Below are 54436 nucleotides of genomic sequence, written 5' to 3'. Positions count from 1 at the left end.
TAAACGATCTGATAGACGAACTAAAGGCCCAAAGAACAATGCAGAACAGCACTAACCCGCAAACAGACGAAGCTCAGGCGACAACTATAGGGCGCCAGCAATTTACAACTGCCATGGTTGCTGTTAACAATGCACTGGCAAATCTTAGCAACCTCATCTCCAACATCCAAGACGAGACCCGCAAGGATAGAGAGCGTCTAGTACAATTCACAGCCATGATATCCAGAGGAAAACCCTATAACAGGCCATCCCAGTATGGCGAGCAACCGTAAACGCTCGGTCAAGTTGGAAACCCTTGAAATATGGCAGTGGAACTGCCGTGGGATCCGCCGAAAGCAGGGTCTTCTTAAACAACACATCACAAATTGCACCTCTCCGCCAGACATAATCGCCCTACAGGAAACTAGGGAGCCTACATGCCGCCTGGCTTAGGGTGGTGACATCTCTCCCAGTGTTGCCGAAAACGGCCGCTAAACATGACGGGCAGCCATGTTGTTCCCCTTGAAGAGAGCATCCCCGGCTTTCAGTGGCGTGGTCGCAGGGGCGATCTACAACATTAGTTTATATTCTAGTTTATCGGCGTTTCTTTCGAAGTTAGTACCAACAGATGACGCCGTTCCGACGACATAGAGCAGTTCTCAGCGACGGTGCATTACACTCCGAACGGGTCTCTCCTCTGCGCGCGTCATCGCGCCAAAAGGCAGCGCTTATCAATTACGTAAAAAGGGTTCCTCCTCACGATGAGCACTAACCGAGCTTAGGTGTTGGGCGTTCAGAATTTAATGTTATGACGGTAATCAAAAGATTACGCAGGCCCACTTTTTAATGCTTATCAATTACTTGGTTCATGCGCGGCCTGTACAGAATGTGGCCGTAGTGGCTGTGTAGCTTATGTCGGGCATAATCGCCGCAAGTGTTCTATCGTTGGATAGCTTATGTCGAGTATAATTGCACCGGACTAATTGTAGGTCTCAATTAATTACCGGTAATTAGTTAATTGTAATGTAATTGAAATTTACGCTACATCACTAAGTCGCTGGATAGCTGATGTTGAGTACAATTGCACTGAACTAATCTTGTCTTACCGACCATTAATTAGATAACCGCGATTAAAAATCAATCGTTATGCTCCATCATCAAGCTATATATCGTTGGATAGCTTATGTCGAGTATAATTCCACCGGAGTAATCGCAGGTCTTAATTACCATTAATTGGTTATTTGATTTAAAATTGAACCTAATGCTATAGCATCGTCATATATCGTTGAAAGGTCTCGATGAGTAGAATCGAAAATGGAACAGTAAACCGAGCTAACGCTGGTCTATGTAGGTTTAAAATAAAACCACGCAACAGAAGCAAAACAGTAGCACCTAATGCTTATGCATTCACAGCACGGGAAGAGACTTAAGTGCCCCAGTAGTTCTATTACCGACATTACAATGGCATTTGCGTGTGCAATGTACCATTAGTTTGTGCATTTTGCTCTTCTGTGAGCAATTACACATGCTCTACGCAATGAGCTATGCAACCCCATACTAGCACACTGTAGCTTCAGCAAAAGGTATAAACATACTTAAAAAAATTTAGGGAATCTTGAGGCTGATGTTAACAAATTAAGATCGAGTGTTGTAAGCGTCTTAGTTTTGTACAGATTGCCATTGAGTTAACATTAAAGCAGTGCTTCATTTCACATTGCCTACCATTTTTCCACGTGTGCTGTGAAACTAACTTACACAGGGTGTTCAGTAGGAGGCTAAAATGTTCAGAGTGTAACATGAGACTTGCTGGAATGGAATCAGAGAAAGAGGAGCAATACAAACAATGGGACAAGTGAGAAAACCTAAAATCAAGAAACCAAATGACATTTTCAGACGCCTTCGTGTAAACATTCAAGAAGCTTCTTTTATTGCCGACACACTTCTGGCAACTGTCAATTAAAGGGGAGGTGCTCATATTCTTTCTCAAGCAAACTGACAGAATACATAAGCATCCGCAGCCAGCTAAAGTGCATATGAAATTACATTCTTCCATTATCAGCATCTGTGAAACCAGTGAAATTTTTGTACACATATCAGTCACTCCTGTAAAACATATCTGGTGCGCACACTTATGGTGTAATTGCAAACAGGCTTATTATTTTTAAACATTGACCGAAGTAAAGCAGCTTCGTTGCTCAATGAACACTTCTACATAAAACAAAATATACTGATAGCCATGAACAAATTGCATGAGTGCCGTACAGAGGACACAACAAATGGGCTAAATTAGCAGGACTAGTAATGCAAACAACCCGAATGATAATGAGAAACACCACGGCAACTCTGTGGGAGCGTATGTTTTACAGCCCCTAAATAATGCAAGGCATGGTAGTGATGCTCCAGCCACAAAAATAAGACTGTTATGCACTTCACAAAAGACTTGAAACAGTGGTTTACACATTTGCATCTAGTTCCAACACTTGCTCCTAAAAACTTCACCTTTGATGAACACACTAGTGGCGCGCACTGTAAATCAGTTTGCTATTTCCAAATGCTGACTGAAGCAAAGCAGCTTCATTGGTTAGTGCACACAATTTGCAAGCAACAGCTTGCTACAGAGAGGTGACATAAAAATATGCTGAAAGACGTGAACAATTTACAGGCGAGCAAAGTACACACGACATACACAGTGAAAGTGTCAGAGTGCTATATTCGGGTACAACCCAAGGAAGTAGTGGCAGATGCCCACCGACCGTTTCCCTCCAGCCAATAGCGGTGACCGATTTTCATGACAACGCGGTCAATCCGATTAAGCCACGGTTAACTGCCGTTCATCTGCCACTCCCAGCGATGCAACTTCCCAGCATTTCTTTACTTGATCGCTCATTACTATGCTGTGACCTTTGAGCGCTTAAGGATTCGGCCTCCATGGGTGAAGCTGCGGGCAGAGGAAGTCGACTTGCATCAGTGGAATCTTCCCCACTGGCTTTATCTGTTCTCAGAAAGGAATGGGCAACGCTGTCTGCATAGATAACAGTGTCGACAGCTTTGGGCGGCAGCAAGGTGGTTGTTAAAGGTAGATCATACCCTGGTACCTGAGCACATTGTAGTGGACTGACAGTGTCCTGGGAACTCATGCTGTCACTCACAGCCGAGTCTTGTGTTTGTTCGGCTGTTGATGCGAAGACAGGCTCTAGAGCAGCACTACCACATGGTTCATTTCCAGTGGGGTCAAGTACTGTGCTTTGCGTTGGCGTGGCCGGACGAAAGCAAGACCGCTTCTTCGGAGGCTTCCGGTGTTTCGGGATGGCTGAAATAAAAAAATTCAGTCAATAGGTTAGCACTACACTCAAGAACTGCAGAAATTCTGCATTTACAGAAGAGCAACCTAGTACCTGCATAAAACTTCCAAATAAACTTCAGGAGTAGTAATATCAGTTGGGTTTTAAGATCCCAAAGCTGTACTGGGGGGCTTTAGATTTCTTACCGCCAGTGCATATTTAACAGCGTCGGAAAGCATGCTACGACTGGCAATGATTCAGTCGTGCAAAATTGTGCTCAACAGCAGGTTGTGTTAGCAGCTGAGGTACCATTGATGCAACTAGAATTACTAATCGTCCTGAATTTTGCCATTTTAGCTTCTGTGCCAGGTGACATAGAACAAATGAGAAAGCACAGAATGCAGTCTGCTACACGATATTTGTTTGATTCTAGACGTCCCCTTTCTCGCAGGCGTCGGGTGAATTATAAAGAAAAAACGATGCTTTACAAAGTATAAACACACTATAGGTGGCCTTGTGCTCTTTGAATACAAGGCTATATCTGTGTGTTACGTTTTGGATCTTAGTATCATATATATATGAGTGCATGTAATGTGTAGAGAAGATAAACAGTAGTCCCTTAGAGAAGCAGTGGGTGTTCAAGAAAAGCAAATATAGTAGGGGTAGGCAGAGAGTTAGGTGGCAAAAGTTTTGTTTAGTGCCATACTTTATACCTTTATGGCTTACACGGAAGATTTCAATTGTCATTCATTCATTTTTTTTTTCAATCTACAGTGAAAAATGAGCCAGAGGTAATGCAGAAGCCGTTAAAACATTGCTTAAGGTGATTTTATGTTTGAAGGTGCTGTTCTAATGCATGATCCTACAATAACGTGCAATATACATATTTTTTTATGCCCGCGATTTAGTTTTACAAGAAATGAATTGCATGGATCCCAACAAATTTCTAGCTAGGGATCTAGATGCTGATGCAAACATGCGCTGTAGGAATGCTTGGATATAAAAGCCATATCAATAGACCAAGAAGTTTGTGTGGATAATGTGGCCACAGATGGCACAGGAACCGGTTAAAGGGAAGTCAGTAGGATAGGCTTCGTCCTGCTATGGACCTTGAAATGCTGATGGTGATGAACCTTTCTTTGCAGCCTTCTAAAAGCAGATGAGCGCACATTTTTGAGCTTGCACAAAGCAACCACAGCACTACCGTATACGTGTAGACAAATTTCTTTGCAAACATTTCATATGAATGAGGCAGAGTTGTATTTAAGAGATGGATCAAAATTAGAAGCTTACCTCGATAAGTAAAAAGTGTGGGAACCGCATCTGGCCTTAGCTTCTTTAAGCCATCCTGTCTGTTTTGCTCGAAACTTGTTTCTTCAAAATGTGCCTGAAATGAATGGCAGCAAGTACTTCATAAGCATCAAGAAGTATATTCATACCTGCACATAACTGTGACAAATGCTGCAAACCGGAACATGACTAGCGTTACAACTACAGAGCTGTTTCTACCTGCTGTAATGTTTTCACATGCAGTCTTTTACCAGGCTATAGTGTCAAGCTAAAAAAAACTGGATAAGGGCTTCCTAAAGGCTTCATATGCATGCCAGTAACCGGGCATATACAAAATGTGTTCTTTTAGTTTGATCTTGGGTTTCCAATCTTTTTCTACCGAATAGCGTCGTACAGCAGAACGGTGCCTAGATAACCAGACCTGACTGAAAATAAGTTCCTCCGACCACAGCGCTCACGAAACAGCGAACGCGTACAATGTCAGAGAGATGTAGAAATTTATTTTCACTACCTCAGTCATGTTCTCTGACATGAGTCTTGGCGCATGTATTACAGCGCAAACAAGGAAGCGGGCGCCAATATATCGTGAGTGCACTCGCGTGAGAATTACAGTCAGCGAGGGCGAATGCGAACCGTTGCTTCTCGCCCTTGGTGCTCGAGACACGCCGCCAGCGCATCTAAAAACTAACGAGAAGATTGCACCCACGCCCGCAATGCGTAGCCTGTTATCAAACCCACGCCGCGCACGCCGTTCGAGGCGGCCGTGGTTTAATTATCGTAAACGTGAAGCACAGTACACCAAACATGGCAAGCGAGCAGGTAACAAAAGAGAAAAAGGTACGGTACTCACAGAACATATGCGAGAAGCAGCAGTGGGTTCCCAGCAGTCTCGCTTTACTTGTGCCAGCCAACGTTTTCTTCGGTTGGAGTCAGCCGGGAAACGAAACATCCGTGTGCCCTTCCTGCAGTGGTTCGAGCACTGCGGAACGCAACACCCGGGCATTGCTGCTGCGTAAGCTTCCTGGCGCACTTAGTGCAACAACCGACAACATATGACTGTCCCACTCAACGATGAACGACGATGAAGACGCAACTGCTGCAGCAGCTAATGCGCGCCTATGCACGGCGGGGAACAAGATGGCGCGGCGTCTTCCCGTAACCATGACAACACACGCGCTGGCAACATGGGTCTTAGCGGGAGGCGGCATGTGCTGTGTCAAAGGAAGTCACCACCCTAAGCCGGGAGGGGGCGCGACATGTAGGCTCCCTACAGGAAACCGGCTGCTCACTCACTCTCGCGGGGTACTCCGTCTACGAGGGGCAGGGGCAAAGCAAGGTCGCCACGCTGGTTGCAAAAGCAGTCACCGCAATCAGACACGACATCGACGGAACGGACATTGACCACGTCCTTATAGAAATCATTACCCAAAAGAGAAGCCAAGAAAGCACCTTCCTACTTAACGTGTACAGCCCGCCAAGCCAGAGGAAAGCCAATTTCAGCTACCTGCTAGGCAAAGCAAAAGAAGCAGCAGGCAAGAACGGTATCGTTATTCTGGGGGACTTCAATGCCTGGCATAAAAGTTGGGGCTACGTTCGGGAAACCCCGAAAGGCAGGGATCTAGCCAGGGAAGCTGATCGTAGAAGGCTCACCCTCATCACTGACCACACCCAACCCACGCGAGTGGGGAACAGCATCAACCGAGATTCGTGCCCAGACATCATTTGTCAAAGGGGTAAGGCACGCAAGATGGGAAAACGACGGCGAAACTCTAGGCAGTGACCACTGCATCCTGCGCATCCATATAGAAACCCTCCCGATCAGGCGACAACATGGCCAGGCTAGACTGACAAACTGGGAAGCCTATAGGAAATCCAGGGCACAGCATGAAGACGCTGAGATCACCGACATAGAAGGCTGGGTCGCAAGAATCAAGACAGACTGGCGAAAACTAACCCGAAAGGTCGCCCTCACTACCAACACACCCGAGGTGGACAAACATCTCTTACACCTTTGGGACGCCAGACGGGGCCTACTAAAAAAGTGGAAAAGGCAAAAGCATAATAGGCGGCTCAAGCGTAAGAACGCCGAGGTCACCAGACAAGCTGAAGAATATGCGACGGAGCTCTCGAGGCGCGACTGGATCCAAAAGTGCAACGAACTTCAGGGGACTCTAGGTTGGGCCAAGACATGGGCCTTGCTAAGGGCTCTCATAGACTCAACCACCACAAAATCCGAAACCCGTAAGACGACCCAAAGGATCGCGCACCAGTTCCAAGGCACTGACGAGGAAATGCTACAGAACATCAAGCAGCGTTACATCGGCAATGCAACATACGCCGACAGCAGCTTGGCATACACGGGCGAAACGAATCCCGCTCTGGACGAACCCCTTACCATAGAAGAAGTCAGACACGCTGTGATGTCCGCCACAAAGAACACAACACCAGGGAGGGATGGCATCACCAATGCCATGATAAGGAATCTGGATGACAATTCAATCAAAAGATTCACGGAGTTCATCAATAAACACTGGGAACAGGGGACCCTCCCGGACGACTGGAGACATGCGGAAATAGTAATGATTCCGAAGTCCGGAAAGACTCCAAACCTGGACAATCTTAGACCCATTTCCTTAACATCATGCTTGGGAAAAGTGTACGAGAGAGTTGTGCATCACAGGTTGCAGACCCACCTTGAGGACAACGAACTCATGCCGCACACTATGTTTGGATTTCGAAAATACCTATCGACACAGGACGTTCTCCTGCAGATCAAGGAGGAGGTGCTTACTTCTGTTCCAAAATATGGAGAAAACATCTTGCTCGCTCTCGATCTTCAAGCGGCCTTCGACAACGTCAGTCACAGGGCTGTGCTGGAGGGGCTCAGCAAACTGGGTTGTGGGCAAAGAATATTCAACTATGTGAAAGCCTTTCTGACTAACCGAACCGCTACCATTGGAATAGGAGGCATCAGGACTGACACCTTCAACACCCCAGAAAAAGGAACACCACAAGGCTCTGTGCTGTCACCTATGCTTTTTAATATTGCAATGATTGGTTTAGCAAGGGCGCTCGAAGAAATTGAAGGAATCAGGCATGCCATCTACGCAGATGATATCACAATCTGGGTGACAAGGGGATCCTTAGGCGAAAAACAAGAGCTTCTTCAGCGAGCGGCAGACACGGTCAACGCATACGCCCGACACTGTGGACTTGCATGCTCCCCTGAAAAATCCGAGGTGCTCAGAGTCTACAGACAAGGGTATGATCTGCAAAACTCCATAGATATCTACATAGGGGAAACGAAGGTTCCAGAAGTATCGAAAGTTAGGATCCTCGGCATGTGGGTCCAAAGCAACCGTCGTATTGATCACACGATCAGACAGCTAGCAAATACCACAGCACAGATCACCAGGATGATTGCAAGAATTTCCAACAGAAGAAGAGGTATGAAGGAGGAAGACACATGTAGGCTAGTACAGGCCCTCGTGGTCAGTAGGATCTTATACGGCGTCCCCTACCAAACACCGCTCGAGCAAGAAAAGGAGCAGTTGGAGGCAATTCTTAGAAAAGCATACAAATGCGCTCTCGGACTGCCGGTCAGCACTTCGACGGAGAAATTCCTTAAACTGGGCATAAACAACACAGTACAAGAACATATCGAGGCCCACCTTATCGCGCAGAAAACAAGACTGATGCTGTCCGCAACAGGCAGAAACACGCTGCGGTTGCTGGGCATGAGGGACGCTTTGAAAGAAATCAATAGCACAGCGAGCGTTCCAAATGAAATCAGGAGGATCATTGAGATCAGTCCGATTCCAAAAAACATGCATCCAGATATACATAAGGCGAGAAGAAAGGCAAGATCTGAATTCCATGAAAGAAGCTTCGCCGGGGCAAAAGACGTATTATATGTTGACGCAACAACATACAGACACCGATATGGCTCGGTAACCAGCGTGGTGGATCACCAGCTCAGGGAAATCAACTGCGCTTCGATAAAAACCAACAACATACTCGAGGCTGAGGAAGCAGCAATTGCACTCGCCATACCCAGCAGAGTGACGAGACCCATGCACACATCATTACAGACTCGCAAGAGGCGTGCAGAAGATACAGCAGTGGACGCATATCCACTGCAGCCATTCACATACTCAAGGCGAGGACAATCACTTTTACGAGATGCTTCATCACGGGGACACCAGGCCATGAGGCTGTCAAAGGGAACCAATGTGCGGACGCCAATGCCCGAGCATACGCCAACCGGGAGGCGCGCACCGAAGGGGAACTGGACGCAGTCACTAGACGGTATGGAGCCATCTTAGAACACCAACGAGCCCTCCGGAGGACCTACCTGCCTCCCCACAAAGACCTTAGTAAACAGCAATCGGTTGCCTGGAGACAACTACAGACTAAAACATACCCCAATCTGAGTTTACTCAGCAAAATCTATCCATCCACTTATGAAAACAAATGCCCGCTATGCGGTGAACACGCAACGCTTTACCACGTTACATGGGCCTGTCAGAAAATGCAGGCAGCGCCGATAAACCACACACCTACACCGGAGCAGTGGGAGGCTGCGCTGTCCAGCTCGAAGCCTGAAGAGCAGCTCAAGCTGATCGACAGGGCTCGCAAGACTGCAAAGGCCGCTGGGGCCCTGGACTGAGGGCTCCACCTACGCTGCGAGAAATAACCCTTATACAATAAAGTTTTTCATTCATTCATTTCTTCGCCAGGGCCACAGTGTGCAATCTTTTTTTTTTTTGTAAGTAAGTTGTGGTATTTGATGCAGGTACTGCACTGCTCGCGGCTGAATGTGCAAAGGCTACACAGAGTGTTCGCCACCTTTATATGGGCATCGCAATGGGAAAGGTGTAGTCGAACGAACTTGTTCAGAAGGGTGAAAGACGGCGGTCTTAGTCTGTCGCATCTCTTTGTGCGACAGCTCGTTAATAGCTTTATGTTTTTTCGTGACACGAGCGATCCTTTTTTACGCACATTGTGCCAAGTCAGATTAAGAGGTGCGTTGCCTAGTTTTGTTGTTGGCACAAATGTGATGCATGGATCCATTTCAGGTTTTTTCAAGGAGGTCGTGACTAGTGTACGATTCTTGTCGGCGCGTTTTTCGATTGATTATCTTTCTTCAGTGAAAAGAACAACACTGTACAAAGATGTGTGTGACAGCATTTTTCCGGAACCATTGTACAGAGCCTTGCATAGTGGAGAACCCGGTCAGAATGTTTTAAAAAGGGTAAAAAAAATGCAGGTGACGCCTGGAATGAAATCCTTTTTCTTCAAGCTACACACTGAAACACTGCCAGTAAAGAAATTCCTAGAGCAAGGGGGCTTTTTCTTACCGTGGGGAGCTGACTGTATGATATGCAAACAGCCCGAAACTATAGATCATGTTTTTCTACATTGCTGGGAAAGGATGTACTTTTGTGATGTTCTCCAGAGAACAGTGAAAAAAGATTTTCCACTGGACCCACACGGCATTAGATACCTCAATAAACAATGAAGACGGAATTCCATTCGACCTCATAATGCTGGCCGGACTCCACTCTGTATGGCGCTCCCGCATGGCCGGTTTCCATTGTGATCCGGATGCGAGGCCCGCACGGATGTATTTTCGCGAGAGTATAGCGAGATTTGTTGAAGTGCAGAAGTCGCTTGAGCCTGTACCACAGTGGCTGCCGAGAGTAGAAGCCTTGACAGCGCTGAAAGAATTTTAATATGACAACGTCAATACAAAGCTGACTGCTGCGGCATTTTTGTCTGCCTTATTTTTTGTTTCTACTTCTGTGTACCATCATGTGTTACTGCGCACTGTCGGAGACCGGCAATGAAGAAAAAAAAAAGGATCGTTGGTCTAGGGTTATGATTCTCGTTTAGGGTGCGAGAGGTTCCGGGTTGAAATCCCGGACGAGCCCCTCTTTTTTTTTTCTTTAGCCACCAAATGCATTCCATGAAACTAAATGGCCAACACACGGCGTCGTCCACGGCTCGTTGGTCTAGGGGTATGATTCTCGCTTAGGATGCGAGAGGTCCCGGGTTCAAATCCCGGACGAGCCCGTCTTTTTTTCTTTAGCCACCAAATGCATTCCATGAAACTAAATGGCCAACACACGGCGTCGTCCTCGGCTCGTTGGTCTAGGGGTATGATTCTCGCTTAGGGTGCGAGAGGTCCCGGGTTCAAATCCCGGACGAGCCCGTCTTTTTTTCTTTAGCCACCAAATGCATTCCATGAAACTAAATGGCCAACACACGGCGTCGTCCTCGGCTCGTTGGTCTAGGGTTATGATTCTCGCTTAGGGTGCGAGAGGTCCCGGGTTGAAATCCCGGACGAGCCCCTCTTTTTTTTTTCTTTAGCCACCAAATGCATTCCATGAAACTAAATGGCCAACACACGGCGTCGTCCACGGCTCGTTGGTCTAGGGGTATGATTCTCGCTTAGGGTGCGAGAGGTCCCGGGTTCAAATCCCGGACGAGCCCGTCTTTTTTTTCTTTAGCCACCAAATGCATTCCATGAAACTAAATGGCCAACACAAGATGTCGTCCTCGGCTCGTTGGTCTAGGGGTATGATTCTCGCTTAGGGTGCGAGAGGTCCCGGGTTCAAATCCCGGACGAGCCCGTCTTCTTTTTCTTTAGCCACCAAATGCATTCCATGAAACTAAATGGCCAACACACGGTGTCGTCCACGGCTCGTTGGTCTAGGGGTATGATTCTCGCTTAGGGTGCGAGAGGTCCCGGGTTCAAATCCCGGACGAGCCCGTCTTTTTTTTCTTTAGCCACCAAATGCATTCCATGAAACTAAATGGCCAACACACGGTGTCGTCCTCGGCTCGTTGGTCTAGGTGTATGATTCTCGCTTAGGTTGCGAGAGGTCCCGGGTTCAAATCCCGGACGAGCCCGTCTTTTTTTTCTTTAGCCACCAAATGCATTCCATGAAACTAAATGGCCAACACACGGCGTCGTCCTCGGCTCGTTGGTCTAGGGGTATGATTCTCGCTTAGGGTGCGAGAGGTACCGGGTTCAAATCCCGGACGAGCCCGTCTTTTTTTTTTTTCTTTAGCCACCAAATGCATTCCATGAAACTAAATGGCCAACACACGGCGTCGTCCTCGGCTCGTTGGTCTAGGGGTATGATTCTCGCTTAGGGTGCGAGAGGTCCCGGGTTCAAATCCCGGACGAGCCCGTCTTTTTTTCTTTAGCCACCAAATGCATTCCATGAAAATAATGGCCAACAAACGGCGTCGTCCTCGGATCGTTGGACTAAAAGAAAGAAGTTGTACCATGATCTTTGTGATATTGTTTTCCCAGAGCCTATGTACAGGGCCTTGTACAGTGGAGGTCCTGGAGCTGATGTTTTAAAAAGAGTAAAGAAAATGCAGGTGCCACCAGGAGTAAAGACCTTCTTTTTTAATTTACACACCGGGACACTCCCAGTTAAAAAGTTTTTGGAAGGAAAGGATTTCTTTTTACCGTGGGGATCGAACTGCTTAATTTGTAAACAGCCCGAAACAATAGACCATGTTTTTTGCATTGCTGGGAAGGGGTTTATTTTTGGGATGTGTTACAAAGGACAATAAAGAAAGAGCTACCACTTGACGCGCAGGGAATTCGTTATTTAAGCACAGACAATGAGGATGGGGTACCATTTGATCTCATAATGCTCTTGGGCCTCCACAGTATATGGCGCTCCAGAATGGCAGGCTATTATTGTGACAAAGACGCACGACCTGCCCGAATTTATTTTCGGGAAAGAATGGACTGCTTTCTGGCCATCCAGAAAGCAGCTGCGGAGCCTCCCGAGTGGCTCTCGAGGCTAGAGCCGCTCTGTATGCTTCGTGAATTTTAGTATGACGAAGCCAGACTCATGATGGCTGACCACGACAGTGTCGTATGTACATAGCGTTTTGTGTGTTTTTTGTTGAGTGTTTTTTGTGTAAATGGTATGGGTCAAAGCCAGGCAATAAAGAAAAAAAAAGTCTAGGATTCGACTTCCGGCCACCGAGCGTGACGGACGTGCGATGACGGGCTCCGTTGGAGCAGCTACAGCGGCCATGTCTGGCCGCGGAAACAGGGCTTTTGCATAGGATGAGGAATACAGGTGATTCTGCCTACCCTTCCTACAGGACGTGTTGTGTTAAACAGTTTTTTTGCACGCTGACGTGCGGGCCCGTCCTTATCGGGTCGAAGATTTCAGGGATGCGCTGGCTCAGCTGATGCTGCTCCCCGAGGTTATCGCCTTGGGGGCGTATCGCATGAGCCATGTATGGGCTGTTACTTTCGCGAGTGCTGAGGCGGTGACGAAAATTCTTTCTGCCGGAGAACTGAAAGTCAAGGACCGCCGCTGTCTCGTCATCGACCCGGCAAACCAGGACTTCTGCGTCAAGCTGCACTGGCTGCTGCACAACGTGCCCGACGAAGACGTGAGGGTAGCCTTTGCTCCGTACGGCAAGGTGAGCGAAGTCACCAAGGAACGGTGGCGCGTCCAGGGTGTCGCCAGCAAGGGGTCGACGACACGCTTGGTTTCATTGAAAATGAATCCTGGCGTGAAGCTGGAAGACCTCCCTCACGAAGTCAGGGTTGGCGGTGAGCTGGCTCTCGTGGTTGTACCGGGCAGAGCTCCGCTGTGTCTGCGCTGCCACGGTACTGGGCACATTCGCCGTGAGTGCAAGGTTCCACGATGCGGCGCCTGTCGTCGCTACGGGCACGAAGAAAGCAGCTGCGTACGCACGTACGCGAGTGCTGCCGTCCCAGTCAACACTGACATTTCGTCCGAACTTGTCATGGACGAGGCTGACGCGGAAGATGCTGCAGCAGAGGCAGGGGACAGCGTGGAGAAGGCCCCTGCTGTGCCCCCTCCGGAAATATCCACAAGCGTAGAGGAGCCCAGCAGTAAGCGGCAGCAACAGGTAGCGCAGCCTACAGAAGTTAAGGCGCCAACGGACGAAGCCTTGAGCAGTGGGGCGTCAGCTCCCGTCGTTCCCCAGCATGGTGACAGCATGGAAGTGTCACATGCATCAATCAGCAACCAAGCAGGGAAGCGACCGCACGAGCACAGTGCGAATGGAGAGCCCAAAGTGAGCGAAGGCGACGAGCCACCGCAGAAGACTGTTGGTGTCAGGCGACCGACGTTGAAACCGCGGCCGAATGTACAGGCCGATCCACGAGCGGCGGCTAAGCCGCCGCCTTAGTTGGAGTGAGTGCGCTTTGAATGGTTTGTGTGGACGTGAGATGGCCTTCTTCGGTGACGGACTGAATGGGCTGATTTTCCATTCCATACGCATGAGGCACTTGTGCAAGAGCCGTTGGATTACCGGCACCGCACCCATCGAGCACCTTAGACTAGGCAAGTCACCCGCACCGTCGCCTTGTGTCCCACAGGTATGCACCATATGGCTCCTGTACATAAACTAGATGGCTTTTACACCTCTTAGAGCGTTGCGCATTGCAACAATTAATGTCACGGGAGTGGCTTCCAAGAAGCGTCAGTACCAACTAAGCCGGCTGCTCGTTTATAATGACCTAGACATAATAGCCGTACAGGAGACGAAAGTCGAAAGACAGGAACAGGCGGACCGTATGGAGCAGCCTTTTATGGCACGCTACAATGTTTGTGTGTGCCATTCTTCTGGCACATCGGGCGGTTGTGCTGTATTTATTAGGAATTCTCTGGGGATTGTCGAGCAGAATTTAACTGTGTGCCAAACTGGCCGTTTGGTTGTATTTGATTTTTTTTATTGCAATTTGCTATGGACGGTCATATGCGTGCATGCCCCTAACAGGGAAAACGAGCGCAAGGAATTGTTTGAGCGCCTGGAACAATATGTGTGCTGTGAGCGGTTAATTGTGCTTTTGGGCGACATTAACTGCCTTTGTAAAGCAGAGGATAGAATTACAAAAAGTCTCCTTCGTGACAAAAGTGCTGAATTGTTGAATTCGATTGTGCAAGAAAATGGTTTAGATGACGTTGCTGAAGTTCTTTTGGTAGCGTCGCATTGTACTCACTTCCAGGGTAAAAGTCACGCGAGACTTGACAGAGCGTCTGTGTCGCTTGATCTGAAGCCTTTGTGCAATAGCTACGAGGTGAAACACATGTCATTTACCGACCACAGCTTAGTTACGTTTATCCTGGGGAAAAAGTCAAGAAATCTCGTTTCTCGTAGGACCTGTGGAAGTTTAACGCACAGTTACTCGAGGATGAACGCTTTGACATTAAAGTTAATGAATGCCTTAAAGCATTGCTATCAGCAGAGCCAGGAAACTGGGTAATTAGGCGGGAAGATTTCAAACAGCAAGTGAAAATAAACGTGATTGAAAGGGCAAGCATTATATGCCACGATAAACGTGTTAAAGAAAAAGAACTACACTGCCAACTTGACTTGCTCGTAAGCCTGGAAAGTTCCCAGCCGGGAAGATATAAGAAAGAAATAAGAGATACAAAAAGTAAACTTGAGAGTATCGAAAAAGATAAGTATACAGCTGCCATGATACGGGCCCGTGCTGAACGTCTCTGGCTTGACCAAGTACCTACTGAACGCTCGCTTAGTGACGAAAAGTACGCGACTCAGAATGAAGTAAGACAAATCAGGTACAGAAACGAGGTAACGAATGATAGCAAAGTGATTCAGTTGGCGTTTGTTGTGCAGTATCGGGAATTGCTTGGGCGGCGACGGCTTGAAGAAGGGTTTGCAAACACGTTCCTGTCCCGTATGCCAAAACTAGGAGACGAAATAAAGCAAGGGTTGGAGGTAACAATCACGGTAGGCGAAGTGGGAAGACCAATCGAGGAGCTGAGTGCCGGAAAATCTCTCGGTCCTGACGGCCTAGGTAGTGATTTTTATAAGAAGTTCAAAGCCGAACTCACCCAAGCTCTCCACTGCGTCTTCACCGAAATGTAGGAAACAAAGAAAATGCCACCATCATTTAAAACAGCACACGTGGTTTTAATACCCAAGAGTGAGGACCAGGCTAAACTTCTGTCCGGTGGGGCTTATCGCCCGATAAGCCTAACCAACGTTTACTATAAAGTGTTTATCAAGATTCTTGCCAACAGACTGCAAAAGGTTATAAAGGAGCTTGTAGAGCCCCACCAAACGTGCGGTATTAAAGGTCGCACCATTGGAACAAATGTGCACATTTCTAGAACTGTTCTTGAATGCTGCGATGCCTTCGGGGGCCGAGTTGCCATGATGCAGCTTGACCTTGAAAAGGCCTTCGATCGAGTGTCGCACGACATTCTTTTCGCCATTCTAGAATATGCCAACGTAGGATCTGTGATAATACAAGGTGTACAGATGGCGTACGAAAACTGTGTTACCCGAATTATAGTGAACAAACAGCTGACTGAACCTGTACCCTCGGTGTTATTCGGTCAGGCAGGGTTGCCCGCTCTCGCCTCTGCTGTTTGCGATCTACCTTGAGCCTTTTCTGTTATCACTGTTACACAATGATAGGATCTGCGGTTTCACTCTTCTGTCGGCGTAAGTAAAAGTGCTTGCTTACGCTGATGATATTGCTGTTTTTTGCGTGGATCAAGAAAGCGTTAAAGAAGTTGTGAAAGTTGCGGGGGATTATTGCAAAAAGACTAGGTCCGAAATTAACTGGGATAAGTGCATAGGTTTTTGGCACGGTGATTGGGACAGGACACCTGCCGTGTTTGCTAACATGAAATGGACGACCTCCCCTGCGAAGTGCTTGGGGTATCCTTGGAGCACTATAAAAGCAGTACGGAGTTGCGGGGTGAGATAACGCAGAGTGCAAGGAAAAAAGCGGATGGATGGAAAGGACGTGACCTTTCTGTTTTCGCGCGCGCAAGTGTGTGCAATGTATTTTTAATAGCCAGAATTTGGTATTTATTTCAGTTCGTGCTCATTACCCGAGCAAGCCTGCAGAAGCTGCATAGAGTGTTTGCTGTCTTTATTTGGGGCTCAAATTGGGAGCGAACAAGTCGAGTTAATCTGTTCCTTCCGGTCAAAAGCGGCGGACTTGGTCTCTCTAATTTGTTTCTGAAACAAGTTGTTTCAAGATTTTTGTTTCTACGTGATCAAACCGATCCTTTGTTGTGCACAATGTTGCAGGTGCGCTTAGGCAACGTGTTGCCGGAATTTGTTGTGTCCAGTTACCCGGCCACGAATCGTGCTGTAACAGGTTTTTTGCGTGAAGTTGTGGCAGCCTTTCGCACTTTGAGCGCTCACTTTTCGACACAGTATCTAAGTGCTGCACCCAGGAAAAAACTGCACAAAGATTTGCTAGATATATTTATACCTACTCTTTTATACCGTTCCTTTTACTGCGGATGCCCAGGCAAAGATGTGCTAAAGCGAGTTAAGAAGATGCCGGTAAGACCGACTGTCAAATCCTTTTTCTTTAAACTTCATACTGGTACCCTTCCGGTGAAAACATGGCTAAACGATAAAGGCATTTTTGTGCTCTGGACCACCGACTGCATACTCTGCAAAAAACCCGAGACCATCGAACATGTGTTTATCGACTGCTGGGACCCGGTTTTCCACTGAGACATCTTGCAAAGAACATCAAAGAAAGAACTACCTGTAACTCCTTATGGCATCCGGTTTCTACCTGTAGAAAGTGAGGAAGTTCCTTACGGCATGTTTATGCTACTGGGCCTCCACAGCATCTGGAAAACGAGAATGGCGGCCAGGCACGCCGACGCAAATGTGCGACCAGTGAGGGAAATCCCGAGAGAAATCCCGAGTTTTCCCGAGAGGTGTTCTCCGCAGCCAACCCCAGCCGCCGGACTGGGTGGCAGTTATGGATGAACTGATTGATATGAAAGTGTTTTAACCCATTGTCTCGGCCGAAGTGTGGCTAGAGATTTTTATTTCTGCGTATGTATTGTTCACTGGCAATAAAGAAAAAAAGCTCTTTGGTCTAGGGGTATGATTCTCGCTTAGGGTGCGAGAGGTCCCGGGTTCAAATCTCGGACGAGCCCGTCTTTTTTTTTTTTAGCCGCCAAATGCACCCCATGACACTAAATGGCCAACACATGGCGTCTTCCTCGGTTCGTTGGTCTAGGGGTATGATTCTCGCTTAGGGTGCGAGAGGTCTCGGGTTCAAATCCCGGACGAGCCCGTCTTTTTTTTTTTAGCCACCAAATGCATCCCATGACACTAATGGTGTCTTCGACTGGTCGCTCCCGCGATCCGGTTTGGATCTGGCAGAGTGGGAGCCGCTCTCTCTACGAGCGCATAGCGAGACTGTGGTCAAGCCGAATGGTCTGCGAATTCTTAAAGAGCGGAAGCGCAGGAGGCAGAAGGGGGCCGTCACTTCCGGAACCCCGCCGCGGCACCGCTGGTGTCAACAGTAGCCGCACGTGGTCGCACACAGTCTGCGTCGCAGTCGCCGCTTCTGCTTCACGTGTACCTGTCGCTACTTCGGCTGTCAGTCTCCGGCAAAAATGAGCGCCCCATGGGACCATTCTGGATATACCTCACCAGCCGAAGTCGTGTTGACTACAATGATCGACGGTAAGTCAGGCCTTATTTGTCTTCTGGACGAACAACGCGCTTCCGCGCCTTTTCACAGCGGCGTTGTTTTGAGGGCTGTGGAAGTTTCTAGCGACGTACGACGCCGAAAGCAGCATTGTGGTTTCGTCCTAATATCTTGCGCGTTGGCGTGCGATTTCTAGTGTAAAAAAATGGACAATAACTTTTGCTATGGTGTGACTGTTTCCAACTTTGCGTTTTTTCCTTCCCTCGTGCTCCATGCGTACGCACTGCACATTTTGTAGCAGCTCACGGAGGACGCTTGTGCACGTCTATTCCTAGCCTTACCATCTTCAGACAAACTTCAGTGCAGTCTGTCTGCCCGGGAATGAATAATGGTCTTTGGTCGGCCGTTGGAATAAGCCTTCGCCAATAACACTACTGGCGCGGCAGATAATTTTTTTCACGTGGCCAGCAGAAATGCGTAATCAACGTATGAAGTCCGTGTTCATAACACCCGTGTCAACTGCATGTCTAGCATCCTGCACTTACCTCGCGTGTCGGTACACAGCACAGTCAAATCCGCCTTGGCACAGTCCCCGGGGTTTCAGCAGTGTGTGTCTGCGTGAAGCCTCTGAGTAAAAAGCGTAACTGGGTTGGCGGACACCTGAATCGTTCTGCGAGTAAACGTTGACGTCTACCTGCAAAACTGAGGCAGTTATGCGCTTTCTTTTTCTCAAAAACAGCGCAAAGTTTAGACCCCTTTCATTTTGAGGAAAGAAAGGCCGTATAACGCTATCTGCGTCAGTGTGCCTAAAAAAATTAACGTGCTTTCGCGCAATATTTAGGGCTTGGCAATGCTAAACCGCCACTCATTTTTTTTATTTTGATGTTTTCTCTACGCAGAGGAGGAAGACCATACAATGCCTGAAGTTATGGACTCTTCAAAGAAGCCGAACAAAACTGCGGTGTCAATTGGTTAGTTCAGATACTAACTTTCCTGAATGCATGGTAATACCATAGCAATTCAGATGCAGTTGGCAAACCTGAGTTAGCTACCCTGCATGCATCAAATCAATTCGTCTTTCTGCCACTGTTATGCTTTAATGGTGAAGCTGCATGCTTATTTTTATGTACCAACCAAGAGGATGCCTTCATTTGACCTGGTGTGGTGAATATGCCTGAAAAAACATGAATGTAGAGAGCATGTATGCAATAATATATATATATCTGTTTGGTCATGCTTGAAAGTTTCACCTAGAGTTAAACAACATACATAAAAAAGGTCTTAATAAAGATAAATTTCCAGGTATAATGTATATTTAAACCAAATAAACAACACTCAAACTTAATTGTGAGACTGAATTCAAAAATGCCTAGAGAAGCTTGTTTCACCTATTTCTTTTCAAACGCAGCTTCATGGGATGAACGGCAAACAAAGCTGCTTCTGGACTACTATGCACGCTAAGCCAGAGACGTGGGCCCACTCAAGAAATTTCGCAGCAAGCGAGCTATGTTCGAGCAAATTGCCTGCGATATGTTCGGCATTCTCGGCATTCATCGCACTGCTGTGCAGTGCGAAACACGCTTCATGATACTGCAAAATGGCATTTTTCTTGGCCAGTTGGTATGAATCCATGATTTGGGCCAGCATGAACTTTGGGACACAAACGGAGAGAGACACATGGAACACGGAACACACTGCTGACGCAGAAAATCATTCAGCAAGCGTACTTGCCGCCACATTTCCGATCTTGCTATCTTCGTGACCCTTTTGCCATGGCCAAGAGACGGATTGATGAGACCGAACAGCTGCCTGACGTCCTGTGTCCACAGCTTCTTCTTTATGCTGCAGGGCAAGACTGCTATCGCGCAGCATAAAGAAGACGCTTCAAGACAGTGTCAAAGCGGAAGAGGAACGAAGAGAAGCACAATAATACATCAGGAAATTCCCGCTGCCGCGTTGAATATGAGCAAGAGTTTGATGCCATAAAAGCTATAGATGACAGCTTGGAGCCGGAAGTCTTGCGCTGTGTGGACACCGTGAGGTATAAGAAAGCGTCGACTCGTAAAGCAAGTCCTCGACCATCAACCAGCGCAGACGTCCAGGAAAACTCAGAGTTCAGTGGTGATACCCTGTCTTTGATATCATCAGGGGGAGACTGTTCATTCGAAGCCGGTACAGATTCGCAGGACGAAGAGCCCAAGAAAAAAAGAGCCGATAGGAGGTTGCGCCCAAGCAACTCTAGAATGCAACACATGCAGTTGTTCTTTGACGAAATGAACAAACTGCACAGGGAGAAAGAGAAAAAAAAGGAAGATAGAGAACACAGGAAGGAGCAAAGGCATCAGGAGCTGCTAAAAGCTCATTCCGATCATATGGCACTTTTGAAAACTCTAGCAGAAAAGGAGTAGCATCCAGAACTTGGTTTGAGGTGTACAGCCCCTGTCAAAAGAATATACCCCAAGGGGTTTGCTTTTAAGCTATTCAGTTGGGATCCCTAGCGCATCTAGCAGTCCAAAGCTTGGGAGGACTGAGGACGTGAAGCCATACCTTTTTCTAGAGGTTATAGTCACTGAGGATGCATACAGGATGCCTCACGAGCAAACCCCCTTGGGCCGAATACATTTAACGGGAGGTACATCTCCCGTCGAAACTGATTCTAATTTATTTACCCACTTTTCCTAGCATGCAATAAATGTCTGCTCTGATCTCATTTTTCATACAATCGAAGCATATCATTTGTAAAACGCTTTGACAAGTAGTAGTAGTAAATGATTTATTAAAATAATAATAAAAAGGAAGGAAAAGATTCTCGCGAGCCCCGGCATCTGCCATCAATACTGAAGCACCCGAGCTGGGGCAGCGGAAGTAAAGGATAGCAGGCCGAATGAAGAAATGAAATGAAAGAGGTGAGGGGACAGGAAGAGACGATAAGGAGAAGACTTAGTATACACAAAAACTATTCATACAATGATATGTACAGGTTGCATGCGTGGTGAGTTCATGATGAAGCAAACTTGACAAGAAGAAAAACATTTGATGTGCAATAAATGTTTCTACTACAAAAATTTTATCTCTGTGAATGCAGCCTATAGGTTCTAGGCCAAGGAATGTCTCTTCAATTCGGCCATTCAGCGAAGAGCGCCTTCGCTTTCGGACACAGGCTGTCGACTTACCCTTAACTCTGCTAGGCTGAGCCTCTTGTGAGGGGCAGCATCAATTCTTCTTTTCTTTCATCATCTGCCAGCAAATAATTGACGTCAAAGTCACCTCCATCCAAGCATATGTTATGGAGCACACAGCATGCTACGACGAACTTTGTTATTTTGTCTACAGTTGTAAACTCAGCGTAGCGAAGCTGCCGAAACCTTTGCTTCAGCATTACAAAAGCATTTTCAATGATCACCATTGTAGTTGCATGGCACTGGTTGTAATTAGTTTTCGCTGCTGTCATCGACCCGTAGTGCTTGAATGGCGTCAACAAGTTCTCTCTAATGGGATAAGCGGCATCACCTAAAATGTGGCAAGTCTTCGTGCACCGGAGACAGCCTCAACACTCGTGCATCATGCACTTTGCTTGGTGGCCCGGTGAACACATCCATGAATTTTCCTCTTGCATCGCATATTCCTTGCATAGTTATTGACACCTGATCATGTCTATTTATGTAAGTAGACCTGATCTTGTTGCTAGGGCACCGTATTGGTATGTAGGTTCCATCAATACATCCAATGACATTTGGAAAGCCTGCAAGCTGGAAAAGACGAGACAGCCACAGTTACAATGGGAAATCCAGGGCCTTCACCGTGGTTGGTCAATGAAACTGCTATAGCATGGTGGTATAACTTTGCGGCATATGGGGGAATTTAGTTACATGACAGCAGTGTGCAAGCTTAGGCAAAACCAACCGGTAACTAGTTTTTGCTTCTGAGCATTTTCTATTTGCCTCAGTTTTACATGTAAGAAAGGAGCATTCTTCAGCATGCTTAAGTCAAAAGCTAGAAAATTTAATGCATGAAATGCTTCAACATTTAAACATGTGCATTGTTTACACTGCATTAAGCCCAAGGATCATGAACATGGCATTGGTGAAATCAGTTATTCAAAGTTTAACAGTAGGATAAGAGGGATTTAAACACTCACTTTCCGAAAATCTTCGGCCAACCTGTCCTTATCTGATGAAAAGTGAATCACATTCGGAGCGATATGGCACAGAAAATCCAGGACCCTATTTATGACCGCTAGCTGGGTTGACTTTGCCATGTTGAACAGGACAGAACACTCTCGCATCGATGCCTAGTTGGCAGCATACCTGTTAAATAAATACAGTAATTATAATTTACCAATCCAGCAGTCACTATCAACACTTGCAGTTACATGATGCATAGAAATCATGATAATTTAGTAGAGCTATTCTGAGCAAGTCTTGCTACATTTATCGTCTTTAAAAATTTGTTCATAGCATGTCATTGTGTGCCAAATAAAAACATGCTGGGATCTATTAAGAGGTATCATCGATTTCTTTTTCCTCAGCACTCTTTTCAAGTGCATACAATACAATGATTTTATAGAAGTAACCAAGGCTCAATTTTAGAACGCGTGCTGTAGAAAAAAAAAGAAGTGGAAACATGCTGAGGGAGCTGTGAGCTGCCGTTCCTTCGGGCAGTTTTTACTCAGCAGCCACCTCTTTTATGGAAATAAACTCTATTATTACTATACTATAATTAAGTACATATTCAACTGGAAGAAACTATAGCAAACGTGAGTACGACATGAAAACATTAGTGAGATTGCATATCTTGTTTTGCGTCTACAAACAGCCACACAGCTGAGAAAAATTTTTCATCTATCACGCGCATTATTCGCATCCCCACCAAACGTTTCTCATTTTCTTGGTGCTTAAAATGAAGCTCACCAGACAAAGGAAAGAATGTGTTCATCCGGCGTCTTTGCCGGAGAACCGCCGTGGTGTCTATTAGACGGGAAACATTCAGACTCCTCGAACTTCGCAATGAGGTCATAGCATGCCTGGCGTCTCAGGCGGAAATTTCTGCGGAACTGTAAAACATCATTACTCATCGGATTATACTCGCGCATAAACACTTACCTCTTCTCCGGAGTAGTGTTGCACCACTGTGCAGACAGTCAGCAACCTTCGGCACACACAGTGGCACGCTGAAGATTTCTTTAAACATCGCCTTGTAGACAGCACTGTCGTCGTCGTCTGAGGTGCTGCTGGAATCGCTGTTGTCATGTGCTAGATGTGACAGCAACACAGACGGCATTCCAAGCGTAGTTAACCGGCGCCTCTTGGACATTTTTTGTTTCACACAGCGCGGCCCACGCAAAACACAACTCAGCAAGGACGCTACAAATGCGTGACTACACCAAAAGCCGACACTTGCTTCTGCCTACGAGTAGGGAACGCCGCGGTTAACTCGCACCGCTTCCGCGACGTAGCGGAAGTGGCTCTGTCACGTGAACACATCTCGGAGCCGCTCCGACTTTTTTCTCGGAGCGCGTCAGAGCGCTTTGAGCTGGAGGCGAGCCCTCAGAAACAACCAGCCGAATGTAGTCAGAGCGCCCGGTTTCGACCAGCCGAATGTGCGGCCGCCTCTCAGAGCGCTCTAGAGCGATCTAAAGCGACCAGTCGAAGACACCATAAACGACCAACACACGGCGTCGTCCTCGGCTCGTTGGTCTAGGGGCATTCTACTTCCGGCCACCGAGCGTGACGGACGCAGGATCATGAGCTCCGGCGGAGCGGCGACAGCGGCCCTTGCTGGCCGCGGAAACAGGATCGAGGGAAATGAAGATACGGATTATGAGGTGATCTTGCCACAGCTGCCTACCGGCCGTGTGGTTTTAAACACACTTTTTCTGCACGGTGATCTTCGTGTTAGGCCCTTTCGGGTCGAGGATTTTCGTGATGCGCTGGCCCAGGCTGGTACGCTCCCTGACGTGGTGGCTTTGGGGGCGTACCAAATCAACCACGTTTGGGCTGTGACTTTCAAGACCGCTGAAGGCGCCAAGAGGCTTCTCGCCTTGAAGGAACTGAAAGTGAAAGGACGACGATGTCTTATCATCGATCCGGAAGACCAACAAGTCAAGCTATGGCTCCACTGGATGCTGGAAGGCGTGACCGACGACGACATCCGGACGGCTTTTGCTGCGTTCGGGAAGGTAACCGAAGTTACCCGGGAACGGTGGCGGGTCCAAGGCGTCCACGACAAGGGATCTACAACACGAACTGTGCTCCTAAAACTGAAACCTGGTTTGAAGTTCGACGATCTGCCTCACCAATCGAATCGCCGGGGAGTTGGTCCTTGTTGTGGCGCCTGGGCGACCGATGCAGCGCTTGCGCTGTCATGGCACGGGCCACTTTCGGCGAGAGTGTAAAGCGCCCCGGTGCTCGAAAAGCAGGCGTTACGGCCACGCCGACACCGACTGCGTCCGCACACACGCAGTTGCAACCGGGCTGGCAATAACAGTCGACACGACGGAGCACATTATGGACGTCGCCGAGACAGAAGAGGCGGCAAAGGGAACCGACGTGACGACGAAACCGGCGGTGCGACGGAGTCTTTTGGGCACCCGAGCGACGACAGAAACACGGCCAGCGGCGGTGGGAAGGAACCGGGGTCGGTAATTCCTGCTGGGAAGAATGAAGGGTCGTCCAGTGACGGGACCAGTCATCCGGCTAAAAATGTCGACCAGCCACCGACCAGCGAGGAACAGATGGACCAGAGCAGCGCCCGTGTGACGACCGTCGCCGCCCCAACCAAGCGACCTCACTACCTGACCCGCAACGAAGGGGACAAGCCCGCAGCGGGCGACGTTGAGGAGCCGACAGCAAAAGCAGCCCAGTCCAGGCGATCAACACTCAGGCCAACGCCCAACCATGCGGCAGGCAAGCGGGTCGCCGAGAAGGCGCCTTCACTGCCTCCGCAGCAAAACCAGGAATCCGCTCCTGACGGCTCCGGTGGTGGCAACGGCGTCTAGTTTCGTGCTAGACGTGAAAGGTGAGCACGGTGCTCTCGGCGTCTTCACACGTTTTAAATATGGCTTCTGCAACCGCCTTGACGTTTGCAACGCTCAATGTCTGAGGTTTTGCCGCTAAGTGGAAGGAGAGCCAAGTGCACCGCATTTTAACAGATCATAATATCGATCTGCTTGCCATTCAGGAAACGAAGGTGGAAGGGGAACAAGACACCGAGCGCATCGTGCAACGTTTTACGTCAAGATTCTATGCGGTCGTGAGCCATGCCGTCGGCACATGTGCCGGATGCATTGTGTTTATAAAAAAGCTACCTAGCCTCGAGGTGCAGGCGTACACATCGTGCCATTCGGGTCGTTGTGTAGTAGTGGATTTTGCTTTCGCCTCCTCTGAATGGCGACTAATTTGCGTTTACGCACCTAACGTGGGCGAGGATAGGGTAGCTTTTTTTAGAGCATTCAGCGTTTCTGAAGCACAGAAAAACAGCTGATATTGTTGGGAGATTTTAATTGTGTGTTGAGCGCGGCTGACAAAACCAGCACGCGGTCCCACCGCGATGAAAGCACCGAACTTCTCCGTCACTTGATCGATAAGTTTGCATTGGAGGAGGTGACTGAATGTGTGGTATATAAGCGCGGCATGATGTTCACGCACTTCCAACGAAGTAGCCATGCCCGCCTAGATAGAATATATGTATCGGTCGACCGGTCGCCAAAGTGTCACAGCTACGATGTTGTTCCTGCAACTTTCTCGGACCACTGCTTGGTGAAATGCAGTATAGGCGCGGTAAAACGTAAAAACTCTTTCCAGTGGGACCTCTGGAAATTCAACAATAAGCTTCTGAAAGACGAAATTTTCATCGGGTTTGCAGCACAGGAAATTAATAAAATAACCGTTAATGGCAACCGAGCAGCTGGAGAAGAATGGGAAAGTTGCAAACAGCAGATAAAAGTGTATGCAATAGAAAGGGCCAGCTGCACAAGTTCTCAACAAAGGTTAAGCGAGGCACACTTGAAGTCCTTACTGGACAAGTTATTAGCTCAGGAATGCAAGGCACCGGGGGTTTGCAATGAAGACGTCAGAAAAACCAAACAAAAGCTAGAAACGATAGTGGAAGAGCGATATCGCGGTGCACTTGTGCGCGCGAGAGCTGAGCAATTCGCCGCGAGCGAAACATCCACAAAACGGGCTTTAGGAATGGAAAGGCGCACGCTCGGCGAAACCATGTCGCGGAAATTCGATGGGGCGGTGCCACTGCATCTGACGATGACAGCATAGCAAAGGCTATTTTGATTACTATCAAGCGCTTTTTGCTTCGAGGCATGTTGAGATGCGAAGATTTAAGGAGATATTTTTAGGGGCCATGCCACGTATTGATGACGCAGACAGAGTAAGATTAGAGCTGCCAATTAGCCAACAAGAAGTGGAACAGGCTATTGATAAATTAAACTCAAGAGATTCGCCGGGGCCTGACGGCCTGAGCGCGGCTTTTTATAAAGCTTTCAAGAAGGAACTAGCACCGCTCCTCTCAGTGGTATTTAATGAAGCGTATGTGTTGCATGCTCTGCCTACATCATATGCATCCTCGCATACTGTGCTCATACCAAAAACCGATCAAACAGAAAAACTCAGACAGGTAACATCGTATAGGCCTATAGCCTTCACAAATGTAGACTACAAAATTTATATGAAGGTTCTTGCAGGCAGGCTACAGACCGTAATGCATAAAATAGTCGGACCTCACCAAACGTGTGGGATCAAGGGGCGTTCCATTGTTGAGAATATTCACAAGGCTAGGTGCGTGCTTGAATGTTGTGACGCAATATATGCTCGGGTCGCAGTTCTTCAAATTGATCTTGAGAAGGCGTTTGACTGTGTGGCGCACGAATTGCTGCTTTGCATTCTACATTACATTAACGTTGGTTCTGTTATCAGAGAGGGTGTGGCCATGGCTTACCGTAACTGCACTACGGGGTTAATAGTAAACAAGACCTTGGGGACCCCCATCAGTGTGCAGAGATCGATACGACAGGGTTGTCCCCTCAGGCCCCTCTGTTCTGTATTTTTAAAGAAACCCTCTGCCTAAACATTATAGCAAATTAGGCTATTCATGATTTTCGCGTACAGGCATCAGAAGTGAAGCTCTTAGCATACGCAGATGACGTTGCTGTTTTCTGCGCTAACCAAGATAGCATAAGCAAGACAATCGAAGCAGTAAAGGGTTTCAGTGAGGTCACCGGAAGTTTGGTGAATTGGGGCAAGTGTCTGGGATTCTGGCACGGAGAATGGGCGTCAACTCCAGCTGTTTTCGCCAGCGTTTCTTGGGTACAACACCCGTGAAATACCTAGGTGTTCCACTCGAATTTTACATGGACACTGAGCCTTTTTGGAAAACACAGGTTGAAGAAACGCGTGAGAAAGCCGAAAAATGGAAAACTGCTCATTTGTCTGTATTTGCAAGAGCAACTGTGTTCAATTTGTTTTTGATAAGCAAGCTCTTGTACGTGATGCAAATACTCCACTGCTCACGGTTAAATGTGCAAAAGCTGCACCGTATTTTCGCTATCTTTATATGGACCTCAAAATGGGAGAGGTGCAGCCGGACAAATTTGTTCATGAGCGTCAAGGTAGGAGGACTTGGTCATACGGCAGATAGTAAACAGATTTTTGTTTCTCCGAGACGTTAAGGATCCCTTTCTACGTACCGTATGCCAAGTCAGGCTCGAGCGTGTTGTGCCAGATTTCATTGTTGGAACGGAGACTATGACTGGAGGTATTTTTGGTTTTCTTTGTGTTTAGCGTCAGGTTTTTGACGGCGAGATTTTCAAAATATATTTAAGGGGTGTTCAGCGGAAAACATTGTGCAAGGATGTATGTGACGTTTTATTGCCGGTACCAATGTACAGGGCAATATGCTCCGGATGCCCAGTGTTACGTTTCGCCTACGACGCGCGGTATAGCCGGCGCGGATGCAACGGACGCCGGGGCTTCGTTCAAAGTGGCGGTCATTTTGGGCCCGTTCAGTGCTGCCGTAACGCCTCCCGCCAAGCGCGTCCAGGCAGGTTTCAATGCCACGTGTCGTCGTGTGTGCGTGTGTGTGTGTGTGTGCATGTTGGTGCCCACGCTTGTCAAAGCGCGGCAGCCGGGGAGAGGAGCTCCCCAACTGGGAGGCGAGGAGGTCTGACCGGCGCCGGCCCGGCGGACGCGCACGTCACGTCTGAACATTTCCGAGCGTCGCCGTATCGGGCGCCTCATCCAGAGCCGTTCCTTCTTGCCCTCGACTCCGAGGGTATAAAAGCCGCTGCCCCGGACGCCAAAGAGAGACTTCGATTTCTTCCTTCGAGTAACGTGGTCGCCCTGACCGGCTGCTCTTTTGCGATGCCAGAATAAACAAGTTGTTCTGTTGCCAGTCGACTCATCCTTTGCCGGGACCTTCGGATGTTTCCAGCTGTGCCCCAGGCCGCCAGGCCAACGCTACCCTTGGGGCTTGCAACCCATTTGCAACAACTGGTTGCCAGCGGTGAGATCGCGACAACGGAGGCCAGCAGCGAAGATAAGCGGTCAACTGTATGCTGAGCAGCACAACGACCATCCCGGAGCAGTGCAACGAGCCCTGTGTGATGACTGGTTGCCTGCAGCGGAACGACTGCGCTGAATTCTTGGCTGCGAGGTTTGGTGAGTGCGGGACTTTCTTCTTCTGAGTTTTGCCAGGCTTTTGTTAGTGTCAGAAACAGAGCTGGTAATTGTGGTTGTGGTTGCTGCCGGGTTAGTTTGCGGCAAGACAATAGTAGGCAGTAAAGAAAGCAGCATTCGGAGCAGCCATGGATTTGAAGTCGTTGCGCAAACCGAAATTGCTGGAGCTTGCAAGAGAGTTGGGTCTGGATGTCTCAACCTCAGAAAACCAGAACTGCTAAGGGCTATTCTTGAGTTGGAGGCTGAGGATGACGAGCTGTCGGAATGCCTTGAGACCATTGAGGAGAGGGAGCAAAAAGAGAAAGACGAGCGCGAACGTAAAGAGCAAAAAGAGGAGCGCGAACGTAAAGAGCAAAAAGAGAAAGACGAGCGCGAACGTAAAGAACAAAAAGATAAAGAGAAAGAAGAGCGCGCTTTGGAAATGAAGCGTCTCGAGGTAGAGATGGAACGCGCTCGTAATGGAAGTCAGGCACACGGTGCAGGAGAACGAGTATCGTTCAAAATGACTGACCTGATGCGGCCGTTTAAGCTTGGAGAGGACATTGGTTTGTTCCTGGTTAACTTTGAGCGAACGTGCGAGAAGCAGGGGTTCTCTCGGGAAACGTGGCCACAGCGCTTGCTCACTTTGTTACCCGGCGAGGCGGCCGACGTAGTCGCTCGCTTGAAGAGAGAGGAGGCAGAGAATTTCGACCAAGTGAAATCGTGTCTGCTAAAAAAGTACAGGCTGTCAGCGGAGGCGTTCCGTCGGAAGTTTCGGGAAAATGAAAAAGGCAGAAGCGAGTCATATACAGAGTTTGCCTACAGGCTTATGTCAAACATGCAGGAGTGGCTCAAAGAAGAGAAAGCGTTTGGTGACCACGAGAAAATTCTGCAGTGTTTCGGGCTAGAACAGCTTTATAGTCGGTTACCTGAGTACGTGCGGTACTGGGTCTTGGAGAGGCCAGACGTTAGTACAGTGGCTAAAGCCGCCGAGCTAGCCGAGGAGTTTGTGACGCGTCGGGCTCGCGGAGCTAAGGACGGTCAAAAGGGTGAATTTGGCTCCAAGTCTGAGAGGCCGAAGTTCACACTCATGAGAGCAAGGGGGGACACACGTAGTGCGGATGCGAGTGAAAGCAGTCCGACCGAACGTAAGGAGACGGCGGCAGCCGAAGCCGAACGCAGAAAGCGGTTCGAGAGGAGGCAAGCGCGCGTGTGTTATACGTGCCAGAAGCCGGGTCACTTTTCGGCGCAGTGTCCAGAAACAAAAAGAGAAGTCGTGTGTTTGTCATTATGTAGCACTGACGAGAACATGAAGCTTCTCGAGCCTTACATGCGAGACTTCCTCGTAAACGGGAAAGAGTGCCGAGTGCTTCGTGATTCCGCAGCTACAATGGATGTAGTTCACCCCTCTTACGTAGAACCCGATATGTTCACGGGCGAGTGCGCATGGATCAAGCAAGCCTTGGAAGCTCATAGCGTGTGTCTGCCCGTAGCAAAAGTGCTTATTGAAGGACCTTTCGGAGCACTTGAGACGGAGGCCGTAGTGTCATCTATGCTGCCCCCCCAGTACCCGTACCTATTTTCGAACAGGTCCGATCACCTCCTGCGCGAGAAGGGGCTTTTGTTTGGTGAGGCTAGCGTTCAGGCTTTAACCAGATCGAGAGTTCGGGAGCTCGCTGCAAAGGCGGTAGTTGCGGGGCCGACGTTGTCGAACAATGAGAAAGGGTCGGAGGCGCAGCAAGCTGATATTCAGAGCACGTCCGAACTGAATAAAATTGAGCCTGTAGCGTTGAAGGCACCAGGTACTGGAGAGGAAATGCCCAACACGGGAAAGTTAGAAGAGCTTCCGGTCGAGCTTCCGGGAATAGGCTCAGTGACGAAGAGGGAAGACACTGATCAGGTCATTAGTGACTTAATCATTAAAGCACCGCTGTCGGCTGAGCAGAAAACCGAACTACACCAACTCTTACAAGAGTTTCAAGGTCAGTTCTCTGAGAGGCCTGGTAGGACTTCTGTCCTTACTCATGATATAGAACTTACCTCCCCAGAGCCAGTACGATCCAAGGCGTACCGGGTGTCACCCCGCCAGCGCGATATTATGGAGGCTGAGGTAAAGAAAATGCTACAGCTTGGTGTTATTGAGGCGGGTGAGAGGGATTATACCTCCCCTTTGATTTTAGGTGAGGTACCGGGCAAGGAACCTCGTCCTTGCGTCGACTACCGCAGGCTTAATTCCATCACTAAGGATCAAATTTATCCGATCCCTAACATCGAGGAGCGCCTTGCGAAAGTTAGTAGCGCTCAGTTTATTTCCACCCTAGATCTTGTCAGGGGTTATTGGCAGGTTCCACTTACAGAAGAGGCTAGTAGGTATGCGGCGTTCATTTCACCAATGGGAACATTCCGTCCTAAAGTTTTGAGTTTTGGTTTGAAGAACGCGCCATACTGCTTTTCAAGCCTCATGGACAAAGTGTTGCGGGGACAGGAAGAATTCGCTTTACCGTATTTAGACGACGTAGCGATATTCTCCGCATCCTGGTCTGAGCATATGGCACACTTGCGGGCAGTGCTAACCCGGCTGCGCGAAGCGGGCTTGACAGTCAAGGCTCCCAAGTGCCAATTAGCACAGGCCGAGGTTGTCTACCTCGGTCACGTGATTGGACAGGGTCGTCGCCGCCCCTCTGAAATAAAGGTGGCCGCTGTGCGAGACTTCCCGCAACCGCGCACGAAGACCGATATTCGGTCGTTCTTAGGTGTCGCCGGCTACTATCAGAGGTACATCCCCAGGTACTCCGATATCGCGGCTCCCCTGACGGATGCTCTAAGAAAAACAGAGCCCCAAACAGTCGTCTGGGGCGAGACAAAGGAAAGAGCTTTTAGCGCCCTAAAGAGCGCCCTAACAAGCCAGCCTGTGCTACGATCGTCAGACTACACAAAAGGGTTCGTTGTTCAGTGCGATGCTAGTGAGCGAGGCATGGGCGTTGTACTGTGCCAAAGGGACAATGGAGAAGTGGAACACCCCGTCCTGTATGCTAGTCGTAAGCTGACCTGTCGTGAGCAGGCATACAGCGCCACCGAGAAAGAGTGTGCGTGTCTCGTGTGGGCCGTTCAGAAATTGGCATGCTACCTAGCCGGCTCGAGGTTTATCATTGAGACGGATCACTGCCCTCTCCAATGGCTGCAGACCATCTCTCCCAAAAATGGCCGCCTCCTGCGCTGGAGCCTCGCTTTGCAACCATATTCCTTTGAGGTGCGTTACAAAAAGGGGAGTCTCAACGGTAACGCCGATGGCTTAAGTCGAGGCCCCTAACGTGGGAATCCGCCTCAAAGTTGTTTGTTACTGATGTTTTCTTCCTGAGGCACGATTTTTAACATATTTCTTTTGTTTAGTGTTTCAAAGTGATTATGTGCTTTCTAGTGCAATTTTCCAATTTGTGGACGCGTTCTGAGTGCTGCTTGACTACTGTAAGGAACTAGGCAGTAGTATAAAAGGGGAAAGAGCCTGGCAGAGCTTAGTGAGGGTTGTCTCGTGCTTGCTGACTGAGCGGTTGCGTTTCGGCGTAGTTCTAACGCTTGCTGGGAACGAGCACAAAAATGGCAACTCTCCCGAAGTGACTTTGCAGTGTCCTGTGTGATCCTGAACCTGAGAACGAGGCCTTCTCTGTGCGCTGCGCTCAAGCAACGTCGAGGGACGACCGGTTTCGATTACGAGCATCATCGAGCGACATCCCTCCGGACAGCGGATGCAGTCCCCTGACCATCGGGATCTCCTTCTCCCGGCGGGGCGGTCTGTTACGTTTCGCCTACGACGCGCGGTATAGCCGGCGCGGATGCAACGGACGCCGGGGCTTCGTTCAAAGTGGCGGTCATTTTGGGCCCGTTCAGTGCTGCCGTAACGCCTCCCGCCAAGCGCGTCCAGGCAGGTTTCAATGCCACGTGTCGTCGTGTGTGCGTGTGTGTGTGTGTGTGCATGTTGGTGCCCAAGCTTGTCAATGCGCGGCAGCCGGGGAGAGGAGCTCTCCAACTGGGAGGCGAGGAGGTCTGGCCGGCGCCGGCCCGGCGGACGCGCACGTCACGTCTGAACATTTCCGAGCGTCGCCGTATCGGGCGCCTCATCCAGAGCCGTTCCTTCTTGCCCTCGACTCCGAGGGTATAAAAGCCGCTGCCCCGGACGCCAAAGAGAGACTTCGATTTCTTCCTTCGAGTAACGTGGTCGCCCTGACCGGCCGCTCTTTTGCGATGCCAGAATAAACAAGTTGTTCTGTTGCCAGTCGACTCATCCTTTGCCGGGACCTTCGGATGTTTCCAGCTGTGCCCCAGGCCGCCAGGCCAACGCTACCCTTGGGGCTTGCAACCCATTTGCAACACCAGGCAGATATGTCCTGAAACGGGTGATAAAAATGCAGGTACCACCAGGAACAAAAAAATCCTTCAAGCTTCACACCGGGGCTCTGTCTGTAAAATCTACCTTTGGGATCCCACTGCCTTATATGTAACCAACCAGAAACAATCGACCTCGTTTTCTTGCACTGTTGGGAAAGGGTATATTTTCGGGACGTCCTTCAAAGGACCATCAAAAAGGATTACCATTGGATCCGTATGGAATCCGATTCCTGCCTACAGCAAAAGAAGATGGCCCGCCGTTTGATTTAGTAATGCTCACGGGCCTCCATAGCATATGGCGCTCCCGAATGGCAGGCTTTCATTGTGACCCGGATTCGCGGCCTGCGGGATTGTATTTCCCTGAGACAATGCACAAGTTAATCGAGGTGCTGAAAACACAAGCTTCTCCTACTGAGTGGCTTTCAAAGCTCGAACCTTTGACGGAACCCAGAGAATTTTAAACTGACAAGGCCTGCCCCTCTGAGTGCTGTAGGCTACCTTCTTGTAGTTTGAGTGTCTACTCGTGTATGTTTTTTGTTGTATTCTGTCGAAGCCCGGCAATAAAAAAAAAGTGGGTGCACTTCCATGCAGTAAAGAAAAAAAAAGGAGCGGTTTCAGCTGCCCAGCCGGGTCGCGGTATCTGGTGTACAGACAAGCCAAACGAGGATTATCAGTTGGTTCTGCCACATCTGCCTACAGGTTCGTCAGTTTTAAATAGTTTTTTTGTATGGCCACACTCAAGCGCGGCCTTTCCGTGTTGAACATTTCCGAGACGCTCTATTGCGTTTGTCACTGCTGCCGGAAATAGTTGCCCTCGGTGCTTATCAAATGAATTACGTGTGGGCGGTAACATTCAAGGACGAAGAAATGAAAAAAAGATTTTGCAGGCCGAGGCGTTTGACGTCAAGGAGCACCGCTGTGTGGTCATAGATCTAAGCAACCAAGGCGTTCAGCTGAAGCTGTATTGGCTGCTACATGGTGTGACAAACGACGACGTGCGGACGGCGTTGGCGCCCTTCGGAAGAGTGACCGATATAGCTAAAGACAAGTGGTAGGTGAGCGGCTGCGTCGATAAAGCGTCGACGACGCGTTCCGTAACGCTCAAGTTTAACGCAGGCCTTACTATTGAGGATCTTCCGCACCAGCTACGTGTCGCCGAGGATGCCGCCTTTGTTTACGTCCCTGGTAGAGCTCTGCTCTCCCTTCGGTGCCGAGGCACTGGGCATATACGTCGAGAGTGCCGTGTGCAGCGCTGCGGAATCTTCCGTCGCTTCGGCCACGACGAGACGCAGTGTGTGCGTACATACGCGATTGTGGCAGGCCCGGCCCGAAAGGATGAGATGGCAGAACACCTGATGGATGAGGTAGACGCCGCGGAAGCGACGCGTGAAGGTAGCATTGAAGGGTCCTCGAAGGACACGCCCCCTGAACTCCCCAAGTCGGATGGAACGCCGAATGCGGACTGTGGCGTGGTGGACGTAGCGCCCGGCGATGCTGCGACGACAGACGTAGGAAAGCTACGCGACGTCTCGGCTGGAGAACCAGCCTCCCATTCGCAGCAGAGTACCGCATGCGAAACGGAGGACGTCGACATGCACCCGAATTCGAGCGTGCCAGCATAGCGGGCGCACGACGACCGCAACGGAGAAACCATCAAAGATAGGGACGGCAACGAGGAACCCCCGCTAAAGACCCTTCAAGTACGGCGGCCGTCTTTCAAACCGAAGCCTAATGTGCCACCTGACCGGAGGACTACGGCAGCAACGCCTCCGCTGTAGCGGGGGTGACGCTTCAAATACAGCAGCGGTGTCTCGGTCGGTGACCGAGAACAGTGTGTGCCTGGAGTCACCTTCCGGCTACTGCGACGTGCACCTGAACAGCGTGGGAGAATTACGGACTTGCAACACGACTTCCTGTAATTGAGACGTGAGTAACTTCTTCGGCGACTTCCACATGCTTTCACTGGCGGCCAATCTAGAAAGTAGCCTACGGGCCGCGACACTGAATGTGAGAGGCCTTTCAACGAGACGAAGACAGCAACAGCTAAATCGTCTTTTATTAGATAACGATATCGATCTGCTGGCTGTCCAAGAAACGAAAATTGAAAGTTTAGAACAAACTGAACGTATGGTTGAAGTTTTCCATAATAGGTACAACGTGTGCGTTTGTCATGCGGTGGAAAAGTCAGGGGGTTGTGTTATCTTGATCCGTAATTCAAGCGCAGTAGTTGAATCCGTGATAACGTGTGACTCGGGGCGGCTTGTTGTCTGTGATTCTTTTTTCTGGAATGCCATGGAGAGCTGTATGTGTCTATGCATCAAATAGATGTCGCGAACGTGAAGCTTTCTTTAAAAGTATTGAATCGTACGTGGCGTGCGAAAGGCGTGTTATATTGCTTGGAGACTTTAATTGTGTCTCCAGACCGGAAGACAAAACTACTAGACAAGCTTCACGGGACGTTAGTGCAGAACTGTTACTCAAATCGTTAATGAAAACTGGCTAGAGGACATTGGCATGGTGCTGACACCAGAAGACCAAGCAAATTTCACGCACTTTCAAGGTGTTTCTCATGCAAGACTTGACCGCATGTATGTCCCTGTTGAGTTGGTGCCAGTTTGTTGCAGTTATCAGATCCGACATGTAAGCTTTTCTGACCACTCTTTGGTTATGGTCACCTTTGGTAGAAAGGAAAGAGCGCCAAAATTCAACTGGGAGCTATAGAAATTCAATGAGAAGTTATTGCAAAATTAAATATTTTTTGCTAAAACAAAGGAATATATCAGCGACTAGTTGCTGGGAACATCGAGAAATTTCATATATAAATGGGAAAAGTTTAAATGTAATTTTAAACTCGCCGCGTTAGAAAGAGCGTGTGTACTGAGACACAATCAAAGACAACGGTTCCGATCCTCGGTGGTCTGAAACTGAGTGTATTATTTTGAACATTAACCTACATCAGGCACTTGTGGCTTTATCTGCTGGCAAAATAATTGATGATTTTAAGTTGTATAAATTTTGTACTTGTGGCTTTGTGTACTTGTGGCTGTGTGTACGTATTCAATTGTATGCATCCACCCTGTAACGGCCTTACGGCTGACAGTATCAATAAATAAATAAATAAATAAATAAACAAGAAAAGGAGCTCCATAAACAACTAAACTATGTTAAGCGCAGAAAGCTTCAAGCCAGGATCGTTCGCGCAAGAAATAAAAGAAATAAACAGTAAACTTGAAGTTATTGATGAAGAGAGGTACCGCGGAGCGGTGATAAGGGCACGTGTCGAGAGGGTCTGGCAAGGTGAAACGCCCACAAAACGAGCCCTGAGCGAAGAAAAAGGGCATGCGGTGAAAAAAGAGATAAAAAAAATTTGTTATCACAACCAAGTTACCAGCGAAAAGGCGTTGGTTGAGCGGGCCTTTTTCTAATATTATAGAGAGTTGCTTAGCCAGAAACTAAATGCTATTAGCAACTTCAGAGCCGACTTTCTTCCGCTCATGCCTGTTCTGGATGATGATGTCAAGCAGACTCTCGAGAGACCTATAAGTGTGTCAGAAATAGAAGCAGCCATTGACAAATTAGGTGCCAGTAAGTCGCCGGTGCCAGACGGGTTTGGTGCCGCCATATGCAAGTTTTTTTAAAGCTGAAATGGCTTCTTACCTACAGCGCGTGATAGCTGAATGCTATGAACACAGTATGACCACTCCGCCTTTCAGGATTTCTCATATAGTATTAATACCCAAAACTGAAAACCCTGTTAGGTTACTCTGTGTCGAAAACTACAGTCCTATAAGTCTAACAAATGTCGACTATAAGTTATACATGAAGGTGCTTGCCAGTCGGTTACAGAATGTTATCACGTCACTCGTAGGCCCTCACCAGACATGCGGCATAAAAGGCAGGTCAATTTTCACAAATATACACACAGCAAGAAGTGTCCTGGAATGTTGCGACGCAATGCATGATCGCGTAGCTATGCTGCAATTAGATCTGCAGAAGGCATTCGACAGGGTCAGACACGATATCCTCTTCGCTCTTTTGGAGCATGTGAACGTCGGCTCTGTCATCACTGACGGCGTGAAAACGGTGTATAAAGAGTCTCTCGCCAAATCAGTCATAAACAGGGATTTAAGTGAAAGCATACAAGTGCTGTCTTCTGTCCGCCAAGGCTGTCCACTCTCGCCCCTCCTCTTCGCCCTTTACTTGGAGCCATTCTGTTTGAGACTCCTTACTGGACCAAACATTCGAGGGTATACCTTCTTTGATGCGGAAGTTAGGGTTTTGGCCTATGCTGACGACATCGCAGTGTTTTGTGCCGACCAGGACAGTCTGCGTGAAGTTGTTAAGGAAACCGCCAAGTTCTGTAGGGTAACTGGTAGCGCAGTAAGTTGGACAAAATTCTTAGGATTCTGGCATGGAGACTGGGAACACACTCCAGAAATTTTCTGCCAGATTCAATGGACGATAACCCCTGGCAAGTACCTTGGAATCCCTCTCAAGCATTACCGGAAAAGTAAAGAATATTGGGACGAGGAAACACAACGAGTTCAATCTCAGACAGCTAAATGGGGAGGGCACAATTTTTCCATGTTTTCGAGAACCACTGTGTGTGATATATTTCTAGTTACTAAAGTATTTTATGTTTTGCAAGCGTTGTGCATGGCAAGAGCGGCGGTGCAGAAGCTGCACCGAGTTTTTGCGACGTTTGTGTGGGCCTATACGTGGGAACGGAGAGGCCGGTGCAACCTATTCCATGCCGTACGGAACGGGGGTCTCGGACTATCGTATTTATTTCTCAAACAAGTAGTTACCCAGTCTTTGTTCTTGAGCGATCATAGTGATCATTTTCTAAGAAACATCATACAAGTGCGATTATGTCATTCACTGCCTGAATATATAGTGTCCACTGTATCAAGCACAACGGCGTTAAGTCCATTTTTCCAAGAAGTTGTCGCATCCTTTCGTATTCTCCAGGCGAGGTTTTCGCGAGAATATCTGACGAGAATATCTGACGAATGTCTCGCGGAAGGTGCTATATAAGGACCTACGTGATGTGTTCTTGCCTGTACCAGTGTATCGTGCTCTGTATAAAATGTGTTCTGAACGTGATGTCCTTAAAAAAGTTAAAAATGCCAATCAGAGCTTCGGCCAAGTCTTTCTTCTTTCAGTTGCATACTGGTACACCGATAGTGAAGTCATGACTGCACAGCAAAGGTCTCTTTGTGCCTTGGAGCGTTAACTGTATTATCTGTAAAAAGCCAGAAACTATTGAACATATCTTTCCCGACTGCCACGACGCAGTTTTCCTGTGGGATATTCTTCAGCGAGCTTTAAAAAAAAGATTTGCCGATAACGCCTTTTGGGATACGTTTTCTGCCACGTGCTTCAACTGAAGGAGTGCCGTGTGACATGATGATGATGCTGCTGTACATACACAGCATGTGGAAAACAAGAATCGATGCAAGACACGAACATGTTGTTATACGTCCCGCTCGACAGTATTTCGCTGAGAGTGTGATGTACATCAGGGATGTTTTCAAGGCACAGGATAAACCTCCCGATTGGTTACCGGTCCTGGACGAGCCGTCCTCAATGAGGCATTTTTAACTGCATTGCACTAGACAAAACTAAACTAGTGCTTTCATCTCTTTCTATATAACAGTGTTGCCTTTTATGGGATTGTGTGTATTTGCCAAGTCGGTAATAAAGAAAAAAAATCGTTGGGCTAGGGGTATGATTCTCGCTTAGGGTGCGAGAGGTCTCGGGTTCAAATCCCGGAGGAGCCCGTCTTTTTTTTCTTTAGCCACCGAATACATCCCATGACACTAAATGGCCAACACACGGCGTCGTCCTCGGCTCGTTGGTCTAGGGGTATGATTCTCGCTTAGGGTGCGAGAGGTCCCGGGTTCAAATCCCGGACGAGCCCGTCTTTTTTCTTCTTTAGCCACCAAATGCATCCCATGACACTAAATGGCCAACACACGGCATTGTCCTCGGCTTGTTGGTCTAGGGGTATAATTCTCGCTTAGGGTGCGAGAGGTCCCGGGTTCAAATCCCGGACGAGCCCGTCTTTTTTTCTTTAGCCACCAAAAGCATCCCATGACACCAAATGGCCAACACACGGCGTCGTCCTCGGTTCGTTGGTCTAGGGGTATGATTTAGTCTTATTCCGGCTACCGCTCGGTGCGGACGCAGAATCATGAGCTCCGGCGTAGCGGCGATAGCGGCCCTTGCTGGCCGCGGAAACAGGATCACCGATATCGACGACACGGATCATCAGCTGATACTGCCTCAACTGCCAACAGGAAGCATTGTTCTGAACACCGTGTTTTTGAACGGCGACGTGCGAGCGAGGCCCTACAGGGTCGAAGATTTGAGACGCTCTCGTGCCTTCTGGTTTGTTGCTGGACGTGGTGGCCCTGGGAGCCTACCAGGGCAATCACGTGTGGGCAGTCACCCTTAACGGCGCAGAGGCTACAAAGCGGCTGCTGGCCTTTAAGGAATTGACGGCGAAAAAGTGTCGCTGCGTTATCATCGACCCACTGGATCAGCAGGTGAGGCTTAAGCTTCACTGGCTGCTGCACGGCATGGCCGACGAGAACGTGCGGACCGCATTGGCAGCCTTTGGGACCGTCATGGACGTAAGCAGAGAGCGGTGGTGTGTGCAAGGTGTAAGCGACAAGGTTTCCACGACGAGGACGGTGGTGCTGAAATTAAAGAGGGGCAAGACAGTCGAAGATTTGCCGCATCAAATACGGGTCGGAGGAGAACTGGCCTCAGTCGTCGCACCCGGTCGTGCGATGCAGTGCTTGCGCTGTCAGGGCACTGTCCAAGTCCGGAGAGAGTGCAAGATGCCGCGCTGCTCGAGCTGCACGCGTTTCGGACACGAAGACTCCCAGTGCGTCCGTGCGTATGCCTCGGCAATGGGACCGGGGGCAAGAGATGAGGCCGAGCACTTAATGGACGCGACCGAGGCAGAAGACGCGGCGAATGGAATTGCTCAGCCGGTGCCTACTGCGGTGGCAGAGCTATGAGCCCTCGCTGGTGCACCACCGGACACAAGCGCGGACCGTCCGAGTCAGCCGCTGCCTGGTCCAACACCGGTGCAGCAGGACCTCGACAAAAGCGGAGCGAGTGGTCAAGCACTGCCGTCTATACCGTCTAAGAGCAAGGAACCGGCAGCCAATTGCGCCTCCGTTACAACGGGCACCGGTACGGCAACGAAACGCCCCCATGAAGTCTCCGGAGACCACGACGACAAGGCGCTCTCAAGCAGCGTCGACGAGCCGCCAGTGAAAGCGGTGCAAGGACGGTGGCCTACCTTCAGGTCGCGACGAAACGTCAACGCGGACAGAAAGCCTGCCGACAAGCCACCCCCGTCGAAAGGCGAGAGCAGCCAACCGGACGGCCCCGGAGGCGTCTAGCGGTATGCTAGATGCTAAAGCTAAGCGCCATGCTCCGGGCCTCTTTCCTACTGCAAACCTAAATGGCTCCTGAACCGCCTCTACGTGTAGCTACGTTGAACGTCAGAGGGTTAGCACACAAACGAAAACAAAGTCAATTGTATCGGCTAGTAACAGAAAGTGACATTGACGTTCTACCTCTTCAGGAGACAAACGTCGAGGGAGAGACTGGGAGCATGGTGCTGCGTTTCACAACAAGGTACTAAGCAGTCGTTAGCCACGCTGTTGGGTTGTCAGCAGGATATGTACTCTTTGTGAAAAAGTTGTCCGGTCTTAATGTACAGAGCACCATGTCCTGCCCGTCTGGAACATTAATAGTATGTGACTTCCTTTTGTGTAAAGCGGAATATCGTGTGATTTGTGTGTACGCGCCTAATGCAGCGGAGGAAATATATTTTTTGCCTACGTTAGGCAGTACATGATGCCTGCAAAACGCCTCATTATTTTGGGAGACTAACTGCGTGCTGAGTTCTGTGGACAAAACCTGCTCTAGGGCATTTCGAGACAGGAGTACGGATTTATTGGTTGATGTCGCTGCCGAAGCGGAATTAGCACATATGGCTGAATGCCTGCAGAACGCGCGCGCTGTAAAGTACACTCATTTCCAGGGTGCTAGCCACGCACGCCTGGATCGGATATATGTTGCTCTGGATTGGATCCCGATGTGCCGTAGTTGCGATGTTGTACCAATTTGTTTTACTGATCACTGCCTGGTTAAATGCTCAATAGGAACAAAGAAACAATTGAAACACTTTGTATCGTGCTTGTGTAAAATGAATTCTAAGCTACTTGGCGAAGAACAATTTGTAGGAAATGTGTAAGAAAAAAATTAACATAACCAAAACAAGCACTAGCCTGAATCTGGGTCAGCAGTGGGAACTATGTAAGCAGCAGATTAAAATCACAGCAATCGACAGGACCAGTGCGATTCGTTTCTACGAAAAAAAATTAAGAAAACCGAGCTGCGAACAACATTGCAGAAACTGATAGAGAAGTGCAAAACGCCCGGTATTTTCAAAGATGACGTCAGGAATCTAAAACAGAAAAAGCAGTTGATTGAGCAAGAGTGCTATCGATGTGCGCTGCTGCGAGCACGAACGAATTCACTGAAAGCAGGCGAGGTACCTACGAAGCGGGCTTCGGGATTTGAAAAGACAGCGCCCAACGAAACCACATAGAGCGGAATGGCGTCGTGGTGAATGATGACGAGAGCATTAGGCGCGAGTTTTCTGAGAATTATGAGGCGCTATTTGCGTTTGAGCATGACGTCTTGGACGGCATTAAAATGACATTTCTTGGCCTCATGCGGCGATTGGACGATCAGATAAGAGAATTCTTGGAGCGACCAATAACTGAAGGTGAAGTGTGCCAAGCAATTGAAAATTTAAACAACGGAATGTCGCCTGGGCCCGATGGCCTGTCCAGCACGTTTTATAAGTATTTAAAAGAAAAGCTGTCTGCAGTGCTCACGGAAGTGTTGAATGAGGCGTACCAATTGAAAGTTTTACCGCGGTCCTATAGTACATCACACACTGCTCTTATACCTAAAACTGATGCCGGAGAAAAACTTAGGCTTTTGTCATATTACAGATCGATCTCTTTAACCAACGTTGACTAAAAAAATTTACAAGTTTTAGCGAGAAGACTCTAAACAGTGATTAAAGACCTAGTAGGCTGCCACCAGACATGTGGAATCAGGGGCAGGTCTATAGTGACTAACATACATAAGATGCGGTGCGTGCTTGAGTGCTGTGACATCATGAAAGCTTGTGTCGCTGTGCTGCAGCTCGACCTAAAGAAGGCCTTTGACTGTGTCCCACATGTTATTTTGTTCGCTATTCTCGATCATATTAATGTCGGTTCGATTATCAAAGTTGGAGTGGCCATGGCGTACAGGAATTGCACCACGCAGCTTATCATAAACAAGAGTCTGGGGGCCCCCCATTGCCGTGCAGAGTTCTGTACGCCAGGGTTGCCCACTCAGTCCACTTTTATTTGGTCTTTACATTGAAACACTGTGTTTGGCTATTATTCAGAATGATTCGATTCGCTGGTTTCAACAGCAAGTTTCTTAAGTAAAGCTCTTGGCATATGCCGATGATGTCGCCGTATCCTGCATCGACCAAGGAAGTATTACAGCAACGGTTGAAGTAGTGAAGTGTTTCCGGGGTCTCACGGGCAGTTTAATAAGCTTAGGTAAATGCCTGGGATTCTGGCATGGAGAATGGCTGACAACCCCAGACACATTTGCTAGCGTGACGTGGGTGAACACCCCAGCGAAGTACCTGGGTGTCCCTCTGGAATGCTACAAAAACTATGAAGACCTCTGGCTAAGCCAGCTGCACGAAACGCGAGAAAAAGCAGACTGATGTAAGTGGGTTGCCCTTTCGTTTTTCGCCGGGGCCACAGTGTGTAATCTTTTTTTCAAGTAAGTTATGGTATTTGATGCAGGTACTGGACTGCTCGCGGCTGATTGTGCAAAGGCTAAACAGAGTGTTCGCGACCTTTATATGGGCATCGCAATGGGAAAGGTGTAGGCGAACGAATTTGTTCGGAAGGGTGAAGGATGGCGGCCTCAGCCTGTCGCATCTCTTTGGTTTATGGGGGTTTAACGTCCCAAAGCGACTCAGGCTATGTGAGACGCCGTAGTGAAGGGCAATGGAAATTTCGATGACCTGGGGTTCTTTAACGTGCACTGACATCGCACAGTACACGGGCCTCTAGAATTTCGCCTCCATCGAAATTCGACCGCCGCGGCCGGGATCGAACCCGCATCTTTCGGGCCAGCAGCCGAGCGCCATAACCAATGAGCCACCGCGGCGGCTCTCGCATCTCTTTGTGCGACAGCTCGTTAATAGGTGTAGTTTTTTTCGTGACACAAGCGATCCTTTTTTACGCACGTTGTGCCAAATTTGATTAAGAAGTGCGCTGCCTAGTTGTTCGCACAAATGTGATGCCTGGATCCATATCAGGTTTCTTCAAGGAGGTGGGGACTAATGTACGATTTTTGTCTGTGCGTTTTTCGAATGATTGTCTTTCTTCAGTGAAAAGAACAACACTTTACAAAGATGTGTGCTCGTGAAAGACATGAGAGCGCAAAAAATGGCAACACGGACGAGTTAGGGAACAGGACGAGCGCTGCACTTTCAACAGTATTTATTAAAGGAAGAGCGTTTATATAGCCCCTGCCCTTATCCATGCCCTTAATCGCAGTTGACAAACAATCGCCTCTCACAGATGTGCATCAAGAAACAGCATTTCACTGTGGCGAAGAACAACTGACGTGTCACTGATGCAATAATCACCTCGCTTCTTGATATGGAAGGCTTCAACGAGCTCACGTTCTGTCTTATCTTGGCTTTTCAAGAGCACTTTGCAATCCGATAGTCGAAGCTTGCATGCTGTACGTTTCTCTTTCGAGCAGGCTTGGCAGTGGTCAGGCAGGCGGGCACCTTTCTTGCTTAATTAATTCTTGTGTTCAAGCAGGCGCTCATTAAGACACCGTCCGGTCTGTCCAACGTACACCTTGCCGCATATAAGCGCGGGAACTCGTAAACCACACCTTTCTTGCACCAAATATGTGAAGTTCGGTGTCTGATGGCGCACTCTTGCACTTTTTTGTCCCAATGCGAGAACATATTTCGGCGAGTTTTCGAGGCGCTGAAAATACCACGCCGACGCCGTATTTATTGGCCACCTTCTTGAGGTTATGAGATGTGAGGTGTACGTAAGGTACAACTTCCGGCCTCGCCAAATTTTTACTTGAGGTTGGTTGTTCTCCTTCCTGCCCTTAAGCTTTTTCAGCAAGGTCTGCGTCACGGAGAGAACCAGGCAAGCCGGGAATACTGCTTTCTGCAGCCTGGACACCTGAGATGGAAAGATGGCGTGCATGGCATGGTGGCAGGACGTCTTTAGTGCGGACGCGAAGCACTGGGAAGCCATAGTTCTTTTAACAGTCTTTGAATGGTTCGAATGAAATGGCAACAAATCTTTCTTTGCGCGTGCACAGTATCGCCAGCAAACATGTGGGGGGTGAAAGGTTAGAGTGAGATCTAAAAACTGTAATTGGTTATTACTGCTAAGCAGTTAGTGAGTGAATTTGAGGCCCATGCTGTTCCGACCAAACGTACCTAAAACATCAGCAACTGCTTCGTGAAAACAGAAATCGCTATCAGCCAAAAGAACCAGATAATCGTCTATATATCTTAAAACGTGATTATACAATCCGTGTCAAGTGCTTCACTCATGGAGCGGTCAATTTCAGATAAAAAATATATTACAAAGGACCGGGACGACACACGAGGCAATGCAAATGCCCTTTTTTGTAGATACGTTTGGTCATTAAAATCAATAAAAGTGGCCTTGAGATAAAGATGTGTGTGTCAGCCTTTTTCCGGAACCATTGCACAGAGCCTCGCATAGCGGCGAACCCGGTCAGAACGTTTTAAATAGGGTAAAGAGAATGCAGGTGACGCCTGGCATGAAATCCTTTTTCTTCAAGCTTCGCACTGAAACACTGCCAGTAAAGATAATCATGGGGAGCTGACTATGATATGCAAACAGCCCGAAACTATAGATCATGTTTTTCTACATTGCTGGGAAAGGGTGTACTTTTGGGATGTTCTCCAGAGAACAGTGAAAAAAGATTTCCCACTGGACCCACACGGCATTAGATACCTAGCAATAAATTATGATGACGGGATTCCATTCGACCTCATAATTCTGGCCGGACTCCACTCTGTATGGCGCTTCCGCATGGCCGGTTTCCATTGTGATCCGGATGCGAGGCCGCACGGATACATTTTCGCGAGAGTATATCCAAATTTGTTGAAGTGCAGAAATCGCTTGAGTGTGTACCACAGTGGCTGCCGATAGTTGAAGCCTTGACAGTGCTGAAGGAATTTTAAAGTTACAACGTCAGTTCAAAGCTGACTGCTACGGCTTTTTTTTGTTTCCAGTTTTGTGTTTTCTGTTTCTGTGTATCGTCCTGCATTAGTGCGCGCAGTCGGAAACCGGCAATGAACAAAAAAGTTGTTCTAGGGGTGTTATTCTCGCTTAGTGTGCGAGAGGTCCCAGGTTCAGATCCTGGACGAGCCCGTCTTTTTTATTTTCTTTGGCCACCAAATTCATCATCGTCATCAGCAGCCTGACTACGCCCACTGCGGGTCAAAGGCCTCTCCCATGTCTCTTGAATTAACACTCTTTTTTTGTCAGATCCCCTCACCGTATGCCCGCAAACTTATTGATCTCATCCGCCCACCTAACTTTCCGCCGCTCCCTGCTACGCTTGCCTTCTCTTGGAAACCACTCGCTTACCTGTAATGTCTAGCGTTATCTTGCCTTCGCATTACATGGCCTGCCCAAGCCCATTTTTTCTGTTTGATTTCGATTAGGATGTCATTAACCCGCGTTTGCTCCCTAACCAGCTCTGCCCGCTTCCGGTCTCTTAACGTTGCACCTATCATTTTTCTTTCCATGGCTCGCTGTGTTGTCTTTGACTTAAGCTGGAGCCGCTTCGTTAACCTCCACATTTCTACTCCGTATTCGAGAGTACTGGTAAGATCTTACCAAATGCATCCCATGACGCTAAATGTTCAACGCACGGCGTCGTCCTTGGCTTGTTGGTCAGGATTCTGGTTCCGGCCACGCTCGTTAACGGACGCAGGATGCAGGGCTCCCTTGGAGTGGCTACAGCGGCCCTTGCTAGCCGCGGAAACAGGCTTGCTGATAACAGAGATAAGGACTACGAAATTGTTCTGCCGACATTGCCCACCAGTCCTGTTGTTCTGAACACGTTTTTTCGTCACGGCTACGTGCGATTGAGACCTTTTCGAGCCGAGGATTTCCGGGATGCCTTGGCCAAGACCGTTACGCTCTCCGAAGTGGTCGCGTTGGGTGTGTACCAAATCAATCACGTCTGGTCGGCTACGCCGAGGAGTGTCCAAGCAGCCAAGAAGCGGTTCGCCTATAAAGAGCTGCAAGGTAAAAAACGTCGGTGCGTGATTATCGACTGTGATGACCAGCAGGTAAAGCTGAGGCTGCACTGGATGCTTTATGGCGTGGCCGACGATGACATCCGGACGGCATTCGATGCGTTTGGCAAGGTGACGGAATAGACCCGTGAACGGTGGCGGGTCCAAGGCGTGACTGACAAGGGCTCAACAGCAAAAACCGTCTTGCTGAAACTGAAGCCCGGTTTGAAAGTGGATGACCTGCCGCACCAGGTGCGCGTTGCCGGAGAGTTCGCTCTTGTTGTCGCTGTCGTGCCTGGACGTCCCATGCAGTGCTTGCGCTACCATGGCACTGGTCACGTCCGTCGTGAATGCAAGATGCCCCGCTGTTCAAAGTGGAGACGCTACGGCTGACAAGGACCGCACCTGTGCGTCAGCTACGGGTCATGCGGCTAGCGGCGTGACGGCCCACCTCCTAATAGACATCGATGAAGCAGAAGAAGCGGCAAAAGGCACCGAGGGGTCCGGGAAGCCGGCGGAGACGACACATTTTTCAGAGCTCCCAAACGATGACGGCAGCCCGCCCATCAGCGTTGGGAAGCTTCCTGAAACGGCAGTGTCTGCTCATAAAGACGAGAGAACGTCAAGCCTAACAAATTCTGGGGCTTCCAATGTCGATGATACATCGAGAGTGAAGGACAGCAATAAAAGAGCGACAGTCAAATCACCAACGTGACGGCTCCCGCCGAGTGCCCACACACCTAGACTAACAACGAAGGAGACAAGGCGTCAGCTTCCAGCGTTGAGAATCCGCCGGCAAAAACGGCGCAAGCCTGGCGCTCAAATCTCAAGCCACGGCCTAATTTTTCAGCGGGCAAGCGGGCTGTCGCTAATGAGCTACTGCAGCAAGCCGAGGCCCTCGCACCGGATGGATCTGGCGTCAAGGGCGGCTCTATTTCTCGCTTATTTCCCGCGTCTAGACACATGCTAGAGGCTAGGCCTCTTCACTCTACAAAAATGGCTCCTGCATCTCCGTTGAATATAGCCACACTCAAAGTCAGGGGTTTGGCAGGAAGGAGAAAACAGCCAAGTGTACCGACTTTTAGCGGAGCTGGACATCGGTCTGTTGGCTGTGCGGGAAACAAAAGTTGCGGGTGAGGAAGAGACTGGGAGCATGGTGCGACTTCTTACGTCTAGGTTTTACGCTGTAGTGAGCCATGCGATGGGCGCTTCTGCAGGCTGTGTCCTTTTTCTTAAAAAGCTTCCGGGTCTTGAGGTTCAAGGTCATTTCTCATGTTTGTCGCGTCGGTACGTCATTGTTGATCTTACGTTCGGCGACAATGAGCGGCATATTGGTTGTTTGTATGCACCAAATCTGACAGATGAAAGGGCAGCGTTTTTTTTTAATATTGAACAGCGTCTGAGTGTGGAAAATTAGCTGATTGTTATGGCTGACTTCAACTGCGTCCTGAGTGGTTGAGGTAAGACTAGTGCACGGGGACTCAGGGACGCGAGTACTGAGATGCTATCCCAAATCGTGGAGAGGTGGAACCTTGGGGATGTGGTGGAGTGTTTGGAAGGTACTGTGGTGTGAAATACACACACTTTAAGCGTGGTAGCCGCGCTCGTAGAGACCACACATATGTATCGCTTGATGTGATCCCAAATTGCAACAGTTACTATGTAGTGCCGGTGTCTTTCTCTGACCACTCTTTGGTAACGTGTTTGATAGGATCTAAAAAGCGGGGCAGTGCTTTTAAGTGGGAACTGTTGAAATTAAATGACAAGCTGATTAAAGGCGACGTATTAAAAAGTACAATGACTAAAGAAATAGGCAAAATAGAGCTTAATAATCAACTTAAAATTTCGCAGCAGTAGAAGCTTTGTAAAGGAGAGCTTTAAATTACAGCAATTAGTAGGTACAGCTTTCTTGCGCACGACGAGATCGAACAGAAGACACTCACGAAGGTAGAGCAGTTCAAGTATCTTGGCGTGATTATTGCCTCGGACCTACGATAGAACGAGCACGTGTCACACATTACCACAAAGGCGCATTCTGTTTTTTACACGATAAGACTTGATTCCCCGGAAACAAAACTTTTGGCATAATTTCACTTGCTCGTTCTGTGATATAAAACACTATTGTTACCTTGCTGCCCTACACTAAACAACATATTGATGGATTAGAAAGTTTTCATGCGAAAAGCTGTCCAATTGATTTTCAACCAATACAGTCGTCCTCAATCCCCCACACTGCTTCTGCAAAAAGCCGGCTTCTCTACAATCCACACACGAGCCAGACTGTTGCCACTTCAGTTTCTGTTCCTCGTTTTGAATGATGGCACAAAACTTGATAAGACTTGATATCCGCTTGAGCTTAACACACGTGTCACAAAAGCAAAACATCAAAAGCATCTGTCCAAATACAGATATACCATAGTTAATGATGCACTCAAATTGTCATTTTTCCCCCATGTGATTCGTGAGTGGAATATGTTGCCCCTGAAATTGCGAACCAGATGTGTCCTGAAGCATTTCTATCGAAGCTAGCAAACCACTTTGAAAATTGTTAACGACACTGTCACCATTTGTGATTTACATGTACCTTTGCGTAAAAGTGCAGAAGTTCCTTCTTTGCTGTTTCTTTTTAATTTTATTTTGCATTTTTTCATAGGTATGCAAACCCGAACCTGTTCGCCGTCAAGATAGGCCAACAGTATGTAATAAATAAATAAACAAATAAATACATATCTCCCTGCACTGCCTCATTTCTGGTTCTACCGTAGGCACCCAGTACTTATTTTCCAACAGCTCTCTGATTTGCTTCTAATATCGCCTGAACTTCTGCCCTTAAGAACAGAACCGCATTCCCGAAAGTAAGCCCCGGCACCATTATTCCTTTCAAGGTACCTCTCAGTACTTCATATTTGCTGTACGCCCACAATGCCCTATGTTTCATTATCCCGGCATCTCTTCGCCCTTTTGCCATAAGAGACTGTTCGTGCTTTTCTGTGTATATCTGTCCTTCGTTTACCCATACCCCGAGATATTTGTATTCGGCTGCTTCGGGTATTTCATGGCCTTGTACTGTAAGCACCTGATCAGTTGTATCAGTTGTGAAATCGTCACACCTGACATAGTTGCGCTAAAACTGAAACCTAGAGCATCTCCTTCGTCTCCATAAGAATTCACCAGAGTTTGCAAATCTTCCATGGCTACCTGCTAAACGTACAATGTCGTCCGCATACATTAAACCCGGTAGCCGTTGCTCAACGACCTCCCCGCATAATCTCTGCGAAAGATTATAACCTAGACTGCTTCCTTGTAGCCTTCTTCATATTTATCATACAAAGCATGAACAGCAGCGGTGATGGTGTACAGCCTTGACTTAATGCTTTGTGTACCTCGACAATTGTCGTATTTTTTCTCCCTTCCCATGTAGTTTCAGCTGTATTTTCTCCATATATTTCCTGTAGAAAACCAAGTTCCTCATGACCGATACCTTAATCTTTTAACATGCACGTATGGATGGATGGATACGGCTGAACCCTTTAAATCGAACGGTGGCTCATGCCACCTCGCCATGACTTGTGAAATTTTACTCTTGTCTCGATTTTATCCAGCAGTCAGATAACCTTCGCATGGTTACTTCTACCCGCTTAAAATATACTTTCCCTTCACTGTCCTTAAACCCCAATGCCTTCGGGAAATCAGCCCCGCTGCTTTCCTCTGTAGGGTGAAGCCCTTTACAGAAAAGTATCTAGTGTTCAGCCGTTTCCTCCTCCTTTCGGCACTCAACGCACAACGTGTCTATCTCTTGGTACCTGACTCTATATGTCTTAGTCCGCAAAACTCCCGTCCTGGCCTCAAACAGCCAAGAGCTTCCCCTACAATTACCATAGATTATTTCTTTGGCAATTTCCTGCTTAAAAATCCTGTATGTCCACAGTGCTGATTTCGTGAGCATCCCTGTTTTCCACATAGCTCTCCCTGTTTCTTTAACCTTTTTCTTAACCGATAATTGCTGACTTGCCCCCTACTGCTTTCCAGATACTTGCTTGTCAATTTTCTAGTTCGCTTTCTCCATTTCGTGTCAACATTTCTTATATACAGGTATCTGAAAACTTTCCTAACCCACTGCTTTTCCCCCATTTTTCTCAATCGCTCTTCAAATGCTATCTTAGTGCTAGCTTCTCTGCTCTCGAACGACGCCCATCCCATATCACCCTGCACCCCCTGATTTGATGTATTGCCATGGGCTCCCAAATGTAGCCTTCCTACGCCACGTTGTTTAATTTCTAACCTTGCTTGAACATCTGGTCTCATGCACAGGACCGCAGTACCGGAAGTCAGGCTAGGAACCATCACCCCTTTCCAGATCCCTCTTACCATTTCAAATTTATTGTAATTCCACAGTGCCCTACTTTTAATGACGTGTAAGCGTGCTGCAGCACCATCAGCCGCTTTCCTCGCCAAGCGCTTCGCCCGGCCGGGAGCGCTCCTTACACTTCCCCCTTCTAGCCACTCCACCTTGGGTAGGTCTCGCAGTTCCCCAGGTGGCGCAGCCTTTCCAATCAGCTGCTCCGCTCTCCGCGGCAGAAATTATGCTGCAGCCAACTGAAGTTTTCCGCCGATTCCGGATAATCCAGGCAAGTTCCTTGTGAAATATTTTATCGAGGATAGCACTCGCATAAGCTACCTTGTGGTTGATGATTGAGCCCGATTGGATAAGTAGTTCGCGCAGGAGAATTTTTTTTTCAACCCTGACAAATAAATGCGGAACGCGCGGTATATACAGGGTGTTCCCGATCCTCATTGTAAAAATTTCTGCGCAAACTGCTAGACTAGTGTTCACGATCAGAGACCGCAGTGTAGCTTAATTATGATAGTCTACGTTTTTCGATAAATAATTTAACATCAGCACTTGTATGGATCGCCTGTAATCGGCGAAAACTGCAGTTGTCTGAGCGCAGAATTTTCGTCGAGGCGAGCGGACTAGCCGCGTTGAGAGGCTGCGCCATCTGGTTGACTGCGAGGCAACCAATGTTCCTGCTTGGAGCTGGGGCAGCCTGTCAAATCCGCTGCTCTGCTCGCCTCGACGAAAATTTTGCGCGCAGACGGCGGCAGTAATTCGCCGATTCCGGACAACCCAGGCAAGTTTCAATGGTAAATTACCCATAAAAGACACAGGCTAGCTCAGGCTACCTTGCGGTTTGTAGTTGAGCGCTAACAGCAAGTAGTTTGCACAGCAGAATTTTTTACAATCCGTACAGATAAATACGCAACACCCAGTAGTACATTATCATGAAGACTTCAAATTTTTTTTCCTGCGCCGACCGCCAGCTCATTTGTAGCGAAACTGAGCGCAGAGCTTGGGTATTGCGGTAACATTTGTCTTGTATTAAGTCTCAATGTACTTACCTGATTAAGCCCCGCATGATGAAAACCCATAATCGTCTGCGCAGGGATCAAACGAACTGAAAGCCGCCAGCTCCAGGTTGCGGCCGATGGGCAGCGGTGGCGCCATCGAAGGACCCGCGCACCTTGTAACGCTCGCCACGACGTCTTTCATGTATGGAGCTTTCCGCTGCAGAAAACAGATGGTGCCACGAGCTCCATTTGGCTAGAATGTCGTTGGCGGCTTTTGGTTCCTCAGTCCCTACGCGTAACGGTCTCGGGTTGCACCATGCGCGGCAGAACAAAGTGAGTATACCGTTATCAAACACTGTACCAGACAAGTTACCACACTACCAAAGCTCTGCGATCAGTTTCGCTGCAAAGGAGCTAGCGGTTGAGGCGCGATGATTTTTAAGTCTTCACGATAAAGACGCACGCTGCGTGAATTCTGAGCTTTCTGGCATGCTGTTACACCAAGTTTCGCTTTACTACGGCCACGGGGCTAGATGAACGATGGCGTACATCACAGTGGTGATTGAAATTTCAAGCAGTGCGCGGTCTATTACCCGTGGCTTCATTCAAAACCCAATTCCTAACCATTGTTGTTTTTAGATTGAAGTGTCTAACGAAACCGTCCTACATACCCAGATGGCCCTCATTAGCCATACAGAGGACGTTGCTGTAGGTCCATGGCTACAGTCACGTCCCTAAGGTGCATCATGCAGATGCTGCGCGCTTTCCCGCCTCTTTCGCGAGAAGGCGTTCACATCCATGCAAGTGCTTTCATTCCGTTGTTTTAATTCCAGTCTACCTCTCCAACACCTGGTGCAGTTGCGGCGATGCCACTTTTCACGGTAAGAGGTAAATTTCCCTTTCCCTCTTGTATCCTGTGGAGTTCGCTGACCATTCCGCGAACTCGTTGATCTTGTGTTCGCAAAGGAACGCCGCTCCAGCGGGGCCGAAAGTCCCTAACAAAGGGGCCCGTCCTGTCCCTGCCTCCCCTTCGTGCGGCGGGGGTCCTCGTTTACGCCGCGCCGTCACGGGGATGACCCGCCGGGAAAAACGCGAACCAAGTACAGCTGACGACATGTGGTTGTTAAGGGGTTGACGAGGCTTCGGGGGCGCACGAGGTATTAGCCGAGTGACCGGAAACCCACTATTCCTGTAACGACTGTCTACTTCCCCTAACGACTGTCTTCTCTTTGTTGCTGTCAACAACCTGAGTCATCGCCTCGTCGGCACATATTTCTAGCGTCTGTGGTGCAGTGGGTGGCGTGGGAACGGAAGTCGCATTTGTGTTGTTTGTGTAGTTATTTGAAACCTCCTTCCCAAATGTTTTAATCAGACCTTTTTCCCCAATCTCTGATCAGTGGGCGGACCTTATTTTCCTTTCCCTAACCACTGATTGGCGAGATGGGTCGTTGGTTATCTTATTGGTTGCTGTCCCCGCTAAGGGCGGAGACAGAGGGTTTAAAACCAAGCGCTCTGGGTTGAGCGGAGGCTGAATTCGTCTAATCCACGATTTAGTCATGTAAATAGTTTTCTCCTTGCTTTGTTTCTTCTCGTTTTTTTACCTATGTTGTAAATAAATAGTTAACCTTCTCCTTTCCTTGAGTAATGTGAATGTTTGCGAGTAGAACCACCGGGTCATCAAGAAACCCCGATTTCATCATCAAGTAGTTTCCTCTCATCGCCACAGGAAGTTGGATCGCAACTGGCGCAGTCGAGACAGGATCTCAACTGGCGCAATCGACACAGGAAACTCAACTGGCGCAGTCGAAAGGATCGCAACTTCTTTCTACTCAAGGCATTGGACGGAAGGTGAGAAGAACAAGTCGGTGGACAAGCTGTTTGTCCTAAAGGAGAAAACGTGAAGCTGCGTCGCAAGACTGACGTCGAAAGCTTCGGGATCACGGGTCGAGTTCGAGAGGACGTCGGAGGCTCAAGTCAGCGAGGAGCTGAAGGAGCCGGGCAACGACAAGCCATCGGGGGTCGAGTCAGCGAGCAGCTGAAAAGAACCCAGCGTCCACATCGAAAAGGTTGAGAACCAAGCGACCAAGTCAAGCCAGTCAAACAAGGCAGAAGTCAGCGAGCTGCTGAGAGATCCAGAGCTCAAGTCGTCCGCATCGAGGAGCCTGTCGTCATCACGGAGGACGACGAGATCACGGGGGCAGAGAGCAACCAGTAAGGTAGGAGACCTTTCTGCTTTCTCCGAATTCACCATGTCGGTGTAGTGTTTAGTGCTAGAAACGATAGCACGGAAAACGGAGATGGCTGCCGTACGGTATGATCAGGAGGGCAGGATGCGACGTGTTGAGCAGGAGGAGGCTGAACAGCTGAGTGAAATTGAAAATTTGAAACTCCAAATTGAACTAGAAAAGAAAAAACTTGCACGGATGCAGTTGAAATTAAGGCAAGGGACGAAAGTTGATAGCGAGGTCTTATTCGCAGCAGTTCAATGTTATAACTGCATGGAATTTGGGCATTCGATTATTGACTGTCCGAACTCAAAACAGGAACAAGATATTCCCGCGGTGAGAAGAGAGGTGTGCGAGCTAGTATCTCA

General features: G+C 48.6%; 1 long non-coding RNA gene, 11 other non-coding genes and 1 pseudogene across 12 annotated transcripts; all 13 read left to right on the top strand.

Moving 5' to 3' along the window:
- Positions 1-10553: 10553 nt before the first annotated feature.
- TRNAP-AGG (transfer RNA proline (anticodon AGG)) lies at positions 10554-10625 on the top strand. The gene has a single exon. It is a non-coding gene; the product is annotated as a tRNA-Pro (tRNA).
- Positions 10626-10692: 67 nt separating this feature from the next.
- Positions 10693-10764, top strand: TRNAP-AGG (transfer RNA proline (anticodon AGG)). The gene has a single exon. It is a non-coding gene; the product is annotated as a tRNA-Pro (tRNA).
- Positions 10765-10973: 209 nt separating this feature from the next.
- TRNAP-AGG (transfer RNA proline (anticodon AGG)) lies at positions 10974-11045 on the top strand. Its single transcript has one exon. It is a non-coding gene; the product is annotated as a tRNA-Pro (tRNA).
- A 68-nt stretch (positions 11046-11113) lies between these two features.
- Positions 11114-11185, top strand: TRNAP-AGG (transfer RNA proline (anticodon AGG)). Its single transcript has one exon. It is a non-coding gene; the product is annotated as a tRNA-Pro (tRNA).
- A 68-nt stretch (positions 11186-11253) lies between these two features.
- Positions 11254-11325, top strand: TRNAP-AGG (transfer RNA proline (anticodon AGG)). The gene has a single exon. It is a non-coding gene; the product is annotated as a tRNA-Pro (tRNA).
- A 68-nt stretch (positions 11326-11393) lies between these two features.
- Positions 11394-11465, top strand: TRNAP-AGG (transfer RNA proline (anticodon AGG)). Its single transcript has one exon. It is a non-coding gene; the product is annotated as a tRNA-Pro (tRNA).
- A 68-nt stretch (positions 11466-11533) lies between these two features.
- TRNAP-AGG (transfer RNA proline (anticodon AGG)) lies at positions 11534-11605 on the top strand. The gene has a single exon. It is a non-coding gene; the product is annotated as a tRNA-Pro (tRNA).
- Positions 11606-11677: 72 nt separating this feature from the next.
- TRNAP-AGG (transfer RNA proline (anticodon AGG)) lies at positions 11678-11749 on the top strand. The gene has a single exon. It is a non-coding gene; the product is annotated as a tRNA-Pro (tRNA).
- A 5489-nt stretch (positions 11750-17238) lies between these two features.
- On the top strand, positions 17239-19583 carry LOC144134017 (uncharacterized). The gene is made up of 3 exons (XR_013315114.1): positions 17239-17249; positions 17817-18050; positions 19424-19583. It is a non-coding gene; the product is annotated as an uncharacterized LOC144134017 (long non-coding RNA).
- TRNAP-AGG (transfer RNA proline (anticodon AGG)) lies at positions 17584-17655 on the top strand. The gene has a single exon. It is a non-coding gene; the product is annotated as a tRNA-Pro (tRNA).
- Positions 19584-33890: 14307 nt separating the features above from the next.
- On the top strand, positions 33891-34684 carry LOC144134016 (uncharacterized; annotated as a pseudogene).
- A 4229-nt stretch (positions 34685-38913) lies between these two features.
- On the top strand, positions 38914-38985 carry TRNAP-AGG (transfer RNA proline (anticodon AGG)). The gene has a single exon. It is a non-coding gene; the product is annotated as a tRNA-Pro (tRNA).
- A 69-nt stretch (positions 38986-39054) lies between these two features.
- On the top strand, positions 39055-39126 carry TRNAP-AGG (transfer RNA proline (anticodon AGG)). The gene has a single exon. It is a non-coding gene; the product is annotated as a tRNA-Pro (tRNA).
- Positions 39127-54436: the final 15310 nt, after the last annotated feature.

Source organism: Amblyomma americanum, chromosome 5, assembly GCF_052857255.1.
Source record: "Amblyomma americanum isolate KBUSLIRL-KWMA chromosome 5, ASM5285725v1, whole genome shotgun sequence".
Lineage (NCBI taxonomy): Eukaryota > Metazoa > Arthropoda > Arachnida > Ixodida > Ixodidae > Amblyomma > Amblyomma americanum.
The sequence above is the reverse complement of the archived record's forward strand: the minus strand, read 5'-3'. Positions and strand labels throughout refer to the sequence as shown.